Source organism: Oncorhynchus kisutch, linkage group LG23 (genome assembly GCF_002021735.2).
Source record: "Oncorhynchus kisutch isolate 150728-3 linkage group LG23, Okis_V2, whole genome shotgun sequence".
Taxonomy (NCBI): domain Eukaryota; kingdom Metazoa; phylum Chordata; class Actinopteri; order Salmoniformes; family Salmonidae; genus Oncorhynchus; species Oncorhynchus kisutch.
Genome location: NC_034196.2, coordinates 32081413 through 32153501, shown reverse-complemented (window position 1 = coordinate 32153501; position 72089 = coordinate 32081413). Strand labels below are relative to the sequence as shown.

Genomic DNA, 72089 nt, shown 5'->3' with positions numbered 1-72089 from the left:
CTGTGTTTGTGTCCCTCTCACCTCTGACCTCTGACCTTGACTGACCCCCCTGTTGTGTCAAGCTTCAGTGCTCCCCCTTACCCCCTCCACACTCACCCCTTAAAAAGTTAATCAATATTTTGGTTGACCTTTGACATGACCCCCACAATTAAACAATGGGATTCTGGGTACACTAAATGGCCTTGAGTTGCCACGACGGCCCAACTAATGAGAGTACGTCATCTTCAGTTTACAGTTCACTTCGGCGAGCAGCAGCATGGAAAAAACTGCCTGTCGTTCTGTTGAGTTGCCTCACACAAACTTTCAAAGAGAAGGGAGACCTCTGAATCATACAGTACCACCAGGGCCTTCTGATGTCATTCACCTCCACAGTATCACACACCCCTCATTCCCACAACTCCACTACTTCTCATTTCACTCTCCTCCGTCTGCACCCTTTTCTCCTCTCCTCTCCTCTCCTCTCCTCTCCTCTCCTCTCCTCTCCTCTCCTCTCCTCTCCTCTCCTCTCCTCTCCTCTCCTCTCCTCTCCTCTCCTCTCCTCTCCTCTCCAACCGTTCTACTTTACTTTTATAGTTCTATCTCTAACCTTTGCTCTGGTGTTTGAGATTTTAAGGAGAGTTGAACACCTCTTGTTCCTCTCTTTCTTCTCTTGTTTAACGTCTTTCTTCCATTATCTCTCTCTCGCTCCCTGCCTCACAGATGTGCGTAACTTTCCTGGGGGGACCTTACAACCAAGACACAAACAAACATAAATGATGTGTGTGTGTGTGTGTGTGTGCTTGTATGCGTGTGTGTGTTGAGTTGGTCTGTTTCTGTGTGTTTAGCTGTGTTATTGATGTGCTTCTCCCTGGACTCTGCCAGTGTTGCTTTTTCATTCTCCCAGCTGGAGAAACAAGGGACTGTTACCCACTTCCTGCTAACATACACGATTGACAGCTTAGCTTGACCAATGGCCTGGGGGTAGGGAGGGCCATCCTCAGTCAAACATACAAACATGTTTCCTCATGTATTGTTGGTTGAGGTTACGTTAACACTTCCAATGTTTTTGTTCAATCTATCAGTATGTGTATACTGTATACTTACAGACCGCATGAACCAACTAGTGTGTGTATGTGTGTCTGTGTCTCTGTGTGTGTGTGTGTTTGCGCATGCACATTTGTGTTTGTGTATAACTGTGTGTCTGTGTGTGTGTCTCTGTGTCTCTGTGTCTCTGTGTGTGTGTCCGTGTGTGTGTGTGTGCGTGTGTGCGTGTGTGTGTGTGTGTGTGTGTGTGCGCATGCACATTTGTGTTTGTGTTTGAGTCTGATTCCTCAAATCCCAACATAAACAACCAGGGGGGAACTAGAAAATGGAACCACTTAAGAGGTGGTCTCAAAACGCAGAGGGACACTTTAAGGTTTCACTCCAGGCACATTAATCTAATATATTGCGACATGTTATCACCAGAATGGCTTTTCCTGTCAAAATATCAGTTTGGTGAAACGGAGGCTAGTTGTTGTTACTAGTTGGTTTTTACAGAACTATGTAGTTTAAAACAACAACTTAACCCTTTTGTACAATGGCACAGTGGAGCTTGACACTGGACAGTAGAGCAGTGTTTAATATCATACTTTTCTAAATGATTTTGCTGGACAGCTTCACCCCATACTTGAAATTACATTCCTGAGCTCCAAGTGATTACTAGATGGTTGTAAATGAGACATCACAATTTCTGCTGCATATCACAAGGTATATGTGCAATGCATGTGCTGTGCTTATTACGTCAGAACTGCAAGTCATTGCAAGGATTAACATGCAATAATATGAGAAAAACGTTATCCATCAAATTGCCGATATCATTGATACTGAGGCAATAATATTTGTGTCAGTACAAGTGCCTACACACACACACACACACACACACACACACACACACACACACACACACACACACACACACACACACACACACACACACACACACACACACACACACACACACACACACTCCCTACACTAGAGAGCTCCACTTCACCACTACGGGTGCAGCAGTGAGCAGTCAGTCTTTCTAGGAACCTCCTCCCAGAGGGACAGACTGGATATCTCTCGCTCTAATAAACCCTCACAAACGCTGTGGCGCTGCCTGTGGCTCTTCTGTCCCTGACTGCTCCTGGCACGAGATGCCTGACTGGGGTGGGGTGGGGTGCCCTGGCTACCGACGCATCATAGAGGACCTACTGTACAGAACAGCCAGCTCCACGCTACGCTCCAAATGGTCTGCTGTGTTTCTAGTCTAGATGTGTGCTTTTTACATCACTATGCATCGTTGCCTTCAGATCATTCTGTAAACAAAGAAACTAAAACCCTGTTTATACATGCTGCTTACATGTGTCCTTCATCTTGATCTTGTCCTGATTTAGCCAGTTTACACTTATAAGATCTGATCAAAATCATCGTCTACACTTGTCTAAAAATGTGGGCACAATCAGAATGTGGCCAAGATCAGGACAAAGGGCACATGTTAGAACCAGGTATAAACATGGCTTTAGGATGGGTCTGGGGGGGTGGGGAATAACTGAACCTGCCTTGCATGAAGGCTTATCTTAAACCGTACAGTTACAGTATGTTATCAGTGATACACAACAGAATATATTGTTCATTTCTACAGATGAGAGAGAAAAGAGAGAGGAGTGAGGAGTTAGGACAGAGTGAGGAGATGTTGAAGATTTGGCCATGTCCCTTAGTGAAGGGTGAGGAGGAGGAGGGGAATGAGCAGGAGAAGGAGGGCAAGGAGGAGGAGAAGGAGGAGGGAATCCGGTGGAGGAGGTTGAGGGGGAGGGGCAGGAATAGGAGGGGAAGGAGTGGGAGGGAAATGTGTCATGGGAGAGAAATACACTCTGACCTAGGTTGAAGGTGAGGGGCTTAGTGTGTGTGTGCGTGTGAATCACTTGTGTGTGCAAGTGAATGAGTTGGGCCCAGACAGGCTTTGGATTATAAATGTGATGCTGTCTGTGGGAGAGGAGAGATGGTCAGCCAATGAGCGATGTGTAGGTGTGTATAATAATTAGGTGGGTGCTTACATTTGTCCTATTTCACACATGTACAAGTGTTTATTATACACATGTGAATTGGAAATTAGTTTTTTCTGCATATCCCACTCCCCTTAAGACACCTTCAGAGAGTGGGGTCAGTGTCAGGGATCAGCCATTATTGACAGTGACCTTGAATCAATTATGGATAAGTTTTGCTTTGCTCAAAGGAACATCGGCAGATTTTACACCTAGTTGGCGCAGGGATTTGAACCAGCAATCCTTAGATTACTGGCCCAATGCTCTTAACCGCGAGGCTACCTGCCGGTGTACACATGTGTGTGGGAGAGCTGGTCAGTCAGCCACTGAGCGATGAGTCCTTGAACTCAGAGCAGGTTCACACCCACAGCACTAACACCCTGACAGGATTCGCACACAGACAGAGAGATCTCTGGGTAACGGATGAGTCTGTGGGCCTTATTCGGGTTTGTGTGGGAAACCCCATCAAAATGATTAGTCATGTTTGAATTGATATAAAATGTGATTGCTTTCAAAACCAAACACTAAATCAACTAAATTAATTGACCAAATATGAATGCAAATCTGCGCTTTCTGAAGAATAATATATTTTTAATCCAGGTTTTTGATTGAACAGTATCTTGTGTCTCTGATAAGAATGCTTAAAATTGTCTCTGGCACCTTGCCCACCCAGAGAGCTCATTAACATGGGATCAGTCTCATAGACACAAACACACCTATCCTCCTCCCTCATACACAAACTCCTCACACCTATCCTCATCCCTCATACACACACTCCTCACACCTATCCTCATCACTCATACACACACTCCTCACACACTTCCTCATCCCTCATACACACACTCCTCACACCTATCCTCATCCCTCATACACAGACTCCGCACACCTATCCTCATCCCTCATACACACACTCCTCACACCTATCATCATCCATCATACACACACCCCCCACACCTATCCTCATCCCTCATACACACACTCCTCACACACTTCCTCATCCCTCATACGCACACTCTTCACACACTTCCTCCTCCCTTATACACACACCCCTCACACCTATCCTCATCCCTCATACACACACCCCTCACACCTATCCTCATCCCTCATACAAAACTCCTCACACCTATCCTCATCCCTCATACACACACTCCTCACACACTTCCTCATTCGTCATCACAGCTTCTGATTAGACTGTCCTGTTATCTCAAGACATGAGGGCTTCTCCCCGATGTACGTTACTGACCCCAACCCTGTCAGCAGACTCATAGCAGAGATGACACATCACATTGCAAAGGTGATGGAACAGGTGAATTTCCACAAAAAAAGTGTTTTGAGTTATGTGAATTTAGCTATGGGCATGGTTTCTGCCCCGAAAATGAATTTCAAACGGAATCTTTGACATGCAGTCTACACTTTCTAAGCTATGTTTGCTGTAGTCTCTTTTTACTGAAGCCTATTACCTTTTACCTGTGATACCATAAAATGAGTCAACTTCCAGCAACATGCTGTTGCTTTCTAACCTAAGTTACAATAACCAAGGTGAAGCAGAAACCAACACTACAATAATGTTCTACATGAAAACACATGCAAAGATGGTTGAGGGACACAATTTAAAAAGGATGTAGGAGAGGGAAGAAGGTGATCTTTATTTTTTACTTTGCCATTACGCAGTGGTAGTGTCATAACCTTTCTGCTCCTGAATAAACGACCAGCTAGTGGTGCGGCTTTCCCCCCAAACGGAATTAGACTAAAATTACAACATGAGGTTCATTTTGTCCCTGGCAGAGAATTTAAAGACTGAAAAAAGATATATCCATCCAGTGTTGTTTTTCAAAGGTTTGAAGAAGAAAAAACATTTGGTATAAGTAAGTAATCATAAAAAATAAAATAAATGATATTTAGTTGAAATATGTCATGCAGGAGTTTTATGTCATTGGACGTTTAGACCAGAAACCTCAGAGTGGGTGGACTAGCATGCAGGAGTTTTATGTCATTGGACGTTTAGACCAGAAACCTCAGAGTGGGTGGACTAGCATGCAGGAGTTTTATGTCATTGGACGTTTAGACCAGAAACCTCAGAGTGGGTGGACTAGCATGCAGGAGTTTTATGGCATTGGACGTTTAGACCAGAAACCTCAGAGTGGGTGGACTAGCATGCAGGAGTTTTATGGCATTGGACGTTTAGACCAGAAACCTCAGAGTGGGTGGACTAGCATGCAGGAGTTTTATGTCATTGGACGTTTAGACCAGAAACCTCAGTGGGTGGACTAGCATGCAGGAGTTTTATGGCAGTGGACGTTTAGACCAGAAACCTCAGAGTGGGTGGACTAGCATGCAGGAGTTTTATGTCATTGGACGTTTAGACCAGAAACCTCAGAGTGGGTGGACTAGCATGCAGGAGTTTTATGTCATTGGACGTTTAGACCAGAAACCTCAGAGTGGGTGGACTAGCATGCAGGAGTTTTATGTCATTGGACGTTTAGACCAGAAACCTCAGAGTGGGTGGACTAGCATGCAGGAGTTTTATGTCATTGGACGTTTAGACCAGAAACCTCAGAGTGGGTGGACTAGCATGCAGGAGTTTTATGTCATTGGACGTTTAGACCAGAAACCTCAGAGTGGGTGGACTAGCATGCAGGAGTTTTATGTCATTGGGCGTTTAGACCAGAAACCTCAGAGTGGGTGGACTAGCATGCAGGAGTTTTATTATGTTGCTGCTACCATCTCTTAAGACTGAAATAACTCTGGACATCAGAAAAGCGATTACTCCTCGCGGACTGGAAGAAACTTTTTCCTTTAACGAGTCCGATGAGAAGGATGTCCTGCTTTCACTGGAACAGGCCCAGATCCACGCCTTTTGCGTGAAGAAAAGACGCTGGGAAAGGGTCCACAGATCGGGCAGCCTTCTGAGAATCCGTAGGCGAGCGAGTAAAATCCCACTGCCATCCGTTCTTCTTGCTAATGTGTAATTATTGGAAAATAAAATTGATGACCTATGAATAATATTATCCTACCAACGGGACATTAAAAACTGTAGCATCTTATGTTTCACCGAGACGTGGCTGAACGAAGATACAGACAATATAGAGCTAACGGGATTTTCCATGCACCGGCAGAACAGAGATGCTACCTCTGGTAAAATGAGGGGTGGGTGTGTGTGTCTTTTTGTCAATAACAGCTGGTGCGCGATGTCTAATATTAAGGAAGTCTTGAGGTATTGCTCGCTTGAGGTAACCTTATGATAAGCTGTAGACCACACTATTTACCAAGAGAGATCTCATCTGTATTCTTCGAAGCTGTCTATTTACCACCACAGAATGAAGCTGGCACTAAGACAGCTCTCAACCAAAGAAGAAAATACACACCCAAAAATGGTGCTCCTAGTGGCCGGGGACTTCAATGCAGGAAAACTTGTCACATGTGCAACCAGGGAAAATGTCACATGTGCCACCAGGGAAAAGAAAATCCTAGACCACCTTTACTCAAATCATATCAAATCAAATGTATTTATATAGCCCTTCTTACATCAGCTGATATATCAAAGTGCTGTACAGAAACCCAGCCTAAAACCCCAAACAGTAAGCAATGCAGGTGTGGAAGCACGTGCAGGTGCAATGCAGGTGTACTCCACACACAGAGATTCATACAACCCCCCCCCTTCCATTTGGCAAGCAACACTGAAGCATACTACACGAGAGCACCAGCTGTTCTGGATGACTGTGTGATAACGCTTTCAGTAACCTTTAAACAGGTCAACATTCACAAAGCCGCTGGGCCAGATGGATTACCAGAACGTGTACTCAAAGCATGCGTGGACCAACTGTCAAGTGTTTTCACTGACATTTTCAACCTCTTCCTGACTGAGTCAGCAATACCTACATGTTCCAAGCAGACCACCATAGTCCCTATGCCCAAGGAAGCGGAGGTAACCTGCCTAAATGATTACCGCCCGTCGCACTCATGTCGGTAGCCATGAAGTGCTATGAAAGGCTGGTTATGGCTCACATCAACAGCATCCTCCCAGACACCCTAGATCCACTCCAATTTGCATACCGCCCCAAAAGATCCACAGATGACACAATCTCAGTCACACTCCACAATGTTCTTTCTCACCTGGACAAAGGAACACCTACAGTTGAAGTCGGAAGTTTACATACACTTATGTTGGAGTCATTAAAACTCGTTTTTCAACCACTCTACAAATTTCTTGTTAAAACAATCTATAGTTTTGGCAAGTTGGTTAGAACATCTACTTTGTGCATGACACAAGTAATTTTTCCAACAATTGTTTACAAACAGATTATTTCACTTATAATTCACTGTATCACAATTCCAGTGGATCAGAAGTTTACATACACTAAGTTGATTGTGCCTTTAAACAGCTTGGAAAATTCCAGAAAATTATGTCATGGCTTTAGAAGCTTCTGATAGGCTAATTGACATCATTTGAGTCAATTGGAGGTGTACCTGTGGATGTATTTCAAGGCCTACCTTCAAACTCAGTGCCTCTTTGCTTGACATCATGGGAAAATCTAAATAAATCAGCCAAGACCTCAGAAAACAAAATGGAGACCTCCACAAGTCTGGTTCATCCTTGGGAGCAATTTCCAAATGCCTGAAGGTACCACGTTCATCTGTACAAACAATAGTACGCAAGTATAAACACCACGGGACCGCGCAGCTGTCACACTGCTCAGGAAGGAGACACATTCTGTCTCCTAGAGAAGAATGTATTTTGGTGCGAAAAGTGCAAATCAATCCAAGAACAACAGCAAAGGACCTTGTGAAGATGCTGTAGGAAACAGATACAAAGGTATTTATATCCACAATAAAACGAGTCCTATATCGACATAACCTGAAAGGCCACTCAGCAAGGAAGAAGCCACTGCTCCAAAGCCGCCATAAAAAAGCCAGACTACTGTTTGCAACTGCACATGGGGACAAAAATCGTACTTTTTGGAGAAATGTCCTCTGGTCTGATGAAACAAAAATAGAGCTGTTTGGCCATAATGACCATCGTTATGTTTGGAGGGAAAAAGGGGAGGCTTGCAAGTCAAAGAACACAAACCCAAACATGAAGCACAGAGGTGGCAGCATCATGTTGTGGGGGTGCTTTGCTGCAGGAGGGACTGGTGCACTTCACAAAATAGATGGCTTCATGAGAAAGAAAAATTATGTGGATATATTGAAGCAACATCTCAAGACATCAGTCAGGAAGTTAAAGCTTGGTCGCAAATGGGTCTCCAAATGAACAATGACCACAAGCATACTTCCAAAGTTGTGGTAAAATGGCTTAAGGACAACAAAGTCAAGGTATTGGAAAGCCCTCACAAAGCCCTGACCTCAATCCCATAGAAAATGTGTTGGCAGAACTGAAAAAGCGTGTGCGAGCAAGGAGGCCTACAAACCTAATTCAGTTACACCAGCTCTTTCAGGGTGAATGTGCCAAAATTCACCCAACTTACTGTGGGAAGCTTGTCGAAGGCTCCCCGAAACGTTTGACCCAAGTTGAACAATTTAAAGGCAATGCTACAAAATACTAATTGAGTGTATGTAAACTTCTGACCCACTTGGGAATGTGAAAAAGCTGAAAAAAAATCATTCTCTCTATGATTATTCTGACATTTCACATTCTTAAAATAAAGTGGTGATCTAAGACAGGGAATTTTTAAAATGATTAAATGTCAGGAATTGTGAAAAGCTGAATTTAAATGTATTTGGCTAAGGTGTATGTAAACTTCCGACTTCAACTGTGTGTGAGAATGCAGTTCATTGACTACAGCTCAGCGTTCAACACCATAGTGCCCACGAAGCTCATCACTAGGACTATGGGACTAAACACCTCCCTCTGCAACTGCATCCTGGACTTCCCGACGAGGCGCCCGCCGGTGGTAAGAGTAGACAACAACACGTCTGCCACGCTGATCCTTAACACTGGGGCCCCTCAGGGCTGTGTACTTAGTCCCCTCCTGTATTCCCTATTCAACCACGACTGCGTGGCTAAACACAACTCCAACAGCATCATTAAATTTGCTGACAACATAACAGTGGTAGACCTGATCACCGACAGGAGGTCAAAGAACTGGCAGTGTGGTGCCAGGACAACAACATCTCCCTCAATGTGAACAAGACAAAGGAGCTGATCGTGGAGTTCAGGAAAAGGAGGACCAAACAGGCCCCCATTAACATCAACGGGGCTGTAGTGGAGTGGGTGGAGAGTTTCAAGTTCCTTGGTGTCCACATCAATTAATTATCATGGTCCAAACATACCAAGACAGTCGTGAAGAGGGCACAACAACATCTTTTCCCCCTCAGGAGACTGAAAAGATTTGGCATGGATCCCCAGATCCTCAAAAGGTTCTACAGCAGATAGAGAGCATCCTGACCGGTATCATCACCACCTGGTATGGCAACTGCTTGGCATCTGACCATAAGGCACTACAGAGGGTAATGCGAACGGCCCAGTACATCACTGGGACCAAGCTTTCTGCCATCCAGGACCTAAATAATAGGCGGTGTCAGAGGAAAGCCCATAAAATGGTTAGAGACTCCAGTCACCCAAGTTATAGACTGTTTTCTCTGCTACCGCTCGGCAAGCTATACTGGAACACCAAGTCTAGGACCAAAAGGCTCCTCAACAGCTTCTACCCCCAAGCCATAAGACTGCTGATCAATTCATAAAATCAGCACCGGACAATTGACATTGACCCCCCCCCCCCCCCCAGGAAATATTCCAAAAGTATGGAAATCATCTTGTGCTGCCACTTCATAAGGACGGGGACAGTAGAGATCTTAATCATCATCGCCCCATTTCAAGGCTTCCTTTTCTAGCGAAGATTCTCGAATCCTTGTTAAATGTATAACTTTGCTCTTTATTTATCTGAGAAATATTTTTTGAATGTAAACCAATCTGGGTTTAGGCCTGAGCATAGTACTATTACAGCAACAACTTTAGTTGTTAATGATCCTGTCAATGCTTTAGACACTCAAATTAAATGTGCGTCTTTGTTTGTGGACCTGTTGATCATGCTATTTTATTGAATAAGTTGTCCTTGATAAGCCTGAGCTCTGACACCTGCTCATGGTTTCATGATTATCTTAGTGACAGAACTCAGGCCATCACGTTAAGTCTGAATTTCTTGAAGTACATAAAGGTGTACAACAGGGGTCAATTTTGGTACCTGTTCTCTTCACTATTTATATATAAACACCATTGGTCAATCTGTTACAAATTGTAAACTTAATTTATATGCAGATGATATGATATGCTATTGCCCAGACTGATCTGTGTCAAAACTACAGTCAGATTTTAGAGCTATTCAGGAATCTCTTGCTGATTTAAAACTTGTTGTTTTCAAACTCTTGTAAGAATGTTTCAGATGAACTACATGTTCACTCATTAGATGATTCTCCAATATAACGTGTTCCTGCATATAAATACTTAGGCATTTGGATTGATGTGGATTTGACGTTTAGAAAACATAGAGATGAGCTGGTTAAGAAGCTAAGATTTAAAGTTGACTTCTTCTACAGAAACAGATGGTGCCTTTCTCTAAGCAGTAGGAAGCAGATTATTCAGTCAACCTTTATGTCTGTTCTTGATTATTTTGATATTATTTATTCTGCTACTACTCTTAGACCTTTGGATGCCATCTACCATAGTGCCCTTCATTTTGTTACAGGTGACAGTTCTGAGACTAATCACTGCATCCTGGTTGGCTGACCTCGCTAAAGACCCATAGATCTCTACATCACTCCCTTTTTGTTTACAAGGCCCCACTTCATTAACATCTGTCTTATCTAATGTTGCTGTTGAAGTATACACACCTGAGTTGCCTAACCCGTTCACGAGATTGGTTAACTCCTGAGGTGCCTAGGGTCTCCACCAAGCAAGGTAGATCTGCTTTTAGTTTTAATGTACTGGAACAAAACTGAAACTACATTTTAACTTGATGTTCTGGTGCTGTTTGAGCAATTAAAATATTGTTTGGGCACATATTTTTGGAGGAATATATCTGGAAACTTTTGAGCATGAAAAATCCAGCAGCGTTGCAGTTCTTGACGCAAACTGGTGTGCCTGACATCTATTACCGTACCCCGTTTAAATGCACTTATATCTTTTGTTTTTCCCATATAAACCTTTTGTTTTTCCCATTCTCCCTCTGAATGGCATACATACACAATCCATGTCTCAAATGTCTCAAGGCTTAAAAATGATTCTTTAACCTGTTTTTTCCTCATCGTCTACACTGATTGAAGTGCATTTAACAAGTGGCATCAATAAGGGATCATAGCTTTCACCTGGATTCACCTGGTCAGTCTGTCATGGAAAGAACAGGTGTCCTTAATGTTTTGTACACTCAGTGTATATATAGTTTGGGTATAATGTGTTTATTTATGTTATATATACAGGGTGAATTTGTAAAAGAGACCTAGTTCTCAATATGATGACTTAGTTATTTCATAAAGGGTAAATACATTGTTTTTACTGCAGTTTCAAAAGTCATCTTCATTGATTGTATTTAATGAGTAGAAGCAGATGAGAGCTGGCTCTTTTTACAGTGAATTTAAATGTCAAAAATTACCAAATGATGTCACATTTTGACATGATTGTACTGATTGTACATGATTATACAATGGGTGGGTCTAATCCTGAATGCTGACTGGTTAAAACTGCATTCCAGCCGGTGTCGATTCCACAAGTTTCCACCGGCTAAATCTATGAAGTTAAAATGCTTATTTACTCTGTCCCATCTGACTGCGCTATCAATTGTCTCATCAGCCCAGCCAGGTCATTTATAAACTTGATCTCCACTATAAAAAGCATCTAGACATTATCTCACGTTTCTTTTAGGCTAACATTTAGTTTTCAACAGCGGAGATTTGGATAAACCTTGCTGTCTGTCTCGTCGACATTTGCAACATTGCTTCAATATTCAAATTCGATCTCCTGCTGTCCCATAGTAATGAACGTGTCGTGAGTCAGGACGAGACAGACAGCCAGACAGCATTTCTCAGCCAGTCGAAATCATGATTCAGCTGGCATCATTTTGATCGATATATACAAAAGAATGTCAATTGAAAAAAGGTTGACGTGACTGTAAGTTAGTTGTGTTGCCTAGCTAGCAAGCAAGGGATAAGAACGTTGCCAGCCAGTATGGCAATGAAACATTTAGAACGAACGACTGGGTCGTGTCCATAGATGCAGAACAAAAAGACTGAAAGACTGGGTCGCGTCTCTCGCAATCCTAGATCTGTGTCGGGACTATATCCTATGGAAGGATGAAATAGTATGAATAAATTAATCAAAATAACATTTTTAATGATAATATGTCAATCATTATTTGAATATGTTGGTAACCCGTTGTATAAACCTAATAATGCCCTTGAAGCCAGTGTTTGGAGGATATATCGGCACGGTTTACCAGGCCTCGACTTCATCTCGGGCCTAACAACACCTGTGCCAATATATCCTCCAAACCCCGGCTTCTCTGGCATTACCACTTAATTGTTCCCCATTGTACTTTAGCTCTGTCACATTGTTGCTAATGAGGTTGCCAATGTAATGATATAGTATTTACTTGGGATGTAAAGAATGGTTACATTTGGTTTTCAATGAGATCCTGAGGATATCTATCTATCTGTATGGTATGTTAATTGTATCTGTGCCAGTAGTTGCATGACATCTCTCACCTCTATCGCTGCTGCTATTGGTCCATTGGTCTGCTCAACCAACTGTGTGGCAGGGGAGATGTCTATACCCAAAACTATAACACACACACACAAGCTACATACATGCACATTTACCTACATTACATACCCAGGCACGCACAAGTGCTCACATGCAACACATACCGTGCCTTCAGAAAGCATTTACAACCCTTGACTTTTCCCACATTTTTCTGTGTTACAGCTTGAATTTAAAATGGGTTAAATTGAGATTTAGTGTCACTGGCCTACACATTATGGAATGCTTTTCGATAAAAATAAAAAAAAAATGAATGAAAAGCTGAAATGGCTTGAGTCAATAATTATTCCCACCTCTTTGTTATGGCAAGCCTAAATAAGATCAGGAGTAAATATTTGCTTAACAAGTCACATAAGTTGCAATAATAGAGTTTAACATGATTTTTCTATGACTACCTCATCTCTGTACCTCACACATACAATTATCTGTAAGGTCCCTCAGTCGAGCAGTGAATTTCAAACACAGATTCAACCACAAAGACTTGGGAGATTTTCCAATGCTTTGCAAAGAAGGGCACCTATTGGTAGGTGTGTAAAAATATTAAAAGGAGACATTTAATATCCCTTTGAGTATGGTGAAGTTAATAATTATACTTTGGATGATACACCCATTCACTACAAAGATACAGACGTCCTTCCTAACTCAGTTGCCGGAGAGGAAGGAAACCACTCAGGGATTTCACCATGAGGCCAATGGTGACTTTTAAACAGTTACAGAGTTTAATGGCTGTGATAGGTGAAAACTGAGGATGGACCAACAACATTGTAGTTACTCCACAATACTAACCTAAATGACAGAGTGAAAAGAAGGAAACATGTATATAATAAAAATATGCACCTGTTTACAATAAGGCACTAAAGTAAAACTGTAAAAAATGTGGCAATAAATTAACTTTATGTCCTGAATACAAAGTGTTCTGTTTGGGGCAAATACAACAAATCACTAAGTACCACTTTTCATATTTTCAAGCATGGTAGTGGCTGCATCATGTTATGGGTATGCTTGTCATCGGTAAGGACTAGGGAGTTTTTTTGGTTAAAAATAAACGGAATAGAGCTAAGCACAGGCAAATCCTAGAGGAAAACCTGGTTCAGTCTGCTTTCCACCAGACACTGGGAGACAAATTCACCTTTCAGCAGGACAATAAATTAAAACACAAGGCCAAATATACATCAGAGTTGCTTACCAAGACGACATTAAATGTACCTGAGTGACCTAGTTACAGTTTGACTTAAATCAGCTTGAGAATCTACCGCAAGACTTGAAAATGTCTGTCTAAGAATTATCAAAAACCAACTTGACTGAGCTTGAAGAATTTTCTAACAATAATGTTGAATTTTGAATTTAGGCTGTAACTGTCACGCCCTGGCCATAGAGAGGCTTTTATTCTCTATTTTGGTTAGGCCAGGGTGTGACTAGGGTGGGCATTCTATGTTCTTTTTCTATGTTTTTGTATTTCTTTGTTTTTGTCTGGGTGTGGTTCTCAATCAGGGCCAGCTGTCTATCGTTGTCTCTGATTGGGGACCATACTTAGGTAGCTCTTGCCCACATGGGTTTTGTGGGTAGTTATTTTCTGTTTTGTGTGTCTGCACCAGACAGAACTGTTTTGTGTGTCTACACCAGACAGAACTGTTTTGTGTGTCTGCACCAGACAGAACTGTTTTGTGTGTCTGCACCAGACAGAACTGTTTTGTGTGGCTACACCAGACAGAACTGTTTTGTGTGGCTACACCAGACAGAACTGTTTTGTGTGTCTGCACCAGACAGAACTGTTTTGTGTGTCTGCACCAGACAGAACTGTTTTGTGTGTCTGCACCAGACAGAACTGTTTTGTGTGTCTGCACCAGACAGAACTGTTTTGTGTGTCTGCACCAGACAGAACTGTTTTGTGTGTCTGCACCAGACAGAACTGTTTTGTGTGGCTACACCAGACAGAACTGTTTTGTGTGTCTGCACCAGACAGAACTGTTTTGTGTGTCTGCACCAGACAGAACTGTTTTGTGTGTCTGCACCAGACAGAACTGTTTTGTGTGTCTGCACCAGACAGAACTGTTTTGTGTGTCTGCACCAGACAGAACTGTTTTGTGTGTCTGCACCAGACAGAACTGTTTTGTGTGTCTGCACCAGACAGAACTGTTTTGTGTGTCTGCACCAGACAGAACTGTTTTGTGTGTCTGCACCAGACAGAACTGTTTTGTGTGTCTGCACCAGACAGAACTGTTTTGTGTGTCTGCACTAGACAGAACTGTTTTGTGTGTCTGCACCAGACAGAACTGTTTTGTGTGTCTGCACCAGACAGAACTGTTTTGTGTGTCTGCACCAGACAGAACTGTTTTGTGTGTCTGCACCAGACAGAACTGTTTTGTGTGTCTGCACCAGACAGAACTGTTTTGTTTGTTCCGCTTTGTTATTTTTTGTTCTGGTGTTCAGTTTTATTAAAAATCATGAACACGTACCACGCTGCACCTTGGTCCTCTTCTTCAAACAGCCGTTACAGTAACACAACAAAATGTGGAATTAGTCAAAGTGTATGAATACATTCTGAAGACATTGTATATATGCATGATGAACACACAAACACATGGAATAAGAATTCATGCACAAACTCTCTCTTTCTTCAGTAGAACAGAGGAGGAGATGGATATGGGCCAGACCAGACCTACTGAGAGCCCCACTTCTCTCCACACTGGGCTGTGTGAGGAATGGCCCCCTATATATTCCCTATACAGTGCACTATTTGTGTGTGTGTGTGAGCGCCAGCTACACTAAGAAAAATGGGAGCCTTCAGCCGGCTGGATTTATACCTACAACATGTCAGAGAGGAATGCCCACAGCATTGAAATAACTTTATACAGTGTAGAGGTGTTAAAATGTTACATTCCAGTTGCTCTCCCTTGGCGGATTTCCTCTGTAATTGTGTACATTTGAATGGTCATAATTCACTCGTCATATCCAGTGAAATGTTGGAAGGGGGTTTTCTGAGATTCTGTCAGCCCACTCACTTGAGCACATGAGATTAGAAACACAGTTAAAGCATTTTAAAGTCATTCATTATAACTTTGAAAAGTATAACAATTCCCAACACACTGCATGGGAGAAAACAAACAAGTTTAACCAAAACTTGAACCCCCACTCCACTCCTTTCCCAATACTGATATGTTACTCAGTGTCTCTGCATGTCTAATGCTTTCTAAGTATGACCTCAGATGTAAAAACAGTTAGTGCACCCACTCCTCTCCTCAGCCACACTTTCCAGGCATGGGTCACTGGGGTGGGGTCGATGGGGGAGCGAGGTGCACCTTTCCTGGATGTTTGTGGATGGGGATGTGGGTGTTTGGGTTGAATGAAGCCAAATACCTCCATTGTTCATATGGTTAAATGTCATAGGACACACTTGGACGCTTCTCACTGTGTGTGTGTGTGTGTCTGTGTGTGTTTATTTAGGACAGTATGTGAGAGAGAGAAGGTGTGTGTTATTATTTCATACATATCATACCTTCCTTTCATTTTTCATCATCCACACGACTACTTAGAAAAAAAGCATATTGGCAACAGTGTCAGAAATGGTATGTTCTGTATAACAGTATTTGTAGGAGCAAGAACTAAAAAGCAAATGAAATGAAGGAGTCCATTAAGGGGAGGACAGAAGTGTTAGAGGATGCTGTGTGTCCAGGGTAGCTAAACCTTTCTGACTTCCTGGTCCCCAGAATGCCGGCCTCTGCTAACACCTTCCCCCCTCTTTTTCTCTCTCTCTCTCTCTCTTTCTGGCTCCATAAAATGGCAGTGGATAGTGTCCCTGCAGAGCATCCCCAGGAAAACACACAGCTATGAATGGCCTGCATTGAGCCGGGGTTGGAGGACTGGAGGGGCTGAGGAGGGGTGTACAGGGGAGAATACAAGGGTCACCAGCAGGCTCCTCCTTCTGGGGAAAGGTCACCCCTCTGAACAGCCTCCCAGGAGAAACCTGTAGAAAGTCCAAGACAAGAGAGATAAATTCCCTGCTATCACTTCTTCTCTTCAGTTTCCACCACTCCTCCTTCCATCATTCCCTCCTCTCCCCTCCCACCCTCCACTCTCCTTCCTCCCCCACAACCTTCTCCCTCCCTCCCACACTCCACCCTCTCCCCTCCCACCCTCCACTCTCCTCCCTCCCCCACAACCTTCTCCCTCCCTCCCACACTCCACTCTCTTCCCTCCCACACTCCACTCTCTTTCCTCCCACCCTCCACTCTCCTCTGTCCCTCTCTCCCTTTTCCACCTCTGCACTCCCTCTGTCTCTCCTTAAATCACTCCCTTCATCCCTCTCTTTCCTCCCCTCCCTGTCCCCTCCCTCTCTTTATCCCTCCCTGTCCTCCACCCCTAAAGACTGTGAATTGATAGCCCTATGAATCCCTGTGCTTGGCTTCTGTGAGACTGATTATTTGTTTAGACTGGTAAAGTCATTAAGCATTAATGATGAAGCATCAATCTGACATGCTGTTACACTGTCAGACCCAGACCAGCCCGCCCCAGACCGACCGACTTCTGGGCTATGTCCCAAATGGCACCCTCTTCCCTGTATTGTGTACTACGGCGGGCCCTGTTCAAAAGTAGTGCATTTTGTAGGGAATAGGGTGCCATTTGGGATGCAGTCCTGCTACTCCTCTGCTTCGATGAGAGGAGAAGGAACAACTGTCTGGGTGTGAAGGTCCTTTGATACACATCCATAGAACTCTTGTATGATTGGCACCCACCAAACATGATTGGCACCCAAAACATGAGAGGTTTTTCTAGGAAACACAAAGGATCAACTGAACAGAAGTAGAAAATAGTCTGTTAGAAAAAAAATTGGCAGTGGTGTTGTTTCTATATTTATGTAAACTACCACATTTATTTCTCTATAATCCTCATTAAAGAGATTCTCCGGTATTTTCGTATAGTTTTCAAATCGCTAGTTCTGAAAGTAGCTCATGAGCCAAAAGTGGTCCTTGAAAACTGTACTACATCACGTATGTGCAGATATGTGTACCATGTCATTTCTCTCTCACTCTGCTGTTTGTGTGCATCTTCCTAGCTGTCACTCAAACGGCTGAAGCGCATTGGCTAAAATTAAATTGCTAGGGGGCTGGCCCACATCGGGAAAATGTAGGGAAATAGCGCAGCACAGCTTCCAGAAAAATGGTTTCTTTCAAACTAGGGATTTCATGGCTAATTGAGGTAAAACATTAATTCTGCTCATAGATAATGCATGTATGAACTACATTAGCACATCCAGCCCAAAGCGGGAGGTTTAAAAAATACTTGGTAGTTGCCAAAGTTCCAGAGCATATCTTTAAGTTGTGTTTTTCCAGTGAGCATTCTCCTCAACCCGTGAATCCAAACCCAAATATGAAGCTCAGCTCACCAACCAACGGTATCTAAATATGGGGAAAGAGAGAGGGAGGCCAGAGGTCACTCTGGGCTCACGCAACCAGGGCAGGAACAAACTCTAAAGCTAACAATGTCCAGATTTCTGTGTTTGTTTTGTGACATCCTAGCGCCGTCCGACCAGCTCTACATTTCCCTTCCCTAGTTGGCTCACAGAAACTCTATCCATACGCGCCAGGGAGGGTGAGGAGGGGGTTTAGGATGGAAACATGCAGATCTGTGTAACATATGTTGCCCGTGCCGGGAGAGAGGAGAGGACGCAGAGCAAGGCTGGACCTCCTGCTAGCCGGTTCCACCTGAGAGAGACATGACTGGAGAGGACGCAGAGCATGGCTGGACCTCCTGCTAGCCGGTTCCACCTGAGAGAGACATGACTGGAGAGGACGCAGAGCAAGGCTGGACCTCCTGCTAGCCGGTTCCACCTGAGAGAGACATGACTGGAGAGGACGCAGAGCAAGGCTGGACCTCCTGCTAGCCGGTTCCACCTGAGAGAGACATGACTGGAGAGGACGCAGAGCAAGGCTGGACCTCCTGCTAGCCGGTTCCACCTGAGAGAGACATGACTGGAGAGGACGCAGAGCAAGGCTGGACCTCCTGCTAGCCGGTTCCACCTGAGAGAGACATGACTGGAGAGGACGCAGAGCAAGGCTGGACCTCCTGCTAGCCGGTTCCACCTGAGAGAGACATGACTGGAGAGGACGCAGAGCAAGGCTGGACCTCCTGCTAGCCCGTTCCACCTGAGAGAGACATGACTGGAGAGGACAGAGCAAGGCTGGACCTCCTGCTAGCCGGTTCCACCTGAGAGAGACATGACTGGAGAGGACGCAGAGCAAGGCTGGACCTCCTGCTAGCCGGTTCCACCTGAGAGAGACATGACTGGAGAGGATGGAGGGATCAAAAGGAGAGGAAGAAGACTGTAGGAATCAATTACACACTGTAACAACAATGGGCTTGCACAGACATACTGGCAGAGAAGTTAACAGCAGTATCATTGTAATTAGAATGTACACTGCTACCCTACTTACACCAATTAACCATGTCACCAGAGTTGGGGGGGTTGTTTCACTGTTTCATTCTTATTCATTTCTAAAATAAATAGAAATATCAATTTTGCACTGTTCTATGACCAAATTACTGTATATCAATTGTGGCTTCCATCACCAAGTCATGGAAGATCTCACATTCAAACAATGCATTTTCTTTACTGCTACACAACAGGAAATTAAAACTAGTAAAACTTCATAATGTCAAAGTGCTAAATCCCCACATGTACTACACACAACTCTCCTCTCATTTTTATGGCTGAAACCAAATTTGGCGGTGGATGTTTCCAATAATACAGAGAGAAGCAGAAGGAAGTGAAGGAAGGAGATTATATTAAAATGTCATACTTTGTTACATGTGTGTGTGTGTGTGTGTGTGTGTGTGTGTGTGTGTGTGTGTGTGTGTGTGTGTGTGTGTGTGTGTGTGTGCGTGCGTGCGTGTGTCTGTGTATGTGTGTGTGTGTGTGTGTGTGTGTGTGTGTGTGTGTGTGTGTGTGTGTGTGTGTGTGTGTGTGCATGTGTGTACCCCTGCATGGGCACTTGAGGCCTGTGTCTGTTCGGTTGTGTCAAATCCTGTCTGTTTGTATGTTTGTCTACGTGTGTATGTTTTATGTAGTCATCTAAAATAAATCTGTTAAAATCAGATACCTCAACTCAGTTAATCAAATACATTTTTACTGAAAACTAAACTCATAATTGAATTGCTGTAGAGCTTTGTTTAAAGTTTCCAAATGTATTGTTGTCCCTTGTTTAACTTGGCAGCATGAATTGGAGTACATGAATCTGTAAAGGATAAAGAAAGAGTCACCAACGTCCACCCCTGGACTGATTCCCTGGCTAAACCAACAAACACAAAGTTAAAACAAATGTAGGGTATGTCGTCTTAGGTTTCGGATACTACGGACCACAATTAGGAGAAGCACAGCATACAGTATGTTTAGCAAAACCTGTCAGATACAGAAACCAAATATTATCCAAGTTTCTAGATTAATTTTAAAACATGTATTGCTTGTGTTAAAGAAGTCTATTCCAGCCTGCAAAACTCTCAGAGGTTTACTAGTAAATCACTAGAAAACAACCAGGAAGAGACACAACAGACAGGACAGTATGTGCCCCGAAGGACTATGGGTAAACACCTGACCAAACACTGGAAAGCCTACAGCTTTGCTTTGCCATGTTATGCCTAACAGGAAGAGATTTGAGCTTAGAGCCCATTCTACAAATGTTGTCAAATAAAAAGAGTTCACACTTTAGAGCATCAGCAACATATAGGAAAACCAACACTCATCATGCAAGCTCTGTGAGGATGAAGATCGGTCAGCCATTTGCAAAGGTCTGGATAGTGGCTAAACCACCAATTGGGTAGTGTGCTCATTTGACTCTGCATGCATGTGTTTGAGTGAGTGAGTGAGTGAGTGAGTGAGTGAGTGAGTGTGGGTGGGTGGGTGTATAAAAGCCTCTTCTCCAGGCTTGCCGTGCATGAGAGGTGCATAATGAAACCTGTAAGTGAACCACTAACAGAGTTGGGAGCAGAAACACAACTATGAAAACCAAACAGACGGATCACTGACAAATGGGCATGAGTGGAATAGGGGTCAAATAATGATGGCGTTGTTGGTACATACATACGATGGACAGGCTACCTCTCCACCACTCTGTGAATGGTCGCTAATACTCGCTATCTGCATGAGGTGAGTGTAAGAGCTCACTGCAGTTTTTTACCTCCATACAGAGCAGAGGTAAATGTAGCTTTGTGCTAACAGTGGAGACTGTTAGTGTGGAACTTGCTACACACAGACACACATGCAGACACACACGCATACCCTCCACACACACAAACACATGCACACACAAACACACACGCACACGCACAGAGTGGACATCCAGCAGGTGGCTAGCTACCCCCCAGTGTGCCCTGCATGTGTTCTGTGTGCTTTATATATCCAGTTACCATGGAGCCACCTCACATCTCCAACAGGGATCCGCTCAAAATCTGCTGCCCTGACCACTCCGGAGCACAGGGGCCCTCCTTACACCCATTACTACCCCCCACCCCCACCCCTTCCCCCCAGCTGAAGCCAACTCCAACAGGGGCTCTAGAAACAGTTATGATGGGGCAAAGGAAGTTCCTACTGCCAAGGGAGGAAGTATCAAATCAAACGGCATCTTTTTCCACTTCTGTGAGATTTTCTGGTTAAATACTTTCTGCATGGGCTTTGTGAACACTAGAGGAGATGAGCTGTGTGTGTGCGTGTGTGTGTGTGTGTGTGTGTGTGTGTGTGTGTGTGTTCTCTGCTACAAGACAAAAGGGTTCTTTCAGCCTGCCTCCTACTATAGGAAACACGATGTTGTTTTAAGGTCTTTTTTCCGACCTTTGAGAGAGTCAATGTTGATGTTGCACACTAGGTATATGATATTTTGGTATTATTTCATCCGACCTCAGGAGGGGAGGAGAGAGGGATGGAAGAGGGGATGGGGAGAAGGAAAGAGAACTTCCTTGATTTCAGTCAATCTCCATAATACTGCAGAGGTGCTGGTGATGAGACTCCCTGGCTGGATGCTGCCACACACCATGTGGAGTGGAACTTCTGTCCTGCACACACACACACATGCACACATGCACACACACATGCGCACACGCACACACACACACAAACGCAAGCACACACAAAATTGCTTAGATTGTGATTATGTCAGCTTTTAAGAATATATATATTTTATTTTTTTACCAATTTTGACTTCAGATTCTGATCCACATTTCTCCAAACATCTAAAATCGAAGTTACTCCAAATTTTGAAGTACAGGCTTAAGGTTTTGGATAGGGTTAAAACATTAAGTTTAGGCATTCATTCTGACGGGTTAAGTTACGGGTTAAGGTTTGGGAAAGGGTTAAAAGAAAAACAATACAAAATAACTGTCTACCACTGGGACTGAACAGGCAACCTTCAGATTCAGATCCATGGAATTACGGCCATCGGTAATGCCCTAGCAAAACCCAAACGTACTGGATAGTAATTGTGCTCGCTGTTGCCCCTTTTGGACAATATTGAAGGCATTTCCAGACTGCCTGAGGATTTTTTCAGGACCATTTTTGAAGTATATTTTGAGCGATCTGCCCGCTTAGACATAGATTAAAGAAGATCCGCTCGTGGAAGATCCGTGCTATAGCAGGATAGAATTTCTAAGGCAATGTTCCCGCGTTCGCAGAGACTGCATTCACGGTTAACTCATTTAGAAATTAGCTTTACATTTCAGTCGCGCCATAGGGCGGATCTTCCACTCTTTGGATTGAATCCAAACCTTACTCAACATCAAGCAAACATGAATAAATGAATGAATGAATGAATGGATGAATGAATGAATGAATGGAAAGTTGAATGGACTAATAAAATGAAAGTGACATAATTAAAAGAAATGCCATGATTTGCGTAGTGAAATACAGCCAAACCATATTTAATAAAGAAACATAAAACTGCATATTTTCTGTGAAAAGACAGAATTATGGAGGGCATAATCACTGTCAACATGTCATCCATCTTTGCTTTCTCTATTTCAGGGCTAATTGAATCTGTCAATCAAAGAGACATCTAAAGCGTGAATGCGCACGCATGCACACACACACACACACACACACACACACACACAACACAAAGGTGTTACAATCATTTATCAAGACAATGGATCTGTGGATAAGGAGATTATCACTTGCAATTGTATAGGGCTTTCACAGTGTAAAGAACTGTCAAGTTGTTTAGTAATTTTTATTGTAGATCAAGAGATTATTTTACTGGGCTTAAAGCACGTCACCCTGTTCACATAGCAGCTCCCCACTGGGGAGTGATGTAATGACACTGAAAACTGATTGGATGTGCAAAAAGTCATCAACATAAATCCAATTACATAAAATATTTTGTTGATTTCACATTGAATTCACGTTAGTTGACAACCAAATGTAAATCAAAACTAGACGTGGAGCTGATGTCTGTGATCAGTGGTTTTAGTCCGTCATACAGCATAAACCGCCATAACATTGAAGCACACATAGTTCTGAGGGATTTCCCTCACCTCGAAAATCCCATACATAGCCTCTGGTCTGGGATCAGTATCTTGCAGAATATCAAAGCCGCAAGCCCTTCTAATGTGTTACAGAGTGTCGTGGGGTCCCATGTGGCTCAGGGGCTGTTTGGCTCAGTTGGTAAAGCATAGTGCTTGCAACGCCAAGGTTGTGGGTTTGATTCTCATGGGGGATCAGTAGGGAAAAAAGGTATGCACTCACTACTGTAAGGCAGAGTGTCTGCTAAATGATGAAAATATAAAATCTGGTGCTGCCTCTGATGTGGCTCACTTTTTGGCAGGGGGTGGGCCATGGGACAGGGGTCTTGTGTGTATCACAAGGCCTCTGGATTTAATTGTGGTGTTGATCTACTGCTATGAGAACACGTCTGTCAAATACTGATCCCCGTGTCGGGAGACTTTTGGGCATGCCTCCAAGAGACTGGGAACAGGCTAGGAAGACACACACACAATTGCACACACACACGTGCACACACACACATGCATAGAGGAGGGGGGTACGCAGCAGAATATACCCACTTAAATGCTTAGCTCTGGTGTTTTGCTAGTCCTTTTAGAAGCTGTGGGCATCTGCAGCAGACACTTTGTGGTTGAGTCAATGAGGCTGAGAGAGCGAGAAGGGGGGGGCGAGGGAGTCATATAGTGATAGATGGGGAAAAGAGATATAGAGAGAGAGAGAGAGAGAGAGAGAGAGAAAGAGAGAGAGAAAAATGAGGTAGGGAGAAGAGAGAGAGTCGAGAGTAGGAGTCAGTGAGAGAGAGTCGAGAGTAGGAGTCAGGGAGACAGAGAGTCGAGAGTAGGAGTCAGGGAGGGAGAGAGTCGAGAGTAGGAGTCAGGGAGAGAGAGAGTCGAGAGTAGGAGTCAGGGAGACAGAGAGTCGAGAGTAGGAGTCAGGGAGAGAGAGAGTCGAGAGTAGGAGTCAGGGAGACAGAGAGTCGAGAGTAGGAGTCAGGGAGAGAGAGAGTCGAGAGTAGGAGTCAGGGAGGGAGAGAGTCGAGAGTAGGAGTCAGGGAGACAGAGAGTCGAGAGTAGGAGTCAGGGAGACAGAGAGTAGAGAGTAGGAGTCAGGGAGACAGAGAGTCGGGAGTAGGAGTCAGGGAGACAGAGAGTCGAGAGTAGGAGTCAGGGAGGGAGAGAGTCGAGAGTAGGAGTCAGGGAGGGAGAGGGTCGAGAGTAGGAGTCAGGGAGAGAGAGAGTCGAGAGTAGGAGTCAGGGAGAGAGTGAGACAGAGGGAGTGAAAGCTAGTTAGGGGAAAAAAACATGAGAGAGGGGAGAGAGTGGGAGTGCGTCTTCATGGGTGGCTTCCACTGTTGATGTTTTTTTTATCTTTTGAGTGACAGGGGCGTCGCTATGGAGGCGAGAGGGAATGGATGACATAGTACAGAGGATACAGGAAGAAACTTCTAACGTTAAATTTCCCCACTGGGTGTACGCACACACACACAAACACACACTCACACATACAGTACATATATGCATGCAATTAATGTATATATTTTCCTATTAAGATGTATTGATCTAGTAAATATGATTTCATATACGGTATAGTACATTAATTAACCTGGCACCATATTCTGAAAATAAATTCTAAATCCCATTTGACCTTTGACAAGTGGGTTGTTAGCTCGGGTAGAGCTGGGCTCTTAGCTGGGCTGAAGCTGGGCTGTTAGCTGGGCTGAAGCTGGGCTGTTAGCTGGGCTGAAGCTGGGCTAAAGCTGGGCTGTTAGCTTGTCTGTTAGCTGGGCTGGAGTTGGGCTGGAGCTCGGCTGTTAGCTGGGCTGGAGCTGGGCTGTTAGCTGGGCCGTTAGCTGGGCTGTTAGCTGGGCTGGAGCTGGGCTGTTAGCTGGGCCGTTAGCTGGGCTGGAGCTCGGCTGTTAGCTGGGCTGTTAGCTGGGCTGTTAGCTGGGCTGTAGTTGGGCTGGAGCTGGGCTGTTAGCTGGGCTGGAGCTGGACTGTTAGCTGGGCTGTTAGCTAGGCTGGTGCTGGGCTGTAGTTGGGCTGGAACTGGGCTGTTAGCTAGGCTGGAGCTGGGCTGTAGTTGGGCTGGAGCTGGGCTGTTAGCTGGGCCGTTAGCTGGGCTGGAGCTGGGTTGTTAGCTGGGCTATAGTTGGGCTGGAGCTGGGCTGTTAGCTGGGCTGGAGCTGGACTGTTAGCTAGGCTGGTGCTGGGCTGTAGTTGGGCTGGAACTGGGCTGTTAGCTAGGCTGGAGCTGGGCTGGAGCTGGGCTGTTAGCTGGGCTGGAGCTGGGCTGTTAGCTGGGCCGTTAGCTGGGTTGGAGCTGGGCTGTTAGCTGGGCTGGAGCTGGGCTGTTAGCTGGGCTGTTAGCCAAATTGTAGCTTGGCGGTGTGCATTACCTGCAGGTGTCATTATGATGAACGGGCTGCTTGACGTCGATGAAGTGTTTAGAGCCCAATGGCGTTGTTGCATGTTACGAACTGGTAGCCAGCCAGCTGAGACAGTCCACCAGATACAACGGCTGCACGTTCTGCCAGAACCCCTCTGAATAGCAGCACGCTGGGGAGAGTGCAGGATGCTACATGATGTATTGGATGCAAACCGCCAGGAAAAGCTGTTCGCTGCTAGCTGTGACCTCCGACAGCTGCTGGCAGGTGGCGTCGTTTAGGATGACCCAAGACCCAAGACTTTCTGGCACTTTTCAAGTGGCAAGTGGCCCTAACGACGTCAATGGCGGCAATAATGTTTGTTCTATTTATTGGTGTAGCTTCAGTAGCAGATGCCTCGCTAACCTCTGAGCTTCATTTCAAGTCGACAGAATAATATATCTGTGAGTTGTAACAAATGGTTTGTTTCAGTCCGCCTGTTATTTTATTATCACATTCTGAGCAAGCCTGATGGATAAAGCTGTAGGCTCTGGGTTGTTTGTAGGAGCACCGATCATACCAAAGAAAACAAGCATGGAGAAGGGGAAAATAAAAAATAAAAATAGAATGAAAGAAAGAAAGCGCTAGGGGTCGGTGAGACGCAGCGACATCATTCCGCAGCGGAAATCTCAGACAGAACAAGGTCATTGCGAGGTGAGAAAGCCAAGATGTCGGACAAATAAAAACACCTCCAAACTCAAAATTCTTCATCTGAATAAATGATGTAGGTCAGAGGACATTGTGGAAGATACAATGGAGGTGGTGGCATGAATTAAGTGGGATAGTGAAGGCTGTCAATGAAAATGGTACCCTATTCCCTATGAAGAGCACTACATTTGACCAGGTTACATAGGGCACTACATAGGGGGCCCAGGTACCCTCTGTAGCGCCTTGCGGACGGATTGCAAAGCAGTTGCCAGGCCAAGCTGTGATGCAGCCAGTCAAGATACTCTCGATACTGGAGGTGTAGAACTTTAGCATTGAGTAGATCTTTCTCCCTCAGCTTCCCCAATTCTCTCTCTTTCTTCTCAGCTTCCCCTATTCTCTCTCTTTCTCTCTCAGCATCCCCGATTCTCTCTCCCTTTCTCTCTCAGCTTCCCTGATTCTCTCTCCCTTTCTCTCTCATCTTCCCCTATTCTCTCTCTTTCTCTCTCAGCATCCCCGATTCTCTCTCCCTTTCTCTCTCAGCTTCCCCTATTCTCTCTCTTTCTCTCTCAGCTTCCCCAATTCTCTCTCTTTCTCTCTCAGCTTCCCCTATTCTCTCTCTTTCTCTCTCAGCTTCCCCTATTCTCTCTCTTTCTCTCTCAGCTTCCACGATTCTCTCTCTTTCTCTCTCAGCTTCCCCTATTCTCTCTCTTTCTCTCTCAGCTTCCCCAAGTCTATCTCTCTTTCTCTCTCAGCTTCCCCGATTCTCCCTCCCTTTCTCTCTCAGCTTCCCTGATTCTCTCTCTTTCTCTCTCAGCTTCCCCTATTCTCTCCCTTTCTCTCTCAGATTCCCCTATTCTCTCTCTTTCTCTCTCAGCTTCCCCAATTCTATCTCTCTTTCTCTCTCAGCTTTCCCAATTCTCCCTCCCTTTCTCTCTCAGCTTCCCTGATTCTCTCTCTTTCTCTCTCAGCTTTCCCTATTCTCTCCCTTTCTCTCTCAGCTTCCCCTATTCTCTCTCTTTCTCTCTCAGCTTCCCCAATTCTATCTCTCTTTCTCTCTCAGCTTCCCCGATTCTCCCTCCCTTTCTCTCTCAGCTTCCCTGATTCTCTCTCTTTCTCTCTCAGCTTCCCTGATTTCTCTCGCCTGCCATCACCCACCCACCCACTCACTCTCTTTCTCTCTCTCTCTCTCTCTCTCTCTCTCTCTCTCTCTCTCTCTCGCTCTCTCTCTCTCTCTCTCTCTCTCTTATCTATCTACTGTATCTATCTATCTATGTAGTACTCTCTCTGTCCTGATGAGTTATTGATATAAGTGAACGTCTTTCTCTCTCTCCCAAAGGAAATGCTCCATCCTGCGAAATCTGATGAGATTTGTTCTTTAATCAACACTGTTTGGGTTAGTCTGAATAAAGGCCACCCCTGTGTATAGTGTATTAGGGCTTGTGATTAAGATGATTAAGCCAGATTTATTGAGCAGATCCTATAATACCAAAGTCAAATTGACCTGACCTCAGCAGTCTGACTTTACATAACAGAGCATTTAGACCTATTCCCTATGTACTGTAGCTCACTAATGACCAGGACCCATAGGGAATATGGTGCCATTTGGGACACAGCCTCAGAATCACAGCTCTGTGGTCCACGCAAGCTGACTCACACTTTAAGGAGTTTAACCGCACAGTTAACCGCACATTTAACCGCACAGTTAACCGCACAGTTAACCGCACAGTTAACCGCACAGTTAACCGCACAGTTAACTGCACAGTTAACTGCACAGTTAACCGCACAGTTAACCGCACAACTACAATATAACTCTAACTTTTCTTTATTTTTTCAAAATGTTCCTTATTTTATTGTATAGGCTACGTATGTGGACATTCGTCATCAAATACACTCACACATTAGTGACATATAGACAATATAGACAAAAGTTGTCAAAGTTTATTTTGCAATTTATATAATTTACAGTAGTGTCAGGCATGCCCAAATTTACATGCACAACACATACTTTGTGAGTTTGTGTGATTCATAAAATGCTATTGAGTTACACAGAAAGCATGTCTTGAAATGAATTTCTATCTAAGTAAAAATCTATTTTACTCTGTTTTATAGTTATCGTTACCTAGAAAAGCAAAATGATCACAGTTCCTTGTTTTTGTAGTCATTCCATGTAATTCAAAATAAATGCCTTACTCTTCACTGATCCCCCAAAAGGCCAGTGACAGTATCCTGTATTGCCTCATTGAGATTGACACCATTCATATTGTCATAATCCACCTGGGCCTGTCTCCCAGATCAAAAGTGTCTCTGTGATTAAAGATCGGTTCAGCTGTAGTAGGATTCCTCATTCCTGCTCTCTATACACAAGTTGAAGAGAGAGAATACCCAGAAAGGGAGAGAGAGTCGGAACGTGAAAGAAAAAGAAAGACAAAAAAAAATAACACAAAAAAGATGGGTTCTACAAAAGGGAAATGACAGAATGCTTTCCCTTAGCCTCCGGCTCCTCTTGTGTTGCTGGGCCCTTGCAGCTCTGGGTAGTACTCTAATTAGACTAGTATTCAGGGGTGGCATTAGTTCCCAAACTTTTTAATGGGGCGGAAAGCGGAGCTCCTTTTAGAGAGAGGGGATAAGTGTAGCCAGTGTTCCACACACTGAAAAGCAGATGAAGGGATTCTCTGCCTCCCTGGGAGGTATTCACTCCTTTTTTCTCCTCTTTTCTCCCTTTCTCTCTATTTTTCTGCTTTTTCTCATTTCTCTCTTTGCCCCCCCTCCTCTCTCTTTTCCCTGTGTATTTTATATTTTCCACACACACACACTCACGGAAGCATGCAAACACACAAGCACACGCACACAAATGCTTTTTGTTCACTCCAATGAAATAAACACAATGCAACAGAACATGCCAAACAGAGTACACATGTTTATCTTATTAGACTCATTATAACAAGAATTGCGCTGCACTGAGAAGAGACAACATGCCTTCAGACGATATTCCATTCCATTTCAAACTAAGCAACAACTTACCAGTATTTACATATTTGTCAACCTAACTCAGTAAGTTTTGGATTCCGGTCATTGGAGTGACCAGAAATTAAAGATTTGAATTTGAGTTTAGTGTATTAATAATCTGTGGACACCTGTATGAATGTGACGGAAGTGTGTATCTTTGAAGGAAAGTTTATTGACTATTGCAGTAGGGACTGATGAGGCTTTGTGCTTTATTATATATGGGAGAGAGAGTTAGAGAGAGTACCATGGAAATTAGTAGAATGGAAAGTAAAAGAAACCATTGATTCAAACCATGTCCATAAAATAATATCATTTTTGCAGCTCAAGTTTCAGACCACAGACCAACCAAGTACTTTCTCTTAAAAGATATAATTCATAAATGATTGATTAACTTTACGAGGAAGGTGGAGGGAAGGACACAGGCTTCCACACTGATTCAAATTATTGACATTATTTATTATGTATCTATGTAAAGCATTCATCACAGTTATACACTGCAGAGCACTGTTAAAAGTTGACACTGTATTTTACAATGCATCTAATATACATTATGTCAGTCAGATGGAACTATGGATAGAAAATACACTTTGATGTCATATTTATTGAATACTATGCAATATAATATATTATATGAAAGTCATGAAACTTTGGTAAACAGATTTAGTGGGTTTATATCATGTCTATTAATTATTTATGATGTGTTATGAATTCTTTATAGGTTATGTAAATAGTTTATGTAGTTTTGGTGTACATTATAGCAAATGTATAGTCCTGAAATGACATTGTAGGTTTATGTCTCAATAAAACTAAGTTAGTAGCCTATACAAGTCAAGATTATGGAGCAACACATGTAATGTAAAGACAAACTTTTGAAAGCTTTTCAATACAGATCGATACAGTTCGTGGTCCTGTGTGGCTGAGTTTGTAGAGCATGGCGTCAGCAATGCCTGGGTTGTCGGTTCGATTCCCACGTCCACTCATTCATGAAATGTATTCACATATGACTACGTTGCTTTGGATAAAAGTGTCTGCTAATTGGCATATATTATATTAAAATTAATGTTCTATCCGTACACACAAGGATGATTTTGGAACTATAATCCTAAACATTAAACTGAAAGATCATGAGCTAAGTACATCCTTTGACTATACAAAAAAAAACATAGCTTTTTCTCAGTCCTGTTGAATTGAAAGTTGTTGAGAGTGTTGTCTGTGATGGTGGTGATGGTGCAAAGAGACTGTCTGAGGATCTGAAGGTGTGCCCCTAGGCCCTAAATGTTCCACAAAGCTAGCTCTACCACCCATTCTAGTATTGTGTATCACTCTTCTCATCTGAAAGATATAGGTTGACTTCTCACGCAATAGTAAGACCAGAGTACTGTGTGGATTCACTCCCCATGTAGTCCACTGAGCTCCAGCACAAAACTTTGTCCCACACTGAGTCAGTAAGGTGGATTTAATTTGAGAAATTCTTAATTCTTTCCTTTGTCTAGGCGGCTAGACCTACTGGTTGTTCATCAATCATGTGTCTTTGTAAACATATTTGTTGTATTTTCAGCTGCACAGCATTAAACCATAATGCCTAACTTTTGTATTCGAGGCACTGGCTAAATGTGAGGTTTAGGCAACCTATCTTACAGCAATATTTATTTTAAATTAAGTGACTAAAATAACAACTTTGAATAAATGCCTTTATTCCTGAATTCGCTTGGATCTAATGTTAGCAAAAACTCTCGAAATAGGCTATAATTCTGCTCCTTCTCTAGTCTAAGTTGGCTTATCGGCGCCTTCAGGTTGCTTTGTGAGCTGAGTGTTTTGGTTTTAGCCCCGTTTTTCGTGACCTGTGTGACCCGCCAAGGATAAACTGCTAACTGCAGTCACGCTCTCAATGAGACTGATGCCCACATGATCCGTGAAATTTGCTAAAAATCGCGTGTTTAACCGCACAGTCACCTATAACTATAATATAACTATAACTTTTCCTTATTTTATTGTATAGGCTACATTTGTGGACTTCCGTCATCGAACACACTCACACATTTGTCAAATATAGATAGTAGCCTATAGCAGTCTATTATTCAATAGCCTTTGGGTTAATCGACTCCAACTCGATACTCGAAGTTGAACCATCGATTTGGATTTATATCGATGTGGTACTATTTCATAAAATTGTCTTTATTTATTTAATTTGAAAAATTGCAAATCAAACTGGCAAAATTATTTAATATGAAGTCCGTTGAGTCCTAGTGATCAGTTATCAAGTTAGGCTACTTTTATTTTGGTTAACATCTCGAATAGGCTACAGCTTATCCAATCAACATCCAATATAAATTGGGGTGAGAATATAATGGGTCAAAGGTTACACTTTTTCTAAGTGAATGCAGGTTTAGGGCCTGTTAGGCTAAACTTTCAAGAAAGGGTCAAATACATAATAAAGCCAACAAGGGATTGTCGAAACATGGCTATTAATAACAATTTTGTGATCTGATATGCCGTGCTGCGGTGTAGGCTAATAACAACACAGAACAACCAGGCTATAGACATATATGTCAAACCTAACAAAGCCCCCAAACTCCTCTCCCATATCAATAGCAGAAACAAAGCAAGTTATGAAGATCATGCAGACCTTCGGTATGAAGACATTTTAACTGTTGTTAACATGTTATTAATATCAACTTAGCAAGTTACTAATGTTAGGCTTGGTGTCTGTAAAGCACTTTGTGACAACTGTAAAAAGAGATTCATAAAATAAATTAACGCATTTTCTGTTTTTAACGGGAAAAAGGGAGAACGTGTGAGTCAATCAAATTGAACACGTATTTATTCAAATCACTCTGGCGGATAAAGAAAAAGGTAGGCTTGTGTGTTTCCATGCGCATGCAGACCATCAAATTATTTATTTGTACGCCTCACGCCTCTATGGTATTATGAAGGGAACTTGTTTGTGTTCGTTGAAAACATTTACTTGATTTTATTTTTTTGTGGGTAGCCTGTACTTCAACCTTTCGTGGGCAGACTGCTCTTCCATATTAGGTTTGCTAGAAAGATAAATAGCCTATTGCATGACACACAACTTTTGAAAATGGTTTAATTTGGTTACATAGATTGACATTGGAAGACTCGTAGAGATCCTAATAAATGACGTATTCTAATTTCTAATTCTATGGGAACACTGCAGAAGCTAGGCCTTACAAGACCAATGGAATGCCAGTCGAAAAAAAATACATTTTTAGGAAAGAATGTAGTCTTTATTCCAACGGATTCAATATGAATAAATATGTATCCATTCATTTATAAATGTGTGCATTTTATTGTCCTATGCGGCTTTTTGAATGTTGTACACCATCTTACACTGTTGAATTGATTTGCTTTAAATGTGTCTAATATTCTGTAGTGTCATTGCGTGAAGATTCTTTTCTCAGTTTTTCGCTTTCTATTATTTTCTTTTCTATTCTATTCTAGTCTAGTTACTACTGTCGTTCAGTCACACTCATAACCAAACCATTTTAGTCTCACTTCATTACAATCCAGCGATGGTGAAGAGTAAGCTGGTCAGGCCGTTTCTCTCTTATTTCAGAACTTGTAGGCCTACCACACAAATTATTTTAATCATACAATCCTGTTTCTCCAATCATAAAAGATCCAACAAAAAGTTACATATTTTCTGAAATCTAATACATTTATATTTGTGCATTTGAGTAGCCCATATTTATAAAAGTAAACATAAACATACACGGATTAAAGGCTACTAATACAAATTACATTATGAGGGCAGTTTATGTAGCAATAGGCCTTATATTTTAAAGAGATTTACAAGAAAGACAACATATTTTTCTGTGCATGGGCCTATAGTGTGCATGTGTGCGTGTGTGTGTGATGAAAACATTCAACATTTACAAATTATTAGGTTATTTCAAACTAGATTAATTGTTAACAACATCGTAGGATTTTATGTGGCCTGCGTGTTGAAAATATTCACATTTTTGCAGGCCTATATGGTACATTTCCTAGATTTCAGCACTCCGAGTTTGTATGGCATTACATATCCATATTTGGATATCCATAAAGCCAATAGACTCCATTTATGTCATCTCTCAATCTGTCAGCTACGGGCGGCTCCCTGCATACACCTATTGCCTGTGAATTGCTAAAAGTCGTCTTTAGTCATGTCTCGCTCCTGCTTGACCCTTTTCTACGAGGTATATTTATCAATTAGCACGAACAAATATGTGACCTCAGTCTCCAATAAGCAGGTTGCGACCCGGCGTGGTGTGAGTGTAGGGCCATGGCACAGCCAGGGACTCTCGCTCTGCTCTGGCTGCCTGGCTTGCGTGTTACATCATCACGCATGCTGCTGTCCTCCGGTGGCCTAGTGAACTGTTTCTGAGCGGCGCACGGCGCTGGGTGGATCTAGCTATTGCTACACGCATTTCCTCTGCAACTGGGAAGCACGCAGTGGCGCCATTAACACGCGGCCGGGCGACGGGGATGCGCATTTCTAGTCATGGATGGATAACACACGCCAAACAGTGGTCCTTCCCTCGGAGAGAGTGGGGGTCTTTCTCTTGGCTTGTGGCCCACGCATCACGCCACAGCCTTGATGTTGTGAGGATGAGGCCTTCTGAAAATCAACTTTCCAGCCTTTTCTTACAAACACCTGCTTTGAATGTGGAATGGTATATTTAGTAAAGAGATGCAGGTCTATTGTTTAGGCATCATCCAAAATAACATCATATAGCCAAAGCCTATACACTTCATGATCCTATTATTATCCATAGGCTCATCATTGAGGACAGTGGCGGATAGATCTAATGTTATGGCTTCTACTAATGACATGTGGGCTATATGTATACTAATATCTAATGATGCATAATTGCATGATAATTACGTTATGCTCCTGACGCGCGTTTTAATATATAGGCTATTATTTTTTTCATTCACATAGCCATATGTTTCCTAATGCGCATCAAATCGTCTTACTTGCAACAACCCTCGCCACGGCGCATGTCTGTATTCTACTGCTCTGGGCTATGGATGTTAAGGAGTATAGCCTCGCTGACCAATACATCTCTCTCTCTCGTGGCAACTGTGACAAGTATGAGATAAGGAATTGGTCGAGGAGCAGTGTTTTCTCAAGAGCCCGAGCCAGCTGCCTCGGATCACCCGCGTGATAATCACCGTCGGTCCTGAAGGTAGCAAAATACAATCTCTGTCACCCCAGTGACACCGGCCTGTCCACCAAGCGTAATTACAAGGATACATGTGGGAGAGGGCAAATGGACCTGTAGTCCAAGGTTTGTCATCCATCCCGTGCATGGAAAATGTAATTACATTCAGACACAACTAGGCCACACACACACACACACACACGAGGACTAAATTGTGGCTGTTTGTGTGTGTAAAGATACATGTTGAAAAGCCTGAATAAAATATTTATTCAGAATGTTAATGGTATAGAGTTGTAGGCCTACGTGTTCTTAAAGTCACGCACACGCACACACGCACGCAAAGTTTCTTAAAGGTCTATAGGTAGCGAATATGAAGTGTGTCTTGCACCCCTTGGCCTGTTGAAAGTAATGGTGCCAGTTTTGGTCATTTAACACTGAAAGTTCATTATTATTTATATAATAAAAAATGTCCATGAGTCATTGTAACAGCAATTTAGATGCATTGTTATTATTATTATTTTTATTTATTTATTAACAGCAGCTGCGAACTAGTAGTTGTAGTGTTAGTTTATTATTATAAGGGCAGTAGCCATATTGATATTATTGTTATTATTATTATGTACCCACTCAATAGGTTATAGCCTACATTGTCTATTACTTTTTGGAAATATATTTCTTAACAAAAATGAAAAGAATAGGTTTTTCAAAATCATTAAATAACACTATAGGCTACTTCATGCACGTGGTCAAGTGTGGGCCTACATTAGGCTAATTTCTAGACTGAGATTATTACTTACTTATTAATAAGTTACTTTCCAGGCAAAGAGTTTTTTTTGTAAAACAATATTTATTCTTGTTGAAAAACAAACCGTGTAAAAAATTATACAATACTTGCCAAAGAATGTACAATGTTTTATTACTGAAATAAGCACACACTGCATATAAATGAATTACTTTCATCTTTGTGTCTTTTCAATACAAAGCACAAATCAAAACAGTAAAAATGTTTCAATTTGCCAAACTACAAAAACATTGGTGTGTGTGACACAATATACATTGTTTAGACGTGATCATTTATAAGCTGTTTCATTAAGTCGATCCTGAGACGCCCTAGACAGTGACTTAAACGAATCACTTCATAAACAACGAAACATTTCGTGGAGAGAAAATTAGATTGACACTAAAATGTTATTAACATAAATATAATATTTTTTTTTACAGCATGTATAGGCATGAATAAGCCCTAGTGTTAATATCCATCATTAAGTTGCGTGTTACCACAACAACAACAAAAACATACGAAAATAATCCTACCTTCAAAGAGGGACGTTTTTGTTCATATTTCTTGAAAACTTTGAAGTTACTTTATAGAAATTAACAGCCACTAGTACCGTTCACAATTCTGTTTGGAAAGTTCTCGACCGTGTGTAAAACAGTTCCTGGGTGCACGCTCTGCGACTGGTTGGGCGACTGTGGCGCGAGGGAGGGCGATAACATTGGAACAAGAGGAGAAGTCCGCGAGGCACATTGAGAGTGCGCAGGACTCAGCGACCCACCAATGATACTTTCAATGGAGAAGGGAGAGCGCTGGACAGGCGAGCTGGACTTGGCTGCAGTCTGTATGGGTGAAGCCAGGCTGGGGCTGAGCTGGGGATAGAACCGGCTCCTGGCCAAGTCAGTGGAGGTGGGCATTAAGGACGGTGCCGGAATAATGGTCCCCGTGTGTGAATGCCTGGACTGTTGCTGCTGAAACGCGAAAATCGCAGAGTGTGTGTGATAGGACTGCAGCTGGATACCGTAGCCGCAGCCGTAAGGTCCATAGCCGTACGCTGCGGCGGGGATAAAACTGTTGTGCTCCCGCAGAAAGTCCTGCTGCTGCTGCCGTTTAAAGCGTTTCCGTCGTCTCAGAAAGCTGCCGTTATCGAACATATCGGCGGACTCCGGGTCTAGGGTCCAGTAGTTTCCCTTCCCGGGGTTCCCCGGTTCCCTCGGTATCTTGACGAAACAGTCATTCAGGGACAAGTTGTGTCGGATCGAGTTCTGCCACGCCGGGAACTTTTCCCGGTAGTACGGGAAACGGTTGCTGATGAAATCGCAAATTTCGCTGAGTGTGAGCCGCTTCTTGGGGCTCTGAAGAATTGACATAGTGATCAAGGCGATATAGGAGTAAGGGGGCTTCACCAGGGTGTTCTTACTGGCTGGTTTGTAAGGATCCCGGGACGAGGAGCTGTCCAGGCATGGCGGGGAGCCAGACAGCAGGTCATCGTGCATCTGCGCCACCTCGTCTACGTAAGAGCGCGTTTGGCTGTCCCCATCCTCCCCCTCGCCGACCACGTCGATGTCTGTCTCTTCCGAAAGGATGGAGGCATCCGACATCTCGGAGCTCAGAGTCATGGCTCACCGCTAGCTGTGTTAGAGGCTGCACTGTGCGCTCCCAGAAGCTACGGCGGATAGGAAGAGGATATACTGCCGGTGCTACTCTGCCCTCTTCCAAGACAACTCATATGATGGAATTAGAGGAGCACGCCGGCGGTAATAGATGTCCCTTTTTCCCAGCCACTACCATATGTTTTAGGGCTTTTTTCGTTGTTCAATATCGCGCATCCGGATACTAGCCTGTGGAAAGACCTGAAAAAGGCCAAACCTGAATCCTAAAGAGGGCGGATCTTCCCTCGCGCTTTATACCAGAGCTCTGATCACATGTCGAAGGAACGTCACCAAGGCAAATGAAGAGATTTAAAAAAAAAAAAAATAGCAACAATTGTGTAACTGTGGACGATTTCAAAAAGTTTGGTTCTCTTTTTGGTGGTCATCTTGGTATACAAATATAATTAATCTAAACCTTTCATTTCAGCGAAATGCTTGGCAATAAAATAGGCCTATATCAATGAACATAGCAGATAGAAGAAGGCTGCATGCAGAACAAAGCCCATGCTGGTAGGACTATCCCTTATAGATCATCATCTAATGTGATATAAAGCTGTAACATGATAGTGGATTGTTATGTTTTAAATAATTGACATAAATGATAAGTATTTATAAAGTTATGGATTTTAAGAAACAATGTAATTGTTCAGATAATTCACGATTCATAAAATAAATAAAAAATGTTTACAGTCTGAGTTTCATGACCCACTCTCCACGTTTCATAGTTTGCGTGATCCAGTAGTTATCTAGATTATCCGCGAGCCATTTGTAATAGAAAAGAGTCAGCTGTTAACTCGCATCAGTCACGGGTCACGCAGAGCATGCGAGCAGCTCGAGAAATAAGGGCCTCTGCCATGCACTGACTTTATAGCTCTGATTGATGTTTTTTTAAATAAAGGGGGAAAACATCAAATAAATCTGCTGTTTTGATGAGTTGATATGATTTTTGATAAATGATTGTGATATTTACGCATACAGTATACATTTTTTTATTTGGGTTATCTGGATCCTGTTATCTAGTGTACAATATTATAATTGTATCCATGTAACAGTGTAGGCTAATGCATCCTTACGTGATACGACTCCCGCAAAAGAGTGTGCAGACATTTCAGTAGGTCTACACGTGCGTAATAGCTTAACGCACAGCAACCTTTCCTATTCCTTATTCATAGAAGCCTACTTTAAAACTACACCAACATAGGCCTATAGGATGCTTTTCAATTAAGTAATTCATTTGAAATATATAAAGAGTATGAAATGTAGGTTTATAACTATTTTGTAAAACGGAACTTTTCATTATCTGAAATTATGTTTCAAAACAACTAGCCGGTTGTGATTTTCCATTTCATTGCCTTTGCACGAGAAGTACGCACGAGAAGCTACACCGTATGACTGCTAATATTTTCCTTCTTACCAATCACATTTTAATTAAAGGCTATGGTTCTATATTTCATTCTACAGAACCCCTTTTAACACCTAGGAGACAGTTACTGTCATGAAGTTGGTCGACTGTGAAGAATCAACATTTTTAAGTGTCACATTTTGGTTCAAAATCTGACACTTACAATTTAAACTGAGACTCGCTTTGTTAGTGCACTAAAATCAAACATTATGGATGTCAGTCATGTATAGGCTAAATCATGCATATTTTCCACAAAACTAGATGTAAGACATCTCTTGACCTCAGCTTGGAGTGAGTGACACTTGATCATATCTCTCATATACCAATGTTGGGTGCATGAAACAACAAATCGGTAGGAAATAAAACTTTTCATTACATAAAATACGTTTTAAAAGCGCTAAAAACCTATCAAACATCACCATTCGTTGATAAAGAACGTGACTGTTTGCAACAATAAAGTAGGCCTATAGGTAAAACTATATTTGCATCCAAATAGATTATTTATTACTGTTGTTATCACAATGTCTCCTATGTCCCCCAATTAGTTATGTTAGTAAGTTCAGAAAACCTATAGACTACAAAAGTAGCCTAGACTACAACAATAGAGCCTATATAGAACGATTAAATCTATCTGCTTGTATTGTAGAGATGAGGATGAATGGGTTTAGGTGATCTTTATGTCAATAAGAAAATGTCTGGTGCTTGACGATGACCGTATAATAGCTAACCCATGGTTGATTCAGAGTTGTATGATGACTTATGTTTATTTTTCTCTGGCCTATCAACAACTCTACTGTAGCGTTTATGTTGGACCATGCAGCACCATCTAGCGGAGAAATTGTCCACACTCTCAACACGATGTCTACTTTGACAACTTCAGCTGTCAAATGTTTGACAATGACAGCACTTTTGTTTTCCCTTTCGTTCTTTTGAATTAAATCTGCATACTATTTATATTACAGTAACAGTTTATCAGTTACATGCAAGCCCTTTCACCTTTCACAAATTACCAATTGGCTGACAATTGCCTCAAGCCTACACCTCGCCAACGGACCATTCGATCAGGAACTCTCTCAAATACACATCTCTCTCAGACAGGTCTTAAAAATATTTTTTATGACTATCGAACTAATGGTCTTTTGATTTAACTCTTCAGAATTAACACACCATTGGTATAGAATAGTTATTTCGTGCGTAAAAAAAGTCGTGCGTAAAAACCTGTTTGAATTATTTGGAGCAAAAGTCACGCATGTGACACTGGTTATCAGTGTTTGTTTATTAGTTTATTGTGCTAGTGCAATAAATGGCAAATGTATGCGCTGTTAATAGCTATTGGCCCTTTGACTATGACGGACATTATGAAGTCTTTATTGTACAATCATTCAGGGAAAAATAAATACAAGTGACCACAAGTAGGCCTACTTATTTCCACATGCACTACATTAGATATATATATAATGTATATATAATGTATATAATGTTATAATGTTAAGGTAGTAAAAGAGTAAGGTAAACCTAAGTGAATTGAATATTACATGTTTTATTTCTGTAAGAAAATACTTGGCTATTAAAGAATCTCGGGTGATGCTGACCGTGCATGGCAAATTAATTGCTATTTTTTTTAAACAAAGCCCATTATAACATTGAACTTAATTCGTTTAATAGGCCTATGCCTTTTTTGAAATACTATTTTAGACATAAAATAACCTAGTCTTGGAGAGGGCTACGGAAAGACCCGGAGACCAAATGACCAGTCACTTTGAGATTAAATGACCAGTCACGTAAACCGAATAATAATCACAAATTGATTCAATAGATTTGATAGACTGGGGCCTGGTTAGCGATATTAAAAGTTAATGATAGGTGAAAGTTGATAATAACTATAATCATCTATTTTAATGAATTATTTTTGTGCTCGACACTGACGCTTTCTGAAGATTAATAAAATGGGTTTTGATGTATAGATTTATGGGCTGATATGTCACGATTGTCACCTACATTGGCTGTGGGAAAAACATTTAGCCTGTTTGCATCAGGTGTTCTATAAATCCTCATTCGAAATGATTTCTTTGAGTTAGTTAGTAGGATAGGCATGGTTTGGGCTATAGTTAAATTAATTCGTGAACTGACGCTGGAGTCCGTCTTTAAAGCAGGGTTCGCATTTGTGGTAAACCACTTCTAAAGTGTTTATAAATTCCTCTCTACGATCGGATGGTGATTCAGTGCCATGGGGTACCAAGAAAGCACTTACTGCTGAACGCAATCCCAGCTTCTCGCGCTGACAAATCCTATAAATGTCACCAAAAGAGTCAGTCTCTCTCTGGGGACTTGGTAGCATGTGATTAATATGCATCACATGCATCAAAGGCAAGACAATACCTGTGCGTGTGTGCGGGTGCAAGTCCGTGATCAGGCATGATGTGTCGTGTGTGTGTGAGAGAGAGACAGAGAGAGAGAGAGTGTGTGTGTGTGAGAGAGAGAGAGAGAGTGTAGGGGAGAATGGGGCACGTTGAAGTTGAGACATTTTTAACACTTCAGCATCACACTGTCAAGGGTGGTATAGTATTATTTATAATAAAGATATCTATAGTGCCTTCAGAAGGTATTCACACCACTTGTCTTTTTCCACATTTTGTGAGATTTTGTGTCATTGGCCTACACACAAAACCCCATAATGTCAAAGTGGAATTATGTTTTAAGAAATGTCTACAAATGAATAAAAAATATAAAACTGAAAATGTCTTGCGTAAATAAGTATCCAACCCCTATGTTATGGCAAGCCTAGGTAAGTTCAGGAGTAAAAATGTGCTTAATTTTTTAATTTTACTAGGCAAGTCAGTTAAGAACAAATTCTTATTTTCAATGACGGCCTAGGAACAGTGGGTTAACTGCCTGTTCAGGGGCAGAACGACAGATTTGTACCTTGTCAGCTCGGGGATTTGAACTTGCAACCTTCCGGTTACTAGTCCAATGCTCTAACCACTAGGCTACCCTGCCGCCAAGTCACATAGCAAGTTATATGGACTCATATAACTGTGTGCAATAATAGTGTTTAACATGATTTTTGAATGACTACCTCATCTCTGTACCCCACACATGCAATTATCTGTAAGGTCCCTCAGCCGAGCAGTGAATTCAACCAGAAAGACCAGGGAGGTTTTCCAATGCCTTGGAAAGAAGGGCACCTATTGGTAGATGGGTAAAAATCCCTTTGAGCATGGTGAAGTCATTATTTATACTTTGGATGGTGTATCAATACACCCAGTCACTACAAATATACAGGCGTCCATCCTAACTCAGTTCCCGGAGAGGAAGGAAACCGCTTAGGGATTTCACCATGATGTCAGTGGTGACTTCAAAACAGTTACAGAGTTTAATGGCTTTGATAGGAGAAAATGGATGATCAACAACATTGTAGTTACTCCACAATACTAACATAAATGACAGAGTGAAGAGAAAAAAGCCTGTACACAATATAACATATTCAAAAACATGCATCCTGTTTGCAATAATGTACTAAAGTAAGACTGCAAAAACATGTGGCAAAGAAACAAACTTTATGTCCCGAATACAAAGTTTTATGTTTGGGGCAAATCCAACACAATACATTACTGAGTACCACTCTTCATATTTTCAAGCATGATGGTGGCTGCATCATGTTATAGGTGTGCTTGTCATCGGCAAGGACTAGGGAGTTTTTTAGGATATAAAGAAATGGAATAGAGCTAAACAAAGGCAAAATCCTAAAGGAAAACCTTGTTCAGTCTGCTTTCCAACAGACACTGGTAGAGAAATCAGCAGGACAATAACCTAATACACAAGGCCAAATATATATAATATGCTCACCAAGATGACATTAAATATTCCTGAGTTGCCTAGTTACAGTTTTGACTTAAATTGGCTTGAAAATCTATGGTAAGACTTGAAATGGCTTTCTAGTAATGGCCAACAACCAACTTGACAGAGCTTGAAGAATTTTTAAAAGAATAATGTGCAAATATTGTACAATCCAGGCTCTTAGAGACTAGAAAGACTCACAGCTGTAATGGCTGCCAAATGGGATTCTAACAGAGGTGTGAATACTTTCTGTATTGCATTTTCAATACATTTGTTTTCACGTGTCATTATGGGGTATTGTGTGTAGATGGGCGAGAAGAAAATATATTTAATCAATTTTGAATTCAGGCTGTAGCACAACAAAATTTTGAATAAATCAAGGGGTGTGAATACTTTCTAAAGGCACTGTACATATATTTCCGGATGTTGTGTATCCCTGTAAATAATCAGAATTCATAAATAGGTAACTTAACAAATACTTGTGAAAATACTTGAGATTGTGTCTGTTGGGACAAAATGAACATTGCTAACTTCAATCTGGTAATGTATTGGTGACTATGAAATGCTATAGGCAAAGGTTGAGAGCTACATTTTTGTGTTCACATTACCATGGGAGTTTTGTATTGTACTGGACATTTCTTGAAAATCTTAGAAAATTCTATTAACAGGTACACCAGTTGTATACGGCAGGGTAGCCTAGTGGTTAGAGCGTTGGACTAGTAATCGAAAGGTTGCCCTACTGCAATTGCATTGTGACAGGCTTTAGATATGGGATCCAAGCTTTAGGCTGGATAAAAAATATAATTTCATTCCACGTGTAGGCTAGGCTTGGTCTGGGCTATGGTGGCACTTTCCACTTTGTTCTCAGCCACAGAATGAGGCCAATCTTACAATATGACTGAGAATGCAGGGTGTTGTGTGAAGCTGATCACACCATAGACATTCCTTCTAAAACATAACTAAGATGAACAAGTGAAAGGTAGGGCTAGGCCTACTCAACAGAATTTAACCTTTATTTAACTAGTCAAGTCAGTTAAGAACAAATTCGTATTTACAATGACGGCCTACACCGGAGAATAGTTAGCTACAGTTCTATTCTACTCTTTCACTGATGAGTAATTACAATCTATTCATATATATTACAATCGATTCATATATATATTAAGGCTTGCTATTCAATCTAGTAAAATTAATAATGTAATTTCACTGAAATAAGTTTTATATTGGTGAGGGCAGGACAGGGCACTCCCTTGGTCTTTTAGTCAGAGATAGGGCCATTTCTACTGGCCCATCGGCCCTTCTCGCGGTTGCACCTCTGTCCGCACGTCACTTCCTCCAGCCTCTTTCGCTTCCATCTTGCTCCCCGCGTGTGCGCGCTGCTAGTGTGCAGGTCAGTTAGGAGCTCTAAAATACCTTCTTTCCTGCACTGTTTCTGCCATTCTTCAACGACACAAGGTAAACAATATCCTTGGTTATCAGACCGGTGAAAATCTTGGAGTTTGAACTCACGGGGACTTCGTAAATGAGTGTAGACTTGAGGTTGAGTCCAACTCACAGGCCCCTTTCTAACGTTGGCTAACCTGTTAGCCTGGTATCTAGCCAGCAGCGACACAAGGCCCGTTAACTAAATCGTTTACTATCTGGCTTATATTTATCAGTGGTAATCGTCAATCTCTCAAATGCTTGTAGATATTTAGCAGGCGTGTCGATGGTCAAGGTTTTCAATTTTCTCACTATATTCCGCTCTTAACTAGTGTAGGTAGCTAGTTTGCGAACGTTAGCATTAGTTAACCGTTTTAACGACCAGCTGGCTAGCACCCATATCCGGACAGACATTTGTATTTTTTTGTATTTACTTTTATTTATCTAGGCAAGTCAGTTAAAGAACAAATTCTTATTTTCAATGACGGCCTAGGAACAGTTAACTGCCTTGTTCAGAACGACATATTTTTTTTACCCTGTTAGCTCGGGGATTCAATCTTGCAACCTTTCGGTTACTAGTCCAACACTAACCACTAGGCTACCTGCCGCCCTAACTTGCTAACTAACGTTACTGGTAAATTGGTTGATAGTCTCAGTCCAGCAGACAAACAACTAGGTAATATTAGGTACAGTTAATTAATTTGTAAGCCGTCTGTCATTATTAACTTACTGGGAAACCTCGAATCGTTTGTTTTTGTTTGCAGGTCTGTGTCTGTAGGAAGCGTCTAACTTTTTCCACATTCTACTTCTACTGTAATTACCTAGCTAACGTTAACTAGTTAATGGCAGCTGCTAGAGGCGGCAGGGTAGCCTAGTGGTTAGAGCGTTGGACTAGTAACCGGAAGGTTTCAAGTTCAAAACCCCCGAGCTGACAAGGTACAAATCTGTCGTTCTGCCCCTGAACAGGCAGTTAACCCACTGTTCCTAGGCCGTCATTGAAAATAAGAATTTGTTCTTAACTGACTTGCCTAGTTAAATGTAAAATAAAAAAAAAGATGATATTGTACTGGTCAACAGGCAGTTTAGAAGAGGCTTTGCCTTAACTTCCAACCATAATCTTGATTTGCTGGTTTTGGGGTATTTGCTCATTTACAGAATATGAGCAGAATACTTTTATTTTATTTCACCTTTATTTAACCAGGTAGGCTAGTTGAGAACAAGTTCTCATTTGCAACTGCGACCTGGCCAAGATAAAGCATAGCAGTGTGAACAGACAACACAGTTACACATGGAGTAAACAATTAACAAGTCAATAACACAGTAGAAAAAAGTCTGAGGCATGAGGTAGGCGAATAATTACAATTTTGCAGATTAACACTGGAGTGATAAATGATCAGATGGTCATGTACAGGTAGAGATATTGGTGTGCAAAAGAGCAGAAAAGTAAATAAATATAAACAGTATGGGGAAGAGGTAGGTCAAATTGGATGGGCTATTTACCGATAGACTGTACAGCTGCAGCGATCGGTTAGCTGCTCAGATGGCAGATGTTTGAAGTTGGTGAGGGAGATAAGTCTCCAACTTCAGCGATTTTTGCAATTCGTTCCAGTCACAGGCAGCAGAGAACTGGAACGAAAGGCGGCCAAATGAGGTGTTGGCTTTAGGGATGATCAGTGAGATACACCTGCTGGAGCGCGTGCTACGGGTGGGTGTTGCCATCGTGACCAGTGAACTGAGATAAGGCGGAGCTTTACCTAGCATGGACTTGTAGATGACCTGGAGCCAGTGGGTCTGGCGACGAATATGTAGCGAGGGCCAGCCGACTAGAGCATACAGGTCGCAGTGGTGGGTGGTATAAGGTGCTTTAGTAACAAAACGGATGGCACTGTGATAAACTGCAACCAGTTTGCTGAGTAGAGTATTGGAAGCCATTTTGTAGATGACATCGTCGAGGATCTGTAGGATAGTCAGTTTTACTAGGGTAAGTTTGGCGGCATGAGTGAAGGAGGCTTTGTTGCGGAATAGAAAGCCGACTCTAGATTTGATTTTAGATTGGAGATGTTTGATATGAGTCTGGAAGGAGAGTTTACAGTCTAGCCAGACACCTAGGTACTTATAGATGTCAACATATTCTAGGTCGGAACCATCCAGGGTGGTGATGCTAGTCGGGCGTGCGGGTGCAGGCAGCGAACGGTTGAAAAGCATGCATTTGGTTTTACTAGCGTTTAAGAGCAGTTGGAGGCCACGGAAGGAGTGTTGTATGGCATTGAAGCTCGTTTGGAGGTTAGATAGCACAGTGTCCAAGGACGGGCCGGAAGTATACAGAATGGTGTCGTCTGCGTAGAGGTGGATCAGGGAATCACCCGCAGCAAGAGCAACACCATTGATATATACAGAAAAAAGAGTCGGCCCGAGAATTGAACCCTGTGGCGCACCCCCATAGAGACTGCCAGAGGCCCGGACAGCATGCCCTCCGATTTGACACACTGAACTCTGTCTGCAAAGTACTTGGTGAACCAGGCAGGGCAGTCATCAGAAAAACTGAGGCTACTGAGTCTGCCGATAAGAATATGGTGATTGACAGAGTCGAAAGCCTTGGCAAGGTCGATGAAGACGCCTGCACAGTACTGTCTTTTATCGATGGCGGTTATGATATCGTTTAGTACCTTGAGCGTGGCTGAGGTGCACCCGTGACCGGCTCGGAAACCAGAGCGTGTGCCTTCAACTTGTATTTTATGACACAATTAAGATAGCCAGGCTACATGTACTTATGTGTGATGTTTGTAGCTAGCTAATATTAGTGATGCACCTATATAAACATTTTGGCTGATATTTTCTTTGCAAAAAAAGGGATAACCGATATTTAAAAAAAAAATGCGGCCTTTTAAGCATTCTAGTAAAGTTAAATAGTCACATGGACGCAGTGGTCTAAGGCACTGCATCTCAGTGCAAGAGGTGTGACTACATCTCAGTGCAAGAGGCGATACTACAGTCGCTGGATCCAGGCTGTATCACATCCAGCCGTGATTGGGAGTCCCATAGGGCGCCGCACAATTGGCACAGCGTCGTCCGGGTTTGGCTGGGGTCGGCCGCCACTGTAAATAAGAATTTGTTCTTAACTGCCTAGGTAAATAAAGGTTACAGACGCACACACCACACTGACCAAAAAGTTATTTTGCAGGCATTTACGCATGTCCCCATTACCAGTAAAACATAATCAAAACCTATTTATTTCACTTACATGTTGTGCTGTTTCGTTAATTTATTTGGTCGTTTCATTCTCAACCAGCATTTCAATGGAACGCCTTTTGGGTCTTTGCTATGGAATGCAGTTTGTCTTTGCGTGTCAAAAAATATACTATTTAACACTATTTGACACGTCAAATAAGCGTGTGGACCAATCACGAACTGAATATGACTGCACGTCACAATCATTTTACGCTTTCATAATCTTTTTTACATAGTTATTACACATTGATTACACTATCACTCGTATTTCATATGTCACAACGATTCGTCGATACGTATGTTATGATGCTGGTAAAGTTGTCTCACGCACCTACAGTGTTGATCATTAAAAAAAAAGCTAGCTAGCTCATGGATGCAAACAATGTCCTTCCCCAAAAACATAGCAAAACGACATCGGTTTCAGTAGCTATAGTTAGCTAGCTAACTCTATAGCTAGGCGTCATCATCTATGTGAAGCTAACCACAATAAGGATTAGCCACATTCGCGGACTTTGCGGTTAACCTTCAAAATAAAAGCATGGCATAATTCTACTATTTGTATTAATTTGCATCTGTCAATGACATACTTTTATTTTGAAGGCAAACTGCAAAATCTACTATTGTTCCTAATCCTTGTTGTGGCTAGCTTCACAACACAACCCGGTCCGGTTGAGCCTCATTAGCCAGATGAAGCTAGCTGGCTGCTTATAAAGTTAGCTTTGGACAACGGGGTTAAGTAGCTGGCTAGCTATTTATTTTCATGAACTGTAGTTCAATTTCAATAGGCGAACAACAAGTGGCAACCTAGCTAATACTTACTCACGAAGAATACTAAATCATTGCCAAGAATAATGAAAATGACTGCAGTTTCTACTGGTCATTGTTTTTAGACTGGTTGTATTGGTGCTAGCTAGGTAGCAAGCTAAAGCTAGCTACCCCAGAAGTTGTGGTCGAAAAAAATGCTTCATTACCAATGCGCTATTGTAAATACATCGTTCATGGCTGGTGTTTGCTTGTTTGCAGACTTTTTGTACAGCTTTGACAGTGCTACTGCATCTTTTTTGACACGCAAAGACCAAAATGGTGTTCCATAGTATGTATGTCGTGAAGCTAATAGCAGTGACGCTATCACTGTGCAACTCCGGTATGGCAACATCTGAACAATAGCCCATTTGGTAGTATGTACCGGTGCTCAACCAGTCGGCGAAAGCCAACATCACCCACGACGGCTGATTGTCAAGGGCAATGAATTCTATTATCTTGACTTTAATGGATTTCGCCTTTGAGTTGTCTCGCTGAAAATGTGTTACTCTTTCAAATGACTGCTCAACTTGTTGACTGCTCGATCCACACAGCAGACATTGTGGGCTAGTTTAGGAATGCCGTGTTGCACGTATAGCGCAACATTTTTAGTGGCGTCATTACATCATGTATATAGGTATGCATGTCAGCTTTGTCATCGGTTTTCGGCCGATACCGATGTTGGCATTTTTAGCTAGTGTTGTCCGATTCCTATATCTTCGCAGATTTATATTGTGCACCCCCAATAAATAAATATATATTTAAGAATAATATTTTTTAAATAAAGGCCTAGCGAGTTAAGTGAGGCAGGGTTTGCAAATGTTTTTCAAAATGTAATGTTACATAACCAGAAACAAAAGGAAAGTGATATAATAACTCAACACATACGGTGTCTATTTCAGATGAAAGAAATAATAATGAATCAAGAAAAACTTGCCAAACTTCAGGCACAAGTCCGCATCGGCGGCAAGGTAAGAAGCCGTTCACACCAATCAATTATTTCTTCAGAGTGAATGTTTAGAAAAATATGTCAATATGAAGCTCATGTCTCACACGTGTACCTGATATATCTGTTCTCTTTTACAGGGTACTGCTCGCAGAAAGAAGAAGGTTGTGCACAGAACTGCAACTGCAGATGACAAGAAACTTCAGTTCTCCTTAAAGAAACTAGGAGTCAACAACATCTCTGGCATCGAAGAGGTAAGATCTGGTCCATGGTTAGATTGGTCCTCTCTCCCTCTAACCATCCCTATTTAGATGGATGTTGGAGTACTTTAATTGGTATGAAAATTAAATTGGAAGCCACTGATTTCTTTGAGAGCAAAGGAGGGTTCATTTCATGGCCCACTTTAGCTAGCTGTTGTATTTGAGTCTTCAGAAAGGGAGATGTCTAGTCTTTCAGATTGTATGTCTATAACTGCGAGTAACATCACATTACCGTTCTCGTTTCTCCTCTGTTCCTCGCAGGTGAACATGTTCACGAACCAGGGGACAGTGATCCACTTCAATAACCCCAAAGTGCAGGCCTCCCTGGCAGCCAACACCTTCACCATCACTGGCCACGCCGAGACCAAGCAGCTGACAGAGATGCTCCCCAGCATCCTCAACCAGCTGGGAGCAGACAGTCTGACTAGCCTCCGGAGACTGGCTGAGGCTCTGCCCAAACAGGGTACGTGGGGCTGTGGGAGGGAGTGAGATGGGGAGGGGGGACTGGTTCTAATGGTTCAGGAGTACTGGCGGAGGGTCTGCCCAAACAGTGTCGGTTTTCATTGCTAAAGGTAAATAGAGTAGGTAAAGTACATTTTTTGTTACACTTTTTGCTTAGGAAACAGACAGATTGGTAATAAAAAAAACAGATTAACATGCACAGTAGCAATCTCAAAGTTTTGGGATGGGGGATTTGAGGTAGGGCTGAAGGGTCTTGGATTGATTTTGAGCACTGGGCAGGCACTGACATTGTAATAGAAATACCATTTGTTTAAACAGACTATTTTGTAAAGGTCATGATCATGTATTGTATACAACTTGAATTGAAGACCAGAGGCATTTGTACATAGCTCTGCAACAGGTTCGTAACATCTCTTATTTCTTCCTCACAGCTGGAGATGGAAAAGCACCAATCGCCCCCATAGAGGAGGAAGATGATGATGTTCCAGGTGGGTCATGAACAGCCATCTCAAAGTTAAAAGGTCATGATTGATCATTGAGTTTACATCCCTGGTGTTACCCAAAATGCTGACTGGTACTTTTAATTTGTAATTTACATAACAATGGCCAACTGAACTTGGAACACCTTCTCACTGTAACTGTCTTGATGATGCAGAGGTTGTTGATTCTGCTCACCACAAGTCTTGTCACACTCCTGATGGAAACGCAATTATACTGGAGTTTTGATTAACATAAAACACTGACAACACACTGGTTTGGGGTAAAGGCATGCTTCAGGTCGGCTGGCGGCCCAAACGAGGGTGCTCGCGTACTCCCTGAAAAGACCCCACCTTGAAAAATTAGAAAAAAACTACAATGGTACTGCTTGTCCATTTTTAAAAGGCCTCAAAATAGTATTGAATCAATCTAAGATAAATGAATGACCGATTTATTAAGTTTTGACAAGGAGATCTTGAACGTGACCATAGAGATTGTGTAGGTATCTTCAACAATGGCTTTTTGTCCTAGACACTTATAAGAGTTGGGTCTCCACAACAACTACGTGTAGTGTTATTTCACATTGTGGTAATTTATACTTTCTCCTGTCTGTGACTTGTATTTTGCCGCATATAATAGAACCGTGGCAGGTTTGCTTACTTTTAGGAAGTGAAGGGGGTCATGCTAAAGAGATCTAACAATGACTGAACAGTTGGTGATTGGAGTCGGGGTGGTGGGTTTAGTGTTTGAAATGTTTGTTTGAGTTCTGAAAGCACCGTTTGCTTTTCTTTGCGGAGAAAAATGGTCCATACACATGAGGTTGCCATTAGTTACCCACGGCTTTTCTCAAGGCTCTCCTTTTCTCGTAACCCAACGTTTTCACAAATGTAACAAAAAATTACTCTAATTCAGAGTGAGGAGCAGTTGAAGCCCGGTGACACGGGGTTAACGGTCTATGCCATCATGTCATTAACGGAGTTTAGTTTCCCACTTTAAATTATATTCAGACCTTTTAGAATTGTTTCGATTATAACCCTCGACCCCACTGGGCCAAATATGGACCCGACAGATTTATCAGGTTCATGGGGGGGTAGAAATTAATCCTGGGGTCATGTTTTAGGTAAAACACACATTTTTTCTTAAGTGGACTGAGACCAGTTGGAAAGACTGATGGAGGCATGTATGTTTGGAAAGAGTACTGCTTGTTTCTTTCCCTGGCTGACAAGTTGGCTTGTTGTTTCAGATCTGGTGGAGAATTTTGACGAGGCTTCCAAGGATGAGGCAAACTAAAGGAAACAACAGACCTTCAGGAGAGTCTCAACAGGACTTGACTAGGCCGTGGGGTGGGCACAGGGCGTTATTTTTCTTTCTTGCCACCCGATTCTCCAAATGCTATTTTGTGCACTGCTGGCCGTGTCCAGCTTGAGAGTCAGTGAGAGATTGTATGTACGTTACTGTATGTTGTCTCTCTGGGGTTCGAGGTCTCTTCAGCAGTTTCCTCCATGTTACTGAACCTTATTTCTTTGCAGTCTGGCTGAAACCATAATATCTGGAATAAACATTTTGCTATTGTCAACTAAGAGAATTGTGTTGTTTTATCTGATTACTTGAAATAAGGGGACAAAGGTGATTCTTATCAGTTGTATATTTTAGATGAACATACATCTGCCTGTTAACTTTTTTAGTTGCACCCTAAAGCCACGATTTGATGTAAAGCATGCTATAGAGCAGCACACTGGACAGACGACACTGAAGTTTTAAAGGTAATTTATGCTTGAGCTGACATGGGGTAGCGTTGACCGTGACTGCTATCTTGACTAATGCTGGTAAGTATGACACAATGATGTGGACACACCTTCAAATGAGTGGATTTGGGTATTTTAGCCATACCTGTTACTAACAGGTATATAAACTTGAGCACACAGCTATGCAATATCCAAAGACTGCAGGGTAGCCTAGTGGTTAGAGCGTTGGACTAGTAACTGGAAGGTTGCAAATTCAAACCCCTGAGCTGACAAGGTACAAATCTGTCGTTCTGCCCCTGAACAGGCAGTTAACCTACTGTTCCTTGGCCGTCATTGAAAATAAGAATTTGTTCTTAACTGACTTGCCTAGTTAAATAATAAATAATAATACATTTAAAAAAAGTGACAAACTGACATGTTTTCATTTTCGTAAAAAACAAGATGACGACAGACATGGCAGCTCTGCTTCTAGCTCCAAAGCAACTTTGTTTTGTTAGATACTACTGCACTGGAGCTATGAACACAAGTATTATGTGCATGTGACCAATACAATTTTATTTGAGTGCCTTTGACTTGACGACATGCACTTGCGCGAGGCACAACCCAAATGTGTTTCTGCGCATGAGCTTAGGTAGCCAAGTGGTATCAAGGATTTGATCGGAGAACCAGTTTCTGCCCATCTTACTGTAGTCTTTATTGTAGCTATGATGCATTACTATTTTCCTGTGTTTAATATAGCTTTCCACATTGAGGTCAGAATAATACTGTGAAAATTATGCAATTGTAGTGTAAGAGTTGTTTGAAAAGACTACCTGAAATTTCAGCCTGTTTTGGTGGGATGGAGTTTTTGCCTGCCTATGACATGACCAGGCAGTAAATCCATTAATGGAATAAGTAGTTCCAAACCTCTCTGCCAATAACGTCTAGTTTCCCCCTCCCCACTTAGATTACTCCCAGACAGTCCAAGCAACATTTTTGCTTGAGAAAGTGCTCTTGTTTAAGCTGTTTCTTTTTTACCATTTTGATTGCAGAGGATTCGATCCTACGATGTACCCAATGATTAATGAAAACTTGCTATGTCCTCATTGTGGTTTTACAGACGTGTTTAAGATGTAATATTTATGAAATGCACATTGTTATATTTGGTAGTATTTATTTGTTTTTCCTTTGCCTCCAACCCATTTCGATGTGAGGAACGGATGTGGGTGGGGCTAGGTCTACATAAGGGTGCTAATTTAAAATAACAAAAGCTCTGACGAGGGCCGTGAGGCCGATACGTAAGCTTATTAAATATCAGTGATACTATCAAGAGCAGTGTGCGGTTTCTTTTTTCCATGAAAACAACTAATTTGCTCCAATGTAAGTCAGTCATAAACAAAAACAAATTAAAACATTTTACCTACAGAAGCATCCACACATTTTTCCCAAAGCAATCCATTTGACCTACTTAATTTCATCCCAACTTTACAGTGTTTACCCGTTACTTGAGGAGCAAAATTCTCAAATGAAAATTGTGCACTTTAACAAAAATCTTCCATTGATATCAATGCATGATTAGAGCAGACGTTCGGGTTTAAGCACTACTTTTACATTAGCATTTGGCTCAAAACTTATTTACATCATAAACTAAACTCAAAGAAAAGGGCATCTAACCAGAACGGTGGCCTGAAACTGACACATTTGAGTTGCATGTCTCCATAAATACTCACATGCTTCATCAAAACCATTCACACCTGTGCTTCACCCTAACAGAAGTCTCAACATGATCCACAATCATCCTCAGCCTTAATTATTTTTTCTTTATGGTGTCCACTGTATTTCCATTCACAGGCAGTCCCTCCTCTTGTGCCCCAGGTTAAAGGGTTACTCTCTGATCCCCATCAGCAGCTTCAGTAGGTGGGCCTCCATCACCTGTTGAACTGGTCAGAGAAGAGAGACATGTTTCAGCCATAGCCTACTACTGCACAGAGATATTGTGCAAAAATTGAGGTTTTAGAAGTTAGAAAAAATTAAAAGCAAATGTCAAGTTTGGTGAGTATTGAGCAAACAAAAAAGGCAAGTATCTGGTAGGGTTCATTAAATGTAAATAGGAATGCTAGTTAGTTAAAGCTATCCTCAAACTGAGAAAATATTGAATTACAGCACCAAAATACCAGCATTTTAAACGTTAAATCTCTGTTCATACCATAGGACAAACATCCAACAGCTACTGGGCTTATTTTGAGCATGGTTTGTAAAGTGGGATCTGATACCATAACAGATGACATGTTTATCCTTGGCATACACAGCACTATAAAAAAGAAGTTTACTTCTGATCCTAGTGGAACCAGTTGACCAGACTGTTAGAATCAGAGGAGATCCTGTTAAGATGGCCTCATTTGCATAATTGTATCAAAACACAGAAATCTGATTGTGGAAGAGGGGATGTGGGGGGGAGGGCAGGGCAGGGATTACTGTTATACACGGACTAGAAGGAACTCACCAAATACCCTTGTATTTCTTTAAACATATTCCAAGATAGTAATCTCGCTGCACAATATCTTCATGAAAGTAGACCGGGCATAACACAAATAAATAAATGCTATATTTCCACTTTATGTATGTATGTATGGCTAGACTACAAGACCTCTTTAGTCATGATATTTGAACTTGTTCTTCATGATGAGAAGTATATAGCCTAGATATGATCTGTATGAGATGCATATTTGTATACCATTCCTATGGCCCATTGCCACAGCCATATCCATAGCGTTGAAGCCAGAGTCAGACTCAATGGTGGGGTCGGCGCCACTTTCTGTGACAGGAAAGGATGGAAGATGTCAGATTACAGACCTGCCTGGATCAACACAGCCTAAATATAAGCAACATATCTCATCAAAATCAGTGCAGACCAAGCTTTTAACACAACACATTGTCTCAGTTAATACAAGTCATAGAACCATCATTCATCTAGAAAGTGACAGTTGAAACCAATGCGGCTGGTTAGTACAGTAAGTCTGCTGAATGGAAGGTCAGTCAGGGCTTCATTTCTTACTGTACATGCTCCTGCCCCTCAGTCAGGCAGTTCTTACCTAGGAGAATTTCCACACAACGCAAATGGTTTCCATGGACAGCGTAGAGAACGGGAACCCCTCCGTTCTGAAACCGTAAGAGTGAAATCTTCAACAGGAACAAATGTTGCTCTATGATTGGTTTGACATACTGTACATTAAAATTAAGCCACACACAAGAATACAGATGAAATACAGATTAATACAGTTGAAACATTCCTACCCAGTCATATTCATTGACATCCACGCCACAGTCGATGAGCATCTTCACAATGTCTGTGTATCCCTTGCTGCAGGCCAGAGACAGAGCACTCTCTCTGCCTTTAGCCAACAGGTTGGGGTCCGCTCCCTAAAGGAAGAGGACATGGAAGAGACCATTGGTGAGAAAAGCATCTGGGCTAAACGGATTCAACAATACATATTAATGTTATTTGTGGTGTTTTCCTGTCTTATGTACATTTTAGGTAACAGTATCTGACTGTATGCTGCATATCTCTGAAATAGTCATTTGCTGGGTTGTTACACTACATCACCAAAAGTATGTGGACACCTGCTTGCCCAACATTTCATTCCAAAATCGTAGGCATTAATATGGAGTTGGTCCCCTCTTCGCAGCTATAACAGCCTCCAATCTTCTGGGAAGGCTTTCCACTAGATGTTGGAACATTGCAGCAGAGACTTGCTTCCATTCAACACAAGCATTAGTGAGGTCAGGCACTGATGTTGGGGTACTAGGTCTGGCTCGAGGTCAACGTTCCAATCGATCCCAAAGGTGTTTGATGGGGTTGAGGTTATGACTCTGTGCAGGCCAGTCAAGTTCTTCCACACCAATCTTGACAAACTATTTCTGTATGGACCTCGCTTTTGATACTGGGGGATTGTCATGCTGAAACAGGAAAGGGCCTTCCCAAACTGTTGCCACAAAGTTGGAAGCACAGAATCGTCTAGAATGTCATTGTATGCTGTAGCGTTACAATTTCCCTTCACTGGAACTAAGGGGCCTAGCCCAAACCATGAAAAACAGCCACAAACCATTAGTCCTTCTCCACCAAACTTTACAGTTGGCACTATGCATTCAGGCAAGTAGCATTCTCCTGGTATTCGCCAAACCAAGATTCGTCCATCGGACTGCGCCAGAGTCCAATGGTGGCAAGCTTTACACCACTCCATCCGATACTTGCCATTGTGCATGGTGATCTTAGGCTTGTGTGGCTGCTCAGCCATGGAAACCCATTTCATGAAGCTCCCGACGAACAGTTATTGTGCTGACATTGCTTCCAGAGGCAGTTTGGAACTCGGTAGTGAGTGTTGCAAACGATGATAGACAATTTTTATGTGCTTCAGCACTAGGCGGTCCCACTCTGAGCTTGTGTGGTCTACCACTTTGCGGCTGATCAGTTGTTACTCCTAGACTTTCCACTTCACAATAACAGCACTTAGTTGACCAGGGCAGATCTAGCAGGGCTGACAGTTTACGAACTGACTTATTGTAAAGGTGGCATCCTATGGCATTGCCACGTTGAAAGTCACTGAGCTGTTCAGTAAGGTAATTCTACTGCCAATGTTGTCAATTGAGATTGCATGGCTGTGTGCTCCATTTTATACACCTGTCAGCAACGGGTGTGGCTGAAATAGCCAAATCCACTCATTTGAAGGGGTGTCCACATACTTTTGTATATACACCACTTCAAAAGTTGGAGGTCACTTAGAAATGTCCTTGTTTTTTAAAGAAAAGCACATTTTTTGTCCATTAAAATAACATCAAATTGATCAGAAATACAGTGTAGATATTGTTAATGTTGTAAATGACAATTGCAGCTGGAAAGGGCAGATATCTTCATGGAATATCTACATAGGCGTACAGAGGCCCGTTATCAGCAACCATCACTCCTGTGTTCCAATGGCATGTTGTGTTAGCTAATCCATGTTTATCATTTAAAAAAGGCTAATTGATCATTAGAAAACCCTTTTGCAATTATGTTAGCACAGCTGAAAATGGTTGTTTCTGATTGAAGAATCAATAAAACTCTCCTTTAGACTAGTCGAGTACCTGGAGCATCAGCATTTGTGGGTTCGATTACAGGCTCAAAATGTCCAGAAACAGAGACTGGTGTTTCGCGGGTTCCATTTACTGAAGCTGCCAGTTGAGGACTTGTGAGGCATTCGTTTCTCAAACTAGACCCTAATGTACTTGTTCTCTTGTCTCAGTTGTGCACCAGAGCCTCCCACTCCTCTTTCTATTCTGGTTAGGGCCAATTTGCGCTTTTCTGTGAAGGGAGTAGCTTCATTAAATAGTACCCGCAAAACACCAGTCTCAACGTCTGTGAAGAGGCGACTCCGGGATGCTGGCTTTCTAGGCAGAGTTCCTCTGTCCAGTGTTTGTTCTTTTGCCCATCTTAATCTTTTCTTTTTATTGGCCAGTCAGATTGGGCTATTTCACAGCATCCCTGTCGGACTTACGATTACTGATAGTTAGCTAATACGTCTAAGGAAATAATAAAGACGAAACTCAACTGTCTAGCTAACGTTATTGTTAGCTAGCCCAAGATAGGCCCGCTCTTGGGTGAACTAGAGCTGTTCTTTGCAACTCTGCCTAGAAGGCCAGCATCCAGGAGTCGCCTCTTCACTGTTGACGTTGAGACTGGTGTTTTGCGGGTACAATTTAATGAAGCTGCCAGTTGAGGACTTGTGAGGCGTCCGTTTCTCAAACTAGACACGAATGTACTTGTCCTCTTTGGTTTTCTAATGATCAATTAGCCTTTTAAAATTATAACATTTGATTAGTTAACACAACATGCCATTGGAACACAGGAGTCATGATTGCTGATAATGGGCCTCTGTACACAGATGTAGAAATTCCATTAAAAAAAGCAATTTCCAGCTACAATAGTCATTTACAACATTAACAATGTCTACACTGTATTTCTGATAAATTTTATCTTATTTTAATGGAAAGAAAAAAAAGTGCTTTTCTTTTAAAAACAAGGCCATTCTAAGTGACCCCAAACCTTTGAACGGTAGTGTATAGTGCATGTCTCAACATGTTGTTGTTCTTACGTTCTGGAGCAGGAACTCTACGACAGCTATCTGTCCGTGTGCTGCAGCCCACATCAGGGGGGTGAAGCCTTCCTCATCCTGCAGGTTAATCACTGTCTCTACAGCGATACAAACATCAAAGCGGTCAGTAACATGTTTCACATATTTCTAGTCAACCTGTGAAGCCCTTTATAGACATTTGAGTAAATGTTATTCTTATCTTACCAACTGTTAATTATGTGACTGTTCATGGTTGTAACGAGCCCAACATCAATATACCATTAACAAACAGATATAAATACAACTCCACCCTGAGGGACATAGCCACCTTGTTCAATCCTGCTGGCCAAGAACACCATTTCTCCCTGTGCTGCCAGCTGGTGAATGGACAGGGCTGGAAAGAAAGCACAAGTCACATGTCAGAGGTCAAGCAGCCATAATTCAATGTTAGAGTCAAGTACATTTTAGGTTGTAGTCTATGTTTAAGAGGGTAAGTGACATGTGACAAACTTTTTAGTTTAGGATGAGCTCAGGTACTTACAGTGGACCAGAAGAGGAGTGGAGGACACCTCATTTCCACGGTGCTTGTTGGTGAGTGTTGTTGACTGTTTGATGGGGGAGAAGTGTTTGGTGGTGGATGGGGTGTAAACATGACGCACTTGTATCCCTGGTGAGGGCGATGTCTGAATATTACACTCGGCTGAAAGAGGCAAGAGATATAGCATCAACAGCTCAGCTCAATTGAGGAGCAAAATATCTCCTCTGATTTTCTGGGGTCAAATATGGAAATCACATTGTAATACAAATAAATAGTGCATCAACACTTGGTAGTCAGTTGGTACCTTTAAATAAAACAGACGCCACCTCCAAGTCGGAATTGACCTGGTCCTGGATGTTTTTGCTGTCCTCCTCGTTGAGCGACTTGACGAACCTTGAGCACACGTTCATATCAAAGCGGTTGGGCAGGATGAACTTGATCCCCATGGCCACGTTCTGTGCACCTGTCTCGTCCACACTCCCACCCGGGTGTTCCGACTTGATGTTGCTCATATCTGGCATCACACATATCCCCTCCATCTCTTCAGAGACCGAACTGGTCCTACCTGCTACTGAACCTGTGTCCATGACCGAGGCAGTGACACAGTGAGTCAGAGGGTCAACTCTGCGCTGGGTGGATGTGATCTATCTGGTAAATAAACGCTTTGATCACCACATCCGGTCTCCAATAGAAGATGCCTCTAAAAGCCTTGAATGGATACAAAAGCAATATCAGAATGTTGTAACGTTAATTCAAGTTAGTGTGTGCCTATGTCATCAATTTAAGCATGTAAAGCTGATCTCTTTTGTAAAAAAAAGAACATTTAATACTACAATCATGAATTACTACTGTCGAAGTGTCAAAAATGTAAATTAAATAAAAATGGGTAACGTTAGTGATGTTATGCATAAATCCAACAGGAGAGTGGGGTTGTAAGTTAACAGACAATGATCATTCCTAAATAACAACATGCGTGCACAAACAAGTTCGAAAGCTTGTATTCCGCATCAGTTGAGACTAGCATTGTCTATGCAACTTGCTAGTTTTAAAAGAGCTAGCTAGCTAATTCTTGGACCTTCAACCAAATTCTGTTCGACTTACGAAACCCAACTGTCTAGCTAACGTTATTGTTAACTAGCCCAAGATATGCCCTCTTGGGTGAACGAGAGCTAACTAGCTAACCAAGTCTGAAGTATTTCTGTCTTTCTGGCTTAGTGTTAGCTAGCTAGCATGGTTAGCTAGCTAACAGACCCAGCAGAATCCCTTACAAGCAAACTAACGTACTGATTACAAGCACAAATGAAACCGTAGTAAGGTGAGTCACAATAATACATAATGATATCTTACCTAGTAACACATTGTGTAATGTTCGCCGGTGTTGCAACGATTTGACAGCTGGCTTTGTGCTTGTTTTGATGTTTCTCGCGCATGAGCAGTTTCTTCAGATCAATGTTTTTTTCTCCACATGTGACAGATTTAATTGTAAAGGTATGGGTGAACGATGCTATTCAGAAAACAATTATTTATTCTAGTAGATTTTTGTATTTTAACTTAAATTAATGGATGAATTGGTTAAATGAATTACACTAAAATAACTACACCTCTAAATTAGATACAGGCTACGGACTAAAAATGTGGGTAGAATATTGATATTTCCAAAAGGCCCCATGTAGGCCTATGCATCAAAATCGTTGAGGCCTTGGGGACCTGTGTTTTTACCTGTGTCAGTGCCAAAAACCCGAATCATGTTGAATTAAAGTTACCATGACATTTTGCAGTGTTTGTTTAATCCCTTTTAATACAAAATGTTGAATAATAGATTGGGCTACACTCACACCGGTTACACTGCTGTGAGACTAGAGATCACAGTTTGGTCAAATGCTAAAAGTTGGTTGATGCAAAGTTATTTTTCCAAGTCCACAGGTTCTTTAGAACACTAATGACATATTTTCCTTGACCTACATGTATCAAATGAAATGTTTCATTATTAAATGTATCAAGGAAAATAGAACCAGGCAGAAGTGTGGTAGGTGTTTATTTAATCTTTGATTTGTTAAATGTTATGTTGCTAATTTCATTCTAAAATGGAGTGGGAAAGGTACAGTATGTATGCATGAATATGGTACCATTCAGATCAAATTAAAAACATGCATTGACCTAGCTTGCTATTTTAAGTGTTTCCTTTGTGCTGCAAAATCTGTTCATCTCGCCATTTGAAGTGTGTAATTTCTGCTTGAATAATCTGGAATTACGCATTTGTTTGAGGCGGTCAGAGGTTCCCCTTCACTGGTCAAAATCATCTGATTTAGGGGGATATGACAAATATTTTGCTCTAATCTGTCAAGTCCTGCCTTAGAGTGTATGCTTAAATTAACCACTGTTCATTTTTGTCCAGGTGTTTTTACAGCCAGACCCCTGTCCAGATCAGGGAATTTGGGGCACATCTCTCTATTCCAACCGCTAGTATTTACTATGCATTTGGCAGCGATTACAGCCTTGAGTCTTCTTGGGTATGACGCTACAAGCTTGGCATACCTGTATTTGGAAAGTTTCTCACATTCCTTCTGCAGATCCTCTCAAGCCCTGTCAGGCTGGATGCACAGCTATTTTCAGGTCTCTCCAGAGATGTTCGATCAGTGTTCAAGTCCAGGCTCTGGGAGGGTCACTCAAGGACATTAAGACTTGTCCCGAAGCCACACCTATGTTGTCTTGGCTGTGTGTTTAGGGTCTTTGTCCTGTTGGAAGGTGAACCTTCGTCTCAGTCTGAGGTCCTGAACGCTCTAAAGCAGGTTGTGCTGCCACCACCATGCTTCACCGTAGGGATGGTGCCAGGTTTCCTCCAGACATGACGCTTGACATTCAGGCCAAAGAGTTAAATCTAGGTTTAATCAGACAAGATTATCGTGTTTCTCATGGTCTGAGAGTCTTTAGGTGCCTTTTGGCAAACTCAGAGTAGGCTGTCATGTGCCTTTTACTGAGGAGTGGTTGCCATCTGGCCACTACCATCTGGCCACTCCACCATAAAAGCCTGATTGGTGGAGTGCTGCAGAGATGGTTGTTCTTCTGGAAGGTTCTCCCATCTCCACAGAGCAACTCTAGAGTTTTATCAGTGTGACCATCAGGTTCTTGGTCACCTCCCTGACCAAGGCCCTTCTCACCTGATTGCTCAGTATGGCCAGATGGCCAGCTCTAGGAAGAGTCTTGGTGGTTCCAAACTTCTTCCATGTAAGAATGATGGAGGCCACTGTTCTTTGGGACCTTCAATGCTGCACACATTTGTTGGGTCCCTTCCCCAGATCTGTGCCTCAACACAATCCGGTCTTAGAGCTATACGGACAATTCCTTCGACCTTATGGCTTGGTTTTGGCTCTGACTTACACTGTCAACTGTGGGACCTTATATAGATAGGTGTGTGCCTTTCCAAATCATGTCCAATCAATAGAATTTACCACAGGTGGACTTTAATCAAGTTGTAGAAACATCTCAAGGATGATCAATGGAAACAGGATGCACCTGAGCTCAATTTAGAGTCTCATAGCAAAGGGTCTGAATACTTATGTAAATGTGATATTTCAGTTTTTAATACATTTGCAAAAATATATAAAAACCTCTTTTCACTTTGTCATTATGGGATATTATGTGTAGATTGATGTAGCAAAAAAAGTAATACATTCTTAAGTAAGGCTGTAATGTAAGCAAATTGTGGAAAAAGTCAAGGGGTCAGAATACTTTCCGAACAACTTTGCTGAACAATTTACTAAATGGCCACCGGACTATTTCTATTTACATTGACCCCCCCCCCCCCCCCCCCTCCATTTGTTTTGTACTCTGCTGCTACTCGCTGTTTATTATCTATGCATAGTCACTTCACCCCTACCTACATATAAAAATTACCTCAACTAATCTGTACCCCGCACATTGACTCGGTACCGGTAGCCCTGTATAAATCCTCGTTATTGTTATTTTATTGTGTTAATTTTTATTATTTTTTACTTTAGTTTATTTGGTAAATATCTTCTTAACTCTTCTTGAACTGCACTGTTGGTTAAGGGCCTGTATTTCACTGTAAGGTCTGCACTTGTTGTATTCGGTGCATGTGACAAATAACGCTTGACTTGATATGGCTAGGGCACTTACAATGCAGCTCACTTAGCTCATAAAATGTATGAATAATTGAATAACATTTTTGCAGGACATGGTTATTAGTTTTGGTCAGGGATCAATAGGCCTATAGACAATAATTATTATTGGATTTCTCTGTCTGTGGAAATCTGATTTGATACAAAGGATCAACAGCTAAATCAAGCAACTATCAACATATATCATATCACAGCTTTCTTTCTCTGGGTTGTTTATGTCTGAGTAATACAGATTGTTTTGTATGGTCATGGTGAATAGTTTGTATTTTAATTGACCATTGAGATGTGGTCACTGAATAGTTTGTTAACAACCCATTCTAGTCAGGTGTTTTGTCACAGTCAGGTGTTTTGTCACAGTCAGGTGTTTTGTCACAACAATGTCTGGGTGTTACTGGTATTACGCCTTCCTGAAACTAACTGTATGCAAATCATAAGACATATTAAATAGTCAATGACACATTCATTAGGCTACATCATTTCCTCTTAACCAGAAGATGCCTCTCTAGGAAAGTAAGCCATGGTAGATTTAATAGATCCGTTTCACCTTCTATTGAGTGTTGGTTGACTTCTATTTCTTATGTGGCCTTGCTTTCATTGTTTATTTTTAGGTCTGCAAAGCTGCTGCAAAGTGGAGATTTCCTGACTACATGATTAGGCTTTGCTGCTGTGCTGGATGAAAACGGTTTTCAGGCCCCTGGAGTATTTATGCATTTCATTAGGCCCATAATCTCCACTATTGACATACATTAAGTAACCTCTAACCTGTTTGCTGTTTGTGCATATTTTCTCTTTCTGCATGCTTACACACAAATAAAGCAAATATTATAACAATGCACTCACAATGATGTATCACTGTAGTTTCACTTGAGGCCTCACACCTCATTTTAAAGTGAAAAACACTGTTCATCCAAGGCATATTGTGCATGTCTAAAGTAGAGATTACCACTACTTGAAAACTGATTACCCCTACATGAATGAAAAACATGAACTTTAGGTCAGAAGTCAACTATTTCATACACAATATATTCCATACACTTATAACATGCTGTCTGATCAATGAGAAAAGCCTTGTAGGTCTAAAATAAGTCTGAACACAAAAAGTTGAGAATGAGAGAAATGGTTTCTTTTCCAGCCTTCTATGAATAAAAATGTACAGCATCCCAAGAGAGATAGGGATAGCTTTTACACTGTTTCAATTAAGTTAATGAACCAATTGCACCATCACCGGATCCTCTTTTGTACTGTTGTTTAGTTGTCTGTTTGTTTTCAAATCAAATCAAATCAAATCCCCCCAGAATCTCTAATGAGGGAGATCAGGGGTTGTGGCCTGCCACTGGCGCAGTATGGGACACCAGGGGGTCAGCAGGATAAAAAGCTTCCAGGTCAATAGCATGGAGCAAATCACCTCGCTCCAAAATCTATGTCACTTATCACACGCAACTCAAGCCCGAGTCACCTTATTTCCCCAGCATGCGATGGACAGTCACACGATAAGTCTGCCCTCCTGCTGTGATCATAACTCATACACCTCACACCATCTACAGAATAGCCTACTGACTTGCATGTTAACTCAGCTAACATTTGAGTCATTTAGCAGACACGCTTATCTAGAGCAATTTGGGTTAAGTGCCTTGATCAAGGGCACAGTGACACATTTTTCACCTAGTCGGCTCTGGGATTCAAACCAACAACCTTTTGGGTTACTGGCCCAACACTCTTAACCACTAGGCTACCTGCCGCTTAGCTATTGAAAGAAGGATGCCGAGTTAACCGCACACCTCTACCAGACTGAATGATGCAGAGTTAACCGCAACCCTCTACCAGACTGAATGTGTTACATCTGTCCCTGCCACGCCCTCTACTTCTCATCCTGTGTCTCCCTAACCTGCTGCCACACCCCCAGTGCTCTCTCCCTCTGTGTGGGTGTATCTGGGGAGACAGGTGTGCTGGAGTCAGAGCAGATCCCCACCAGCTGCAACCTGTTTCATAATCAAGACCTCTACAAATACTCAGCCCTGCCACTTCTATGCTGTCAGATTATAGCCTCTGCTCAGTCAGTCTGCAGGGCAAGCTAGTTGTGCCTGCATAGAGCTTATTATCTTGTGGTGCCTGGTTTCCCTAACCTGATCCTGCTTTTCACTCCACCACAGTTTAGTTCGCTCTGACTCCGGTCCCTGTCGCCAGTCCCATTGTCTCGTAAGTCCTGCTTCTCTGCCCTGGACCTCCGCTCTAATGCTTCCTTGGATTCCGCCTCGGACCTGCTTACCCTGCCCCTGCTTCCTTTGCACCAGCCTCAGTTCCTGGTTCCCTGCTACACGCCTGAGCATCCCCTGGCCTGCCCCCCCCCCCCCCCCCCCTCCATCACTTTTGGATGGGGGGGGGGGGGGGGGGGGGGGCTCTCCATCCAAAAGTGTAAGGCTCTCCAGAGGGTAGTGAGGTCTGCACAACGCATCACCGGGGGCAAACTACCTGCCCTCCAGGACACCTACACCACCCGATGTTACAGGAAGGCCATAAAGATCATCAAGGACATCAACCACCCGAGCCACTGCCTGTTCACCCCGCTATCATCCAGAAGGCGAAGTCTGTACAGGTGCATCAAAGCTGGGACCGAGAGACTGAAAAACAGCTTCTATCTCAAGGCCATCAGACTGTTAAACAGCCACCACTAACATTGAGTGGCTGCTGCCAACACACTGACACTGACACTGACTCAACTCCAGCCACTTTAATAATGGGAATTGATGGGAAATGATGTAAATATATCACGAGCCACTTTAAACAATGCTACCTTATATAATGTTACTTACCCTACATTATTCATCTCATATGCATACGTATATACTGTACTCTATATCATCGACTGCATCCTTATGTAATACATGTATCACTAGCCACTTTAACTATGCCACTTTGTTTACATACTCATCTCATATGTATATACTGTACTCGATACCATCTACTGTATCTTGCCTATGCTGCTCTGTACCATCACTCATTAATATATCCTTATGTACATATTCTTTATCCCCTTACACTGTGTATAAGACAGTAGTTTTGGAATTGTTAGTTAGATTACTTGTTGGTTATTACTGCATTGTCGGAACTAGAAGCACAAGCATTTCGCTACACTCGCATTAACATCTGCTAACCATGTGTATGTGACAAATACAATTTGATTTGATTTGATTTTCAATAAATACCTCATCACTGTCTCCTCGTCTGAGTCTGCACTTGGGTTCACCTACTCCACCCTGCGTAACAGAATGACGTTAAATCTGATTATTGGTGCACACTCATGTGTCTGGAAGATGCCACAACCACAATATACTGTGGATGTGTCAACAAAACCAACATTTTGCTGATGCAGAAACCAACTGGGACCCAGGCTAATAGAGAACTGTGTTTTTTAAATAGTGTATGACAAATACATGTGGATAACATAAACATGTCTTTATTTAACCTTAATAAAAAATAAAACATGTCAATGGATGTAAGATGAAGTTAAACTGATCTAAATTTCAGTTTTTACCCAAGGTCTTTACTCAAGGTTGTACCGGTGTTGGGTAAATGGAGGTATATCTGCAGCTAGGGCATTTGATCCTAGTTTATGATGTCATCTAATGACCACTGGGGGACAGTATAGACCAATTTGACATATCGGCACTTGAATCGAGTTCATGAGAGTAACTGAACTAAACTTTTTGCTATTGAACGTGTCTCATACAATGAGTTGGCAAATCTGATTGTACTAACAACATATGAAAGTGTAGTTTTGTCTTTAAACAAAAATATTTAAAAAGTTCATTTTTCAGATGCTGGGTATAAGAGAAGCACAACTGCAACTGCAGTTGTCTCTGCTGTTTCCCCATGCGTTGTAGGAAAACTCATAGGCTGATGTTCATTTATGGTTTTACTGCTGCTCCTGTTGCTGTTGCCTATGAGCTGTAGCCTAAACTAAAGATATTCTCCATTCGATATTTGCTCAATGTTAGTTAATGGCTAAATAGCAGGAAAGGCGGGCACTCCATTTGGTCTCCCTTTCATTTCCTCCCCTGTTGCTATGGGCACTAGTACGAGTATGACCTTGTATACACGAGTGCAGCAACAAGTTAGTGGAGAACAGCAAGATATCTGTTTTCAGTATGGTTGGGGGTTGGAGGCTCCAAGACTGGTCACTTATAGTGGACCTTATGGAAAGCCAAGCAGAGCAATAGAAAGTGCAACATTCACTACCCATGCATATTTAGTGTTTTGGATTGCATACTCATCCAGCTACCCATGGAAATAAACAGTTCCATACAGATTAATTCTTATGTTATTACTTATTAATTAGGCTACCATTTTACCATGCAATAGGCTACTGTAACAAAAACAACCGTTTTTGGGAACAGTTTTAACATTTTCAAAAGACTATTGTCTCTTCAGAAGGCAGTGATAAGGGAACCTATTATATTCAATACTATTCTACTATTCTACTATTCTATTCTATTCTATTCTATTCTATTCTATTCTATTCTATTCTATTCTATGTACATGGCAAACAGACTCCCACTCATCACAACCTCACCTGTGTATGAAAAGGGTTCTATCAAGTTGCGTCATTTCTCCCATCTCATCCAGGTCTGTGGACACGTGACGGTGTTATTGTGGCTCTCGCGGTGGACGGTGAACGGGCGAGGAGAGACCTGCCTCTTCACGGATAGAGGAGGGGCTGGACCGTGGCGCGGGGTGGAGGACAGGACGGATTGAACGAAGCCTGGCAGCCGTGCTTTGGAAAACCCACTTCTCCAAAAATAAAGTTTGACTACATTCTTCTTACCGAACGGAAGACTTCACAGAATAGATTCGCTTATTTTTCTCAGTTTTTTTGTTTTTACCATTGCTTATTGGGGAAATGACTACACCATCAGACTTTTAGGAGAAAATACATTGGAAAGTGTCGGTCAACTTTCCACACAGGAAGCAAGGTCTAACTGCAGATTGCGAACGACTCAGGTAATGTCACATCCGAGAACACTAGCGCTTTACACCTACTCTTGCAAAAAATATATCCAAACAATATCGAAACATAGCCTACACGTAGGCGATGTCTCTTTGTCAACATTGATGAAGGGATTCTTGAAAGGGATTCTTGAAAATAAGTCACTATTATCTAACATGTCTAAAAGTTGTTGAGCAGAGCAGAGGATAGAGGTACAAGATGAAGATGCTGAACGAACGTTACTTGCTTTCTGCATAGCTTTCTGATGCCACTCAAAATTCAAGCACTTCTCTTTCAATAGGACATTGGCATAGTTCAGCTGACTGCGTCTATAGAAGGATGATGTTGATGATACAATGCCTTATAAATACATAATCACGCCTGTATAATAAAGTGTCGACTACTGCTGAGGTTGGGCTCCCTCTCTCTAGAGTCTAGTTCCTCTCAAGGTTTCTTCCATACCTCTGCAGTTATTTGCCACTGACATCCTGCGCTGTTCTTTCTGGGTACTTAGGTCCAACCAGGTTTTTGTTCATCACTTTGTAACGAATGCAATACAATAACAAAAACATGTGTCAGTTCCTAATGTATTGTTAGAGAAGGTCATTGGTTCCGTTAGCCTGGATAAGGATCCATGTTTGAGAGTGTAGTGAAAGTGTTTATAAGGCATTGTGTGTATTGTTGATTATCTAAGAGCTGTTTCACTTCCTCGTATGAAATGATATCCTGTTGGTGGCCTGGACTGACCTGGCGTGAGAAGGTTATTTTCCACATTCTCTGGTTCACTGGAGAGGAAGGAGGAGGAGGAGAGGGAGGGGTGATAGATGATAATGATTGTTTTATTTAGATAGGGAAAGGAGGTGTAGAAGAAGGATATGGACAAGGGGGAGGAGGAGGGGAGAAGGATGATGAGGGGAGGAAGGAATAAGGAGGATGAGAGGGAGGAGGAGGAGGGGAATGGGGGGGGGAGGAGGATGATGAGGGGAGGAAGGAATAAGGAGGATGAGAGGGAGGAGGAGGAGGGGAATGGGGGAGGAGGAGGATGATGAGGGGAGGAAGGAATAAGGAGGATGAGAGGGAGGAGGAGGAGGGGAATGGGGGGAGGAGGAGGATGATGAGGGGAGGAAGGAATAAGGAGGATGAGAGGGAGGAGGAGGAGGGGAATGGGGGGAGGAGGAGGATGATGAGGGGAGGAAGGAATAAGGAGGATGAGAGGGAGGAGGAGGAGGGGAATGGGGGGAGGAGGAGGATGATGAGGGGAGGAAGGAATAAGGAGGATGAGAGGGAGGAGGAGGAGGGGAATGGGGGGAGGAGGAGGATGATGAGGGGAGGAAGGAATAAGGAGGATGAGAGGGAGGAGGAGGAGGGGAATGGGGGGAGGAGGAGGATGATGATGAGAGTGAAATGTTAGATGATTGTTTGATCTGTATAGTTGTTCTGTTGGGAAAATAGGTAGCATATTCTATTGAAACCTGCTCCTTAATAACATAAAATAGATAACGTTTCCACAACCATAAAATGCATCATATTTCCATATCAGATATCTTATAAAAGGTTGCAAAACATGAGCTAATGGAGCACTTATGAGGAACACAAACAGTTAAGCTGTAGTTTTAATAGGTTATACTGTCTAAAAAATCGAATCAAATCACATTTTATTCATCACATGCTTCGTAAACAACAGGTGGAGATGAAATGAAGTGAAATGCTTACATTACAGGCCCTGACCAACAATGCAGAGAGAAAGAAAATAGAGAAATAATAGAAAAGTTAAACAATTAATAATTCAAGTAATAATAAATGCACGAGTAATGATAACTTGGCTATATATACTGAGCAAAAATATAAACGCGACATGCAACAATTTCAAAGATTTTACTTAGTTACAGTACATATAAGGTAATCAGTCAATTGAAATAAATAAATTAGGCCCTAATCTATGGATTTCACATGACTGGGCAGGAGTGCAGCCATTGGTGGGCCTTGGAGGGCATAGGTCCACCCACTAGGGGGCCAGGCACAGCCAATCAGAATGAGTTGTCCCCAACAAAAGGGCTTTATTACAGACAGAAAAACTCCTCAGACGATCCCGCAGGTGAAGAAGCCGGATGTGGAGGTCCTGGGCTGGCGTGGTTACACTTGGTAACCAGTTTTGAGGTCAGTTGGACGTACTGGCAAATTCTCTGAAACGATGTTGGAAGCAGCTTATGGTGGAGAAATTAACATTACATTCTCTGGCAACAACTCTGGTGGACATTCCTGCCAATTGCACTCTCCCTCAAAACTTGAGACATCTGTGGCATTTAGTTGTGTGACAAAATTGCACATTTTAGAGTGGCCTTTTATTATTCCCAACCCAAGGTGCACCTGTGTAATGATCATGCTGTTTAATAACCTTCTTGATATGCCACACCTGTCAGGTGAATGGGTTATCTTGGCAAAAGAGAAATGCTCCCTATCAGGGATGTAAACAAATTAGTGCACAACGTTTGAGAGAAATAAGCTTTTTGTGTGTATGGAAAATGTACATGATTTTTTATTTCAGCTCATGAAACATGGGACCGACACTTTATATTGCGTTTATATTTTTGTTCAGTGTACATGTGGTACCAGTACTGAGTCCATGTGCAGGGGTACGAGGCAGATACTGTATGTACATAACTAGGAATAAAGTGACAGGTAAGAAACAGTAGCAGCAGCGTAAAGGTTAGAGCAAAAACAGTCAATGCAGATCGTCCGGGTAGCTATTTTGTTAACTATTTAACTCATTATTTAGCAGCCTTATGGCTTGGGGGTAGAAGCTATTCATTTCCTAGACTGAGGACTTTTGTTGTGCTTCTCTTGACAGCTGTGTTACATTGTCATCATTCCACCTTGCATCCTTTTCTCAGGGGCCATTAATCATTCTCTAATGCGTAACTGAGTATATAGCTGGGTGTTCCTGAGAACAATCTTACAACCACACCTAAGTGGCCAATGTGCCAAAGACAATGAGCTAGTACATTTTCTAATTACCAAATAGTATGGTGAAATCAAGATTTACCTGTTCAGGTGATGTATGGTTGATGTGGGTGATATCATGTGAGAGGAAACAAATTTGTTCACACTTGACCTCTCTGGACCTTCACATTTGAAAATATTTCTGGCACATGACCAGATGTCAAAACTAGTGTTCCTTCTGGTTTTGACGTTTTTGTACTCTACTGTGTGCTGTTCATTGTTCACGTTAGCTAGTCTCCTCAGGGCCAGTCCTAGTGTCTGGTTTGTTACACACAGACACACTGAAGAGGTAGAGAGGTCAGTGTTAGGAGGTCTTTTTCAAGGAGAGTGGAGTGTGTTTCTGTTTGGGACCTATCCTGTGTGTTGTGTAACCCAAAGTCTAAGGCCTAATAGGAAAATAGGCATGCAAATAAAGCAGGGAGTCCCTCTTTGACTCCTATATGGCAGCACATGGCTCATCTGGCCAGGATACACACACTACTATAGCCACCCTACACAGTACACACATAAACTGGAGGGATGGGGGAAAAATCTATACAGTAGAGTATCGCAATATTATTTTAGCCGACAAGTAGCGATTTGTAAAAATATCTCTCTATATTTTTTTGCTAGGTAGTTAAAGTTATCTATTAGCTAGTGCAAGTTGGTCGTACCAAAACCTGGGTATTTCTCATCCTATAGTTTGTTCTCCATCATCTTTTTAAATGTTTTATGTGTGCCGGAAGGTTTTCAGCACTTTTACTTCCAAAACATGTTTTTCCATGGATCTCTTTTGTTCCTCTGCAGCAGACATATAGTGAGCAATATGTTTGGAACATCGAATCACAATAAAGTTGCAGTATGGAATCATAATACATCAAAAATCACATTACATATAGAATTATAATACATATGGCATCGGCGCCTAAGTATTGTGATAATATCGTATCATGAGGTCCCTGGCAATTCCCAGCCCTAATAATAGGTTACCCTACACTCATATTATGGAAGTTCACTTTTCTATCCATAGTTTTTTAAAAAATCTGACCCCACAGCCATGATAATGACAATACCATGATAATGATAATACCCTAATGATAATACCATGATAATAAAAATATCATTCTAATCATAAAACGATGATAATAACAATACCATGATCATGATCCTACCATGATAATGATAATACCATAATGGTGATACCATGATCATGATAATATAATGACAGTTCCATGATAATGACAATACCAGATAATAGTAGTACCTGTTACAGGATCAGGAGGATCATGCCCCAGCCTGTGGCATCAGGACTTTCTTTATTGACAAAATAGCTATAGTAAGTGAAAAGGACAGTGCTATTCATTTTTTTATTTGATTTTATTTACCTTTATTTAACTAGGATAGTCAGTTAAGAACAAATTCTTATTTACAATGACGTCCTACTAGAAGGCAAATGGTCTCCCGTGGGGACGGGGGCTGGGATAAAAATACAAATATAGGACAAAACACACATCATGACAAGAGAGACAACACAACACCGTGACAACTCTCCAGCACACCACTCAGTTTATCACCTGTCAGAATCTTATGGTGAATCACATGGGGTTGTTTTGATGTTGTTTTAGAGCCTTTTATTGTGTAATGACAGCTCTTTTTAAAGGACTGCGGCAGTAAAAAGCAAGATTGTCCAGTGTTTTACATACACTGTGTACAAAACATTAGGAAAACCTTCCTAATATTGAGTTGCACGACCCCTTTTGCCCTCAGAACAGCCTCAGTTCCTCAGGGCATGGACTCTACAAGGTGTCCAAAGCGTTCCACAGGGATGCTGGCC

The 72089-nt window shown here is 42.1% G+C and overlaps 3 protein-coding genes across 4 annotated transcripts; 1 reads left to right on the top strand and 2 right to left on the bottom strand.

The window, feature by feature from the left end:
• Nucleotides 1–35355: 35355 nt before the first annotated feature.
• LOC109868640 (forkhead box protein D1-like) lies at nt 35356–37187 on the bottom strand. The gene has a single exon (XM_020458345.2). The coding sequence runs from the start codon at nt 36914–36916 to the stop codon at nt 35897–35899; it is 1020 nt and encodes a 339-aa protein (XP_020313934.1). The 5' UTR covers nt 36917–37187; the 3' UTR covers nt 35356–35896.
• A 6242-nt stretch (nt 37188–43429) lies between these two features.
• Nucleotides 43430–51364, top strand: LOC109868322 (transcription factor BTF3). 2 transcript variants are annotated; one of them, XM_020457790.2, is made up of 6 exons: nt 43430–43578; nt 48542–48610; nt 48726–48839; nt 49107–49308; nt 49739–49795; nt 51028–51364. In XM_020457790.2, the coding sequence occupies exons 2-6, from the start codon at nt 48542–48544 to the stop codon at nt 51072–51074; spliced, it is 489 nt and encodes a 162-aa protein (XP_020313379.1). In that variant the 5' UTR covers nt 43430–43578; the 3' UTR covers nt 51075–51364. The 2 variants fall into 2 exon arrangements, with proteins under 2 accessions (XP_020313379.1, XP_020313378.1); XM_020457789.2 differs by having other exon boundaries at nt 43479–43643.
• A 50-nt stretch (nt 51365–51414) lies between these two features.
• LOC109868466 (ankyrin repeat family A protein 2) lies at nt 51415–59828 on the bottom strand. The gene is made up of 9 exons (XM_020458051.2): nt 59501–59828; nt 58458–58861; nt 58157–58315; nt 57944–58009; nt 57637–57734; nt 54803–54928; nt 54601–54667; nt 54243–54323; nt 51415–53448 (listed from the first exon to the last, which is right to left on the bottom strand). The coding sequence occupies exons 2-9, from the start codon at nt 58738–58740 to the stop codon at nt 53393–53395; spliced, it is 936 nt and encodes a 311-aa protein (XP_020313640.1). The 5' UTR covers nt 58741–58861; nt 59501–59828; the 3' UTR covers nt 51415–53392.
• Between the last annotated feature and the right edge of the window lie 12261 nt (nt 59829–72089).

Excerpts from the sequence above, each read along its gene's own strand:
- LOC109868640 (XM_020458345.2), bottom strand. The coding sequence starts at position 36,916 with ATGACTCTGAGCTCCGAGATGTCGGATGCCTCCATCCTTTCGGAAGAG.
- LOC109868322 (XM_020457790.2), top strand. The coding sequence starts at position 48,542 with ATGAAAGAAATAATAATGAATCAAGAAAAACTTGCCAAACTTCAGGCA. Across the intron at positions 48,840-49,106 it reads ACATCTCTGGCATCGAAGAG|GTGAACATGTTCACGAACCA; the intron begins GTAAGATCTGGT and ends TGTTCCTCGCAG. Across the intron at positions 49,309-49,738 it reads TGAGGCTCTGCCCAAACAGG|CTGGAGATGGAAAAGCACCA; the intron begins GTACGTGGGGCT and ends TCTTCCTCACAG.
- LOC109868466 (XM_020458051.2), bottom strand. The coding sequence starts at position 58,740 with ATGGACACAGGTTCAGTAGCAGGTAGGACCAGTTCGGTCTCTGAAGAG. Across the intron at positions 54,929-57,636 it reads TAGAGTTCCTGCTCCAGAAC|GGAGCGGACCCCAACCTGTT; the intron begins GTAAGAACAACA and ends CTCTTCCTTTAG. Across the intron at positions 53,449-54,242 it reads GGCAATGGGCCATAGGAATG|TTCAACAGGTGATGGAGGCC; the intron begins GTATACAAATAT and ends TTCTCTGACCAG.